The sequence below is a fragment of the Brachyistius frenatus genome, unplaced genomic scaffold (genome assembly GCF_029030835.1).
Source record: "Brachyistius frenatus isolate BFR_SWC_R1_liver_20210118 unplaced genomic scaffold, ASM2903083v1 Contig_547, whole genome shotgun sequence".
Lineage (NCBI taxonomy): Eukaryota > Metazoa > Chordata > Actinopteri > Embiotocidae > Brachyistius > Brachyistius frenatus.
The window spans coordinates 960-73,048 of NW_027211146.1; the positions used below are offsets into that span (position 1 = coordinate 960).

General features: G+C 40.9%; 2 protein-coding genes across 2 annotated transcripts; both read right to left on the reverse strand.

Moving 5' to 3' along the window:
* Window positions 1-9,102: 9,102 nt before the first annotated feature.
* Window positions 9,103-18,294, reverse strand: LOC138614675 (zinc finger protein ZXDC). The gene is made up of 10 exons (XM_069688235.1): window positions 16,238-18,294; window positions 15,793-15,945; window positions 14,962-15,040; window positions 14,464-14,594; window positions 14,023-14,193; window positions 12,691-13,469; window positions 11,509-11,593; window positions 11,191-11,357; window positions 10,108-10,209; window positions 9,103-9,393 (listed from the first exon to the last, which is right to left on the reverse strand). The coding sequence occupies exons 1-10, from the start codon at window positions 18,249-18,251 to the stop codon at window positions 9,307-9,309; spliced, it is 3,768 nt and encodes a 1,255-aa protein (XP_069544336.1). The 5' UTR covers window positions 18,252-18,294; the 3' UTR covers window positions 9,103-9,306.
* Window positions 18,295-19,682: 1,388 nt separating this feature from the next.
* On the reverse strand, window positions 19,683-54,189 carry LOC138614676 (copine-9-like). The gene is made up of 7 exons (XM_069688236.1): window positions 54,148-54,189; window positions 52,567-52,748; window positions 42,748-42,875; window positions 37,454-37,556; window positions 36,256-36,313; window positions 25,453-25,526; window positions 19,683-24,013 (listed from the first exon to the last, which is right to left on the reverse strand). Exons 2-7 carry the CDS (start codon window positions 52,714-52,716, stop codon window positions 23,786-23,788), a joined length of 741 nt encoding a protein of 246 aa, XP_069544337.1. The 5' UTR covers window positions 52,717-52,748; window positions 54,148-54,189; the 3' UTR covers window positions 19,683-23,785.
* Between the last annotated feature and the right edge of the window lie 17,900 nt (window positions 54,190-72,089).

Genomic DNA, 72,089 nt, shown 5'->3' on the forward strand with positions numbered 1-72,089 from the left:
GACCGCGAGTAAACCCAGGCCAGAGACAGAAAAAAAAAACATTATTATCAGAAAACACCGCATGGGGCAGCCGGGAGCAGCGTGCGCTCCCTCCGCTGCATGACTAAATCACCTGCCCCGCTTGTTTACGGGACAACGACAGAGCAGTCAGATCATAGCCTCTGAAGTTGGGAAGGTTATTTGAGTTTTTAGACACGCTTGTCTTTACGCACTATAGTTTGCATACGTGTTTTCTTTTATCCTACATGTTGATTGATTTTTAAAGGGGAGCTTGGACATCTCTTACAATGACTGAGTTCTGCATGCTTGCAGAGTTGGAGCTTTTCATTTGCCAACTTAACTAGAATTTATATTAAGCTTACGTAACAATTATAATGTCACGCAAAACTAGTTTGCTACACGCCGTTAGGTTTTGCACGCACCATATGGACAGGAGAACTTAAAATCGGATCACGGAACTCATTCAATATCCATTCATAGAGCTACATTTTGTTTCTAAACCTATTCGAGTCATACCAATATCCCAAAACATATCGTCTTGTGTACTGTGTATTCCTGTGGATCGTGCATTACGCACGAGTAGGCGCGCGTCTCCGCGTCCAACGTAAACATGTTTTTCGTCCAGCCCGCTGCAGCAGCATATGGCAACGAGCAGAAACACGCGCGACAGAAATAAACCTCAATTCTTACCTTGCTCCCTCAAAGCAGCTATAATCCAAGTGCAAAAGGCACGAGAAGGACTGTTTTTGTTCCTTGCATTCTACAAGCCAGTCTATTGCCAGGGCAGGATTTGCCCTTGAAGCTCTCCATGCAGCGGCAGCAGCAGCAGCAGCGTTCAGACTGGACTGGGGGGGGGGGGCTGACTGAGTTCTACTATATGACCGTCACATGACTGCCAGTGTTTTTACAGGCCTACAGTAGTGAGAAATAAGAGGCTGCTGCTGAAGGCTTGTCCCCGCTTTGCAGCCTCATTGGTCGGTTGTGTCGGAGATGGAGGCGGGTCGTCCGGTCTGTCTGTCAGAGGTTCTGCTGCGTGGAACAACATGAGACTCAAGTACAACACGGTACACAGTTATCATGAGAAATAATTAGCGCTGGAGCTGAAGTAGAAGCAGGTCGCTTGGATTCAGGGATGGAGGACTGAAGCACCTGTCATCGTTTTATTACAACAACAAAAAAATACAGATGAACAGTTTTATTAAAAAACCTGAACGACCACAAGTTCGTATAACCCCACACAAAGTAGGCTATGGAAAATCGGATTCATACATCCCATAAATTACAATGGGACTGATTTAAAGTATTTTGGGGCAAGTGTTGGTCAGTTGAGTTGTATTGGTACAGATTAAACTTGTATCAAGTCTGAATTCATCCATACAACAAACGTCTGATAATTTTTTTTTAAAAGAAATCTCACCAATGGTTGTTTTGGACATATTGCCTGGTCTTCATCAGAAGGTGGAGTCTTCAGTAGTCATAAAATGAATGAAATTATGTTCAAAGATCTTTTTTTTTCCCCGTAGCTATCCCTTAATGTATTACAGTGATGTTTTTTGTTTTTTTAGAATATATTTCCTGCAGAATCTTATTTTAAATATTTACTTCAGTCCAAAAGTATCACATGAACCAGTTATGGATGTTGCAAAGATGTAAACGACTAGTATATGCAGTTTGGATGACATACTATGTGTCTTTGCGTACACATTACATTTTTTCCCCCTTTTAAATAAGACATCCTCGTAGTTCATGCTTCATGCCTCCCATTATTTTTGTGGTTCCATTTCTTTCTTTCTTTTTTTGTTCTTTTTGGTGGAAACGCAACGATTCAAGTTTACCAAACAAATTGAAAACAATTCTGATTAGGTAAAAAAAAAAATTAAAAAAAATCCTTTAAATGAACCTTGTGAAGACTGTTTTGTCGACTGCTACCGAATGTCAAAAAATGATTTTGAATCTCTCCCTCAAAGATGTACTTTCCAATTATGTGCAGTAACTCTTCATCAGCCATGCTCATGTCTCAGCGTGACTACAGCAGTAGCACCAGTTCCGTTTCTTGTTGTCAGCTGCCTGTCAGAAGTAAGTGAGGGTCACTGTTAGTCAGAGGCACCCGCAGCCTATCAGTAACTGACCTCACAATAACATCAACAGTTCCTCACACAGAGAGGAATTCAGTCTCTCAGGAACAATGTGGGCGAACCAGTCGAGCTTGACAGAAAGTGTTTTAAAAGCATTAGGTTGCTCTTTAACACGCTGTTTGTTTTGCAGTTACTCCAAGATTCTGAAAGACACACCAAGAGACAGAGAGAGAAAGAGGGAGTGTGTGTCTATGTGGTGTGTGTGTGTGTGTGTGTGTGTGTGCGTGCGTTATTCTGGGAATGGCAGCTACAATTGGGTGCATCCACATAATTGGCTCAGGAGGTGACAAACTTTTCTACCCAACATTTCCGCACTTTAGCGCCCGGAGGAGGGAACTGAAAATAGTCTCCGAGGCACCATTGTGTTTTTCAATTTCTCATTGTGATGGTTTTCTTGGTGATTAGAAGTATCTATCTTTGTTATCTATTCTTTTTTTTTGCTATTGAAAAAGGGGAGACTGCTGACAGGATTAAACACACACACATGCAGTGACAACAGGTGCTTCAGATTACTAGCAGTGTAGAGATGTTGATTTATCATATGATTAAACCACATTAGTACAAGATAAAAATCCAGATTTATTAAAAGACGCTATTATATCAAAAATAGTCAACACTACAAAAAAGATTTAAAAGTAGCTCCAGTTCCATCGATCCCATTCCAGCAGACTAATATGTAAATATAAATATCACTCGAAATGAGCAAACATGTAAGCAGACAGTCTAATCTATTTACTCCATAGAGAACACAAGATAACATTAATATGAATTTTGAGTTGTGTTTCTGGCCACCCAAGTCCAGTATTCACTTTCCTTATAGCTCTGGATTGGTCTCCACCAACTCCCGTGAAACATGTATTTTTAGTACCTGAATGTTCCACTGTTTTTACCCGCTTGGTGGCTAACTTGGCCAGCGCTGTGCTGTTTCGGGCTTAGCAGGTAGTCTGCAATGGGTTCATCGAAAAGCTTTCAGCTCAAACAACGATTATTAGCAGCAGCTCTGAACCAAAAGTTATGTCCCCAAAACCAAAACGGCAAACCAAGAGAGGTTCGATTACTTTGTAGGGATGATTGGAAGTGCAACGAAAGGTGGCGATTCTCTGTGGGTTTGCCAGTGAGCAATTTTTCAAAGGACAAATATGCCATGTGTACACTTACATGTTCACACTTACGCTTACTTGCGTCGGCCCCGTAAGGAGGGGATTTTAAATCCAATCATTTAAATAGACTATAACTTTAAGATGAGATAAATAAAAAAAAATAAAAAAAGAAGATAAAAGTTGCCTGACAACGCCACCTAGTTTGGGGAGTCGAGGTCTCCATAAAAAAAACACAGGTTCTTTTAAAATCAGGTGGAGAGCGGCAGGAATAAAATAACTGCCATTAAGTTGTTAAAAGTCCAGTGGAAGAAAGGAACAAGTTTAAAAAGAGTTAAATGCCCAGCTAAATAGGGATCTACTACAAAATGTAAAAGAAAAAAAAAAAAAAAAAAAGAGTTCAACACCAGGTAAAAGCCAGCCACCGGGAGGGTAGTCAGGGTCCGGCTGGTTCCTCTGGCTCTAAATCTTTTGTCTTGTTTATTGTATTTAATGTAGTGAGTTCACTTAAGCCATTGAGAACCAGAGTTAGTTTAGAGATATGTGACATCCAACATTTATCGTCATCATTCCACCAAAATGACGTGTGATGTTTAGTAGCACATTGTTTGTCACTAACAAAACAACCTTATTTCAATAGGGAGAGATATTTAGGACAGAATAACACTTTTTTATAGTAATAACTGTTTTGAGTATTACATCTTGGCAGTTGCACTCAAACGATAAGAGGCCACTTCCTAGAGTAATGTCCCAAATGGATGTAGGAGATCAGATAGAACTCCTGGAGCCTTGACACTGGAGGTGTTGGAGCAGGGTATCCAAATTTTAAAAATGTTATCATGACAAATCGCAACAAAAGACATCTCAGGGCGGGTAACACAGGAACTTAACCCTCCTGTTGTCCTCGGGTCAGAGTGACCCGCAGCTGTGTTCAACCAAGGTCTATTTTATTTATTTCTTTTTATATGTTTTTTGGGATCATTGGTCATCATTCTTTAAAGAAACCCTCACGGCCTCCTTGTCACCAAATGATCCCCAAAAAATATGAAAATAAAATAGAACTTGGTTGAACACAGCTGCGGGTCATTTTGACCCGAGGACAACAGGAGGGTTAATAATTCAACAATTCCCGCATGAGCGCAGCTGATGGGGAAAAAGCTCCCTTTTAAAAAGAAGAAACCTCCAAAAACTTCCCTTTTGACAAGGAAATTGACTCAAATTACTCCTTTAAAAGCCCAGGTGCATTGGTTCTTACCTATAATACAAATTTTCCAAAAAAATATCATATAATAAGATACTCAGATCAGAAGAAACTGCATTTGTTGAGGACTATTTTCAGCAGCGCAATAATCCACATTTCATGCTCTGGCGCGCATTAGTGGCAGCAGGACTGTGTACATGGGATTGAATCAAAGTAAACCTAATCTGGTGTCATGGTAATGAAGGAAGATGTCATCCTCTGCAATGGTGTGGCTCACTAATGTGTAATTAATAGTGTTTTGGAGCTCTGTGGCACAAAATATTAAAAAAAATTAAAATTAAAAAAAAATACCGGATTAATCCTTTCTTTTTTTTAAAAAAAAGAAACATTTACTTAATGTTTAAATTGACAGTGCTTAATCCGAAAGTCATTTATCTACCCCCCTCCCCCCCCCCATCTGAACTTTAGTGGAGTAGAAAGTAAAGGGCTCGACCGTGAAGCCCATACAGAATGCATTGCAGTAACTGGGTGTTGTTAGGCCTACGTCGCAGAGCGGCACGTCTGACTGATGCCACTCGGCCTCTTAGTCCAGCCGTCAAACAGCCGGAGCCAAAAGCCGCCGGACCGTCCCTGCAAGGCAGCCTTGCCCAGCCCACGGACGACAGGCTTGGTCTGGAGGGATGGAAATGCTGCCGATTCGAGGATCGGTTGCTTGCCTTTGCCCTACTTCTATCCTCCGTGTCACTGCCTGCCCCGGGATCTGTGCGGTCTCATGTTTTGGAGACTGGATATTGAAATCTTGTTACAGTTTCCCCTCCAGAGACGCGACAAGCCCGAGAAGGCCGTGTTGCCGCTGAAGAAGCCGTTTGACTGTAAATAAGCAAGACGCATTATAAATCGACCCATACGTGTTTATGACAGAAAAAGCGATACCATTTCATATTTCTATTCACTAACGACAAGAAGAGTACAGCCCCGAAGACGCGACAGTTTCCTTTAATTACGGAAATACATTCGGCGTGACGACAGTCCGAGCTATACAGTCTCTTTTGAATTACCAAAACAAATCATGTTAAAACGATCTCTCTGTTGTCACCACACGTACTTTATGTTAATATTGTACGATCACACGGCCTCCATCCCGTCACCACGACTGTTCTGCTGTCTTTTAAGACCCACTAAAGAGTTTCAGAAGAGCTCAAATCCAGGGACTGCGATCGTCTGTTTTAGGACATTCCTGAGCCGAGCCACGACCGGTGTTCGCTGAAAAGTTCAGCACTTACCAAGCTTTAGCTTACGCCGCCGAGGGCATCGTTTTCTTCCGTAAACCGGCCCGGCGTATCAAAAGGACCAACCCTTTTGGGTAGAGTCGGCCTTTAAAAAAAAGGCGGTGGTGTAATTTACTGATGTGCACCACCAAGTCGAAATGCCTGCTGAACACTTGACTGTTTTGTCACAGGCCGAAGATTTGTTTGTTTTTTTTTTTTCCCTTTCGCCAGATGACAAGTTCTGTTTCCTCACTCTGACAATACATCCATCAGAGGCAGACTGAGAGATAACAACAAAAAAAAACACCAAAACATAGAATCCAGCCAAGAAGACTGAGAATGTGGAAATCCCAGTTTTGCCCAAAAAAAAAAAAAAAAAAAAAAGAAGCAGGAAATGTAATCTTGGCTTCGGATTCAGCCCGCTCCTCTGTCCCCGGTCAGCGGTCTCTCTACTTGCTTCGCTCTTGACGCATTTCTTCCGCCGTTAAGCTGCCTGAACCTGCGACTTTTCCTGGCCCCTGTTCCTGTTAACCCGGGACTCTCAGCTGGTCCTGTTTTGACCCGCTGCTTCGGTCCGTTAAGCCTTTGACTCATCAATGAGTAACTTCTTTGGAAAAGGGAGTAAAGAAAATTAGCATTCCCCATCGCGCTCCGAGCTGAAATTCACCAAACGCGTGTTGAGTTATTAACCTGAAAAAAAAAGACCTTTTCCCCTGGGCGCGCTGGAAGGGGGGGAGGGGGGTGTGGTGTTGCCGACGATATCAATAATTCAATAACCCAGTGACACCGAAGCCCTCAAAACCGACACACCTGAATGCAATGCAGCCGCCCTGTTTTCATTCATTCCGCCCGAGCTGTTCATGCTTTGACGGTTAAAAGTTGTCCGCTGTGAAAATTTGAACAGGTTACCGCGGCGACTCCCCGGGGCAGGAAATCGGACTTGTCCGGCGCCGCCTTGCAAGGTCCGACAACTCGTGCGGTCGGTTCTGCCGCCGTCGGCGAACTAATCCCCAATCTCAACGCTGACCCCGAACCCGGCCCTTCCGCAAAAAAAAAAAAAAAAAAAAAAAATGGCTTCCTTATAGTGGAGCTGGACCCCCCTTCCCCCACCTCCACCAAGAAATCACACAAGTATCAGTGGGCAGAAAATCAAAAAGCAGAAAGAGTCTTTCTTTCTTTTTTTGCCAGTGGGACGTGACCACGCCCGTCCCGACGGCGTGCCGCTGCCGAGATCTATAAATAAATAACGTATTTATTATGAGTTAAAATAAACTTTGATAAACTGTCGCCGACAAAAAGGGGGTGGGGGGCGGGGGTCCGAGACTCAACGGGCGACACGGGCAAAAAAAAAAATAATTAAAAAAAAACCCGACACGTGTTTAGAGTGTTTCTGTCATTTAGACTTGGTAACTGTACATCTTAAAATCTCCGATCACTATAATGAACCGTCATGTTATGGGTGTACGAGAGTTGGTTCAGGTCAAGCGGGCTCGCTTCCATGGGAACCCTTCACGCTGCTCTCTATGGAAGTCGAGAGACAATGGGACTTGGACCCCATCTACTGGTTTCAAATAGCAGCGCACAAAAGGGGCGCGGCATTTCATTTATATCCCCCCCCCCGCTCCCCCTCCTTTGGAATTGGCTCGAACTCGCTCCCCGGGTCCGAGCTCTCAGCGAGGCGGGAGAAAGGAAAGAGAGACCAACTAATGATGACTTGCAAACGTATTTTATCCCCCTTGAGACACGTTGAGAAAGGATACTTTTGTACAAGGGTTTACGTTTGAAAGATATCAACACGGCCTTAATACAGAGAATCTCAACACCGACACCAGGACGATAACAGCTGACCAGATTTCTCTGAACTATTCTAAATGTTACCGTCAAACTAAGAAGCACTATCGTTCGGACGTCCTAATTGAAGGGACACGTTTAAATGAACAACAATTAATCCCAGGCTTTCGCGACCCTCCCCAACTCGCTCAAAACCCCCCGCCGGGAGAAACGGCCTCACGTTAGAACCGGCCGGAGAACGCGTGTTAACGCGCGTCACAAATCAGAAAATGTTTCGATATAAAGATATATATATTTTTTTATTTTGAATACCTTTTTTTCTTTTTCCCCCCCCCCTGCTTTTTTTGAATTTTATTTTGAATTTTATCATTTTAACATTTATATTCTATTATTTATACAAGAACGTATGCTTCGGCGACACGTTTAATCCAAAATGTCATGCCAATAAAGCCAATTGAACTGAATGGAAAAATACATATTTTTGGTAGTTCATGTTCTGAGCTTACCAGTCTATAAAAAAAAACAACAACAACAACAAAAAAACCCACTGAGCTCACAATCAAACTTCATCAAAACAATACGCAAGTGCGGTTTTGACATTTCGTCAAAACTGCTATTCTTCACATTCTGTGTAGAATCTTGAGTTAAATCTTCTCACGTTTTAAACATCTTGCACGTTGAAGTTCAAATCGACTTCGTAAAATGACAACAGCTGATATAATTTGCATAGAAATGAAAATGTACGCAGTTCTTCCTCATAATATTACCTGAAGGCGGCACGGGCTGTATATGTTAAAAAAACAACAAAACAAAACAACAACAAAAAACGCGTTAACATCGTTCCCGGCGTAAATCGCTGTGATCAATAAATCCTTTTTTTTTTTTTTTAAATCTGGTAAACAAACGCAAATGAAGGCCTCTCCACACGCTCTCCGCTGATTGTGCTTTGATTCTTTAATTCGGTTGTTTGGCTCTGCCATTCTGTAAACCTGCAACTAAACAATAAATAAACTGATGAACTTATCAGGTCAAACTGTATACAAACATATTGAACGGGCATGTTTTCAACATGGGTTTACCCGCTGCCATAGAAAAATAAATCTAACAAAATACAAGTCAAAATGAGAACAATTAAAGCAGATAACCTGCTTGGGGCGAAGGTAAAGAGGGGGGGTAAAGAGAGAGGGGGAGGGGGGGGCGCACAGGGTGAGGCGTCCGTAAGGCAACTGGAGCATAGACGCAGCGCACCGGGTGTGTGTGTGTGTGTGTGTGTGTGTGTGTGTGCGCGCACGAGTGGCAATGTGGCACTGTGGAATAGACACCATTACTGTTAACGCCCACCGGGACACGGGAGGAGATCGAAGGGGCCTCCGACATCTCCCGACGTGATAACGGCGCTCTCGGCTTCCATTTTGGTACAAAAACGCGATCATTCTCGCGGACAAAAGAAAATCCTTCTCCCTCTCCTCCTCTCAAGGTGCATTATCTGTGGAACCGTGTCCACCCTCCGCCGCCAAAACGACATGAAGAAGCACGTGTACACACACACACACAAAAAAAAAAAGAAAGAAAAGGCGCTCAAAGTGTTCTGGGAGACGGCGACGCCCCCCCCCCCCGCCCGCGATGATATCGACCATCCCGGGGTGGCGTCTGTCGACGTAAACTGTGGACAAGTGACGAGGAGGTTGGGGGCCGTTGATCGCAGCAGATCTCGGATTCCCCCGCGGCTCTCTCTCTGTGTGTGTGTGCGCGTGTGTGTGTGTGTGTGTGTGTGTGTGTGTGTGTGTGTGTGGTGGTGGTGGGGGGGGGGCGCTTCACTCCAAGTCCTGGAGGTTGATTGTGCTTCCGGTGAACTGGGAGTTGTCGGAGCCGTTGCCGTCCTCCGTCATCACCGACGGTTCCTGTGAGGGGGGAAAAAAAAAAAAAAAAAAAAACGTCCCGGCTCAGTTCTTTCATAATATCAAAGCTGAAGCGCGGTTCTGATTGTTCACATTAAACCCGTTCTGTCCTGGAGAGCATCAGCGTTCTGCTCATCCAGACTTTTGCTCCTCCGTCCACCAGCTCCATTAAACACTTTGTAGTTTTTCCAATGAGCGCCTGCTTTTTTTTAAAAATTTTTTTTAATGTTTTACTATAATTTTTGGAAAAGCAGCTACCTTTAAAATCTCGGACTGATTTTTGCTTTTTCTAAACCTCATTATCGTCTCCACCTATTTACTCATATTAATTCCACTTCAATCTGGATGGCAACTCGCAATCAGGTGCACATACGCGAGCTCTTTTGAACACAATCTAGTTGAAACAACATAGATGCCCGATAAATATATGTATTTTTTTTTTAAATCTAAAGATTTTGATCATTTTTTTAACCTAAACAGAATATATCTCTTGCACAATTCTGTCAACACTGATGTCAACCGACTCAAATTGAAGCTGAACTTTTAATGTGATCGGGGGGGGGGGACAAAAAAAAAATGAACTAACATTTTTGGACTGGACATTTTCAACAGCAAGGCAATGTATAGTTTAAAAAAAAAAACAACAGAAAATGGAAATACCAGAACAAACAACTGAAGGGGAAATAGAAAAAAAAAAGAAAAAAGACCTTCTCTCACCTGTAAAATGTTGACAGGCAGGTCGACAGTGAGCTGAGAGTGGGAACTAGAGGGCTGCGAGCTCAGCTGGAAGGCCAGGTCTCCATCACTGGTTGGATCGTCCTGCAGGGTGTACACGCACTCTGATCAGCACGTCTTTCAACGACAGCCACACTTTACGCTGCCACTGAACGCACACCGGAAAATGCTCCACAATATGGAACGAGGCGTCCCCGCGGACGTGTCCCCTGCGTCTGAACTCGTCGTTCTTGATGGGGGAGTTTAAACTTTAAAAATGAGAGGAGATCTGGTGCACAATAAAAAAAACATGGACATTAAAAAGACGGGACACGGCTCCACTTCCTCCCGCTGTCCAAAACTGAGGCCAAAATATTGCGCACGTGGGTGTGCGGATATTTTTTTGCCTTCGCGGTGTCATTTGGAACCGGAGTCTGACGGCAGAGGTTCGAGTCCGGCCCCAATACGCCCGAGCTGTCGATCGCGATGTCTCGCTCCCTTTTCACGACATCAAACTGCAGCTTACTTTGATATAACAGAAATCTACTCCCACGGACGGAGCAGGGCTCGCGAGTTCTACCGCAACCGGTCGGCGGGGCGACGTTCGAAATGTTTCGAGAACCCCTTTTCGGGGGAGCCGTCCCACACGTCCCCTCCTCATCTACAGTCTGTGCTCGTGACGCCTTCAGTTCATCGGCCTCGTTGTCTTGGTTTCCAAATAGCAATCGAACATGTTGCGAAACATGTTCCGCTTCCTCCACTTTCACACAAAAGCAGAATTTCACACCGAGCTGATGAAACACAGAAGGAAAGAAAAACAACAACAAAAATGTCCTCGTGGGAGGGGGGGGGGGGGGGAAGAAAAAAAAAAAGAAATCGAATCAAAATACAAAAGATACGTTCTTCAGAGGGGCTTTACGTTACAGGGGAAGCGACGAGTTCTCTGAAAACCGCAAGTCATTTTGGCTGCATTTATGACTTGGGGGGGGGGGGAGAGATAACTCACCTGTGCGCTCTGGACCGGATCAAATTTAAGTCTGCCGGCATTGTAAGCCAAAGCTGCAAGAGACGCCTCGAGGTTCTCACCTGCAGCAGCTGAATCTGGACGTACTGGGCCCCGGTGACGGGGTCACGCAGAGTCAGGCCCCCGTTGGCAGCAGCAGAAGCTCCTTCTCCGTAACGAGCACCGGAAGGAGCCGGCGGCGCCGGACATGTGGCGGCCTTCGCTCCTTTCGTTTTTCTCTGGATCAAGCCTGGAAGTCCCAGGATTTGGTTAAAAGAAAAGAAAAAAGAAAAGAAAAAAGAGAGGGTTTTTAAAAAAAAAAAAATCATCGCTCATTGTTGTACGACGAGGTCAAATATGTCCTCTGAAGGCGGAGAGTTCGCGCTGGTGAATGTGTTTACCAGGGGCAGCTGAGGGGCCTTTTTGCTTTTTCTTCTTGGCCAGCTGAATGGCTCTGTAATCAGTCCGAGCTGAGCCGCCGCTCTCCTGAGAAACAAAACGGGCGCACGTCAGGGCTGGGCTGCGTTCGTTATCGACTAATCTCCTGACTATTTTCTCAATTAACTTGATTGTTTGGCCTATAAAATGTCAGCGAATAACGACAACAACAACAAAAAAACGCATAATCATAATTTTGCACACACACACACACACACACAAAAAAAGTGACATTTCTTCTTTTGTCCGAACAACCGTCCGACAACCGTGCGCTGCTGCGATATTTTACCACCAAGTGTGTGAAAGCGAGTAGGAGAGAAAGCGTAGGGATTAAAAAAAACAACAATAACAACAACAAAAAAAAGGTTCTAATTTAAGAAGGCGTTCTCTCTCTGGATGCGTCACTAACAACATCTTAAAATCCCTTAGAGTTGCGATTTTTTTCCCTCAATTCCTGCAAATATGCTGGATGTTCATTTATTCATCCACACGGTTGGTATGAATGAACATTAGAGATAAATGGGAGAGTCTGTGGATCAGATTATTGTGAAGAAGATCTTCTGAAACAGAATCCTCTGGAGGAAAATCCCCTCAAGTGCTTCAAAGTTGGCTCTTTTGCATCGGTTCAGTTTATCAAAAAGGATTTTCTCCATTCGAGTTCAAGATTGAAATATTAAATGTATAACGGCTATGCTTAGATGGCAGTCCAAGGCATGCTCTCTCTGCATGTTTTGGCTTATACTTGTCGCGGTGTTTATATGAATCTAACAGCGTACTATTCAGACTGTCTTTTACGGAAAAGTAAGCGGGGTCCACATCAAGACGGGAGACCGACGTGTGAAATTGCTGTCGCATTAAAGGAACAGGCTGCATGTCTTAAGAGCTCCGTATTGGGTTTGGGTGGTATTTGGCTGCGTAAATGCTATGTCATTACATCAAAAAGTTTGAATATTGATTAGGAGCAAAGTTCCGTAAATAGTTGCTGTTAAATTGTCTGTTCACTAAATGGACTCGTCGTTTCAGCTCTGGCACTCGGAATGCACGACGGCTCTCAACTACCAAATGCAGAGCCGCGCATTTCTTGCAGAGCTGGTAAGTATTTCGACTCGAACTAAAAGAAAGCCAGTGACTGCGTGGCTGCTCACCAGGAAGCTGCTGGGCGACATAGCGTTGAGTTCCGGGTCTTTCTGTGGGCTGAAGCTGCTGCTGTGACCGGGGAAAATGAACTGCGTGAGCACCTTGCCGCCCTCTTGAGGTCCCAGCACCTCCACGCAGCCGAGCAGAGGCCCCGCAGCTCCCCGGCCACCCGCCTCCACTATCTTGGAGGGCGAGGCCAGCAGCCCGGCGTCGGGAGCCGCGGCCAGGGAGGCTGCGGACTCCGCGCTCAGGGCGCCGGAGGGGCCGAGCGGGTGATGCAGAGTGGCGTCCGCAGAGGCGCCGACACCCTGCATGGTGAGCGCTGCGAGTGTCCCCAGGGCCTCTGGGGTGACCGTCTGCACATCGTCCAGGTTGAGGGTGCCCTGCGGGGGCAAGACGTCACCCACCGTTCCCTCCAGGCCGTGGTGGGGGCCCATGTCAGCGCTGGCTGCCAGGATGAGGGGGTCTACGGCCTTGGCCAACGCGGCGCCGGTACCGAGTGCGGTGCCCGCCGACGAGGGGTCAATGGTGAGGATGCCTGAGCTGACCAGGGAGAGGTCCATTGTGAAGGTGCTGTTCGAGCTGACCCCGCCCAGGGGAATTCCCACGCCGATGCCAGCGGTGGGCGCAGTGCTTCCGGGCACACCAGAAAACAGAGAACTGAGGTCCAGGTTGGTGAGCTGGTCGCCCCCGGCAATGCCGGGTCCCGCAACCGTTGTTGGGGTGGGGCTGATAAGCTCGCTGCTGGGGGTCAAGGTGGGTGTCGTCTCCATCTGGCTAAGAACATCTGGGAAGGAGAAGAGGAAAGGACGGTAAAACTAAATTCCCAGCGACAGATGCAGGTCAATAAATGGTTTTCTAAAATGGCTATATACAAAAAAAAAAACCATTTTCATCCACCATTCTAAACATGAGAATAATCACGTTTATCAGAAATCAGAAACTGCGCCTTCGTTCAGTGTCATTACGATTCCACATCACATCCCGACTGAAGAGAGAACCCCCCCCCCCCCCCCCAAAAAAAGAAGAAGTGCTCTCATCAACGTGGCTGTGTGTACGTGACAGCGAGCGTACAGGAGACCGATATAAAATCCCGTTCCTTCCCTAACTAAACCGACAGCCGCAGAAAACGCGTGAATTAAAACGTGTAGTTCGGTTGGAATGTCCCGTTTCAGAGACGCTGCTCTTTCCTTACCCGCGTGTCAAACCGCCCGGAAACAAAGTGGGTCGTACATGAACTGGCCTCCGTCCGTTTCGTGACGTGAAAAGCGGCACCGGGATCTCTTAAGAGCCCGGCAATAACATTCGGCGCAGCCGGTGAAATGAAATCCTGTACTCACCGGGACTGAGGTGGTGGTGTTTGAGCATGTGGCTCTTAAGGCTGCTGCGGGAGGAGAAATGCTTGGAGCAGTTGGCCACGGGACAGCGGGTCCTCAGGGTGCTGGCGTCCTGCTTGTGCTTCTTGGAGTGGATGTAGAGGCTGCTGCGCGCCGAGAACTTCGCATTGCAGCCTGAGGAATATTCGAGAGGCAAACGTCACGCGGGGGGGGATTGTCCGCTTCGAGAAAGGTTACTGAGCGTCTGATGTCGGTATCAATAAAGCACCGGACTGAAGTACGTGTTGCAGCAACGATTTAAACTTCAGACTGAAAGGAAGTTAATTGATCAAAAAATGTGTGTTTTTTTTTTAAAAATAGTAAAAACAGTAGAGAAGCTGCCAAGAGGAAACTTTTACTGCCGTCATAATTTGCTGTTAGAAACTATTTCTGGTGTGTGCGTACCTTCTGCGTGGCACTGGAAGGGCTTGGTGCCCAGATGGGTGATGCTGTGACCCTTGAGGTGCTCAGCCCGCGTGAAGGACTTGCCGCAACCCTCCTCGGTGCAGACGAAGCGGCGGTCGTCGTCGTGTTTCCTGGCAAGCACACGGAAACAAACTCGTGAATCAGCACGTCGGAAAGACCACAAAACGGCACTTCGGCCGTTCTGATTCTGGCGCGTCGAAACTGAAACACGCTTAAAAAGGCAACCGGAGCGGGAGCCCGCGGAGTCGAGGCGGGCGACGCGTTTCGCCGGTGAAACAGAACCGCAGCAGCGGGGCGATGTTTACAAGGATTCAAACGGCAAGACCGTATCCCTAAACTAAAACTAAGCTGGTTTGCTGGTCCGTCACACGCAACAACAAAAAAGTACTTACGGTGGGGTCCGATGTGTGAAGTCAGAACAGCTTCGCTATTTTGCGTGATTTTTATACCAGAACGTGTTGACGAGCGCTTACTTACCTCTTGTGTCGGAGCAGCTTTGACATGCTGGTGAAGGACCAGCCGCAGCCCTCCGAGTCACAGACGAATGGCCTTTCACCTGGAAACGGGAGTTCAGAAGGTTTATTTCCCAGTACACAGGACCTGCGCGATCAAGACACACGAGTCGGGAACCTGCTCGAATTTGAGCTCAGTTCCCCATTTCTTTCTTTCACGTTCTTCACAATGCAGACAGATTGTTACCCTCCTATTTATCTTATTGTATTCCGCTGCTGCGTCGGGTTTCTCGTCGTTTTATCTGTGCTGGACGCCGACGGTTCCGTTTCTCATCTCATTTTATAAAATGTCCCCTGTAAAGCCCCGTGCGCCGACTATCAGCCGATGCCGCAATTTACTGATTTTCCTAAAAAAAAAAAAAAAAAGCCTTTCCAGGAAAGGAAACGCTGCGTGCGAAGCGCAAGAGTGAAAAGGAGCCGGTTGGAAACACGGCGCCAGGCTGAATGGCAGCGGACGGTTTCGCGACAGCGGCGACGGGAGCCGAAAAAGACACACCTGTCTGCTGCGGACGTTGAGAAGCGACGGCTGCGCTCGTCTGGAAAGAGTAAACGGCGCGCAACACGTTCGCAGCGTCACGCGACTGAGGAATAACGTTTTCTTTCGAGAGCACACCCTGAAACGTCTCTCGGGCCTGAACGCGACGATTGCAGCCAGACAGAGAGCGGCCGGGTTTAATTAGAGCCGCCGTTCGTCGGCCTTTTGGCCCCGTTGAGCAGCACCGGGGCGCCCCCTTCTTCGCCGTCGGTCGGCGCCGTGCGCCGGTGCTACCGACGCTCGGGTCGACCGTCATCTTACCCGTGTGACTTCTCATGTGGATTTTGAGGCGGCAGGCCTTGTCATACGTCTTGTCGCAGCCTGGGTAGGTGCATGTGAAGTGGCCCGTCTCTCGAAAGTGAGTACGATTGTGGGAGAAGAGGGCACTGAAGGTGATGAAGGTTTTCTCACAGCCTGCACGGGGACAGGAGGGAGGGGAGAGAGACATGTAGAAGAAGAAAAAAAAAAAAACATGAGACAAAAGTTTCGAGTAGACAAATACGACTGATGTGTTGCGGTTTACCGGGTTCACCTCTCGGCTCCGAGAAGGGCTTTTTGCAGCTGTAAAGGAGGCCGAACTTTGAGAGTAATTTGCTTATATGAAAATGCAATCGTCGACTACCAGGTAAGGTCAAACGTGTACAGGAAAAAGGCAGAAATATGTTAAATAACGGTACCATAACAGAATCTCCAAACGCTTTGTTACCTGGGAATTCGCACTTGTGGGGCCTCTGTGGCTCGAAGTGGACCCTTTGGTGATTGGTGAGTCGATTCGCACTGCGAAACCTCTCGCTGCAGATCTCGCAGATGAAGGCATTGTCCTGCTCGTGGACTTTGACGTGAGCCTTGAGGTTGTAGACGGTGGTGAAACGCCGCCCGCAGCCTTCAAACTGGCAGCCGTGCGGCCGCTGCTTGTCGTGAGACTGCAGATGTCGCTTCAGCTTGTATGAAGTGGCAAAAGCCCAGCCGCAGCCCTCTACGGTGCACTGATACGGGCGCGGGTCCTCTGCGTGGTTCAGGAGGTGAACCTTGAGTTTCTGACGCGTGTCAAACGTGCAGGGGCAGTCCGGTTCTGGGCAGCCGAAGGTGGACACGAGCTCTTTCTTGGACCTGATCAACGGTACAGCCTGGACGTCTTCGCCGCCGCCGCCGCAGTCGGCCACAGCGGCTTTGGGGCACGGAGCGACCAGATCGGCCTCCGTCACGGCGCAAAGCACCCCTGCCTCCTGCTTTACAATGGGACAGGAGTCCAGCGACGTGCCCTGCTCGGATAACAAGCAGTCGTCCACCAGAGCCAGCTCGGAGTCACTGACGGACAATCCAGGTTTGGGCTCGTCCTGCTGACTGGAGCTGGCTACCGCCAGCGTGCTGATCTTCCCGATGGATTTGGTACCGCTGTCGTAGTTGAGGAGAACAATATCCTCGTGATCTTTCATGCCCAGGTGCTCCTTCAAGCTGACCATGTCATCCTCTTTGTGTACGTATCCCTCTGGCGGGGCGGCAAGAGTCAGTATCCCGTTTTCTATGGTCACTATAATGCTTTGGTTGTTTATCGTGATGGTTCCGGAAAAGGTTTCGCTCGCAGGCGGACTCGCGGAGGCGGCGGCGGCGGCCGGGTTCGCCCCGTCGCGTAGCTCCGCGGAGTCCGAAATAAACACCGACGTGTCCATGGCTTCCACGACGCCCGTCGTCGCTGAAATCAAGGCGCCGCCGCCGCTCTCGTCAACGTGGGACTGCGACGAGAGCTCCCTGACCGGTTTGCCGTCGTGGTTTTCGGTACAGATCTGGCCACAAATCTTATCGCCATATTTGTTTGTCAAAACAACGTCTTCCACAGTGCGGTGAAACGCGGTCTGTTTCGCGCTCGCCGCGGCGGAGCTATCGGTCAGTAAATTGAAAACGTGCTCCGTCTTTTTCAACGCTGGAGCATCGACGCGGTTCAAGCCGTCGTCGGCGTCGCTCTGTCCGGTCTCCATGGGGTCACCGTGACTCGCTCCGGAGCGCCCCGCCGCTTTACCTTTCATTTGATCGCCGTCCTCGGGCGACGCGTCCGGTCGGCGCCCGCTCGCCTCGCCGTCGCCATCCTCCTGAACGACGTTGAAGACGACATACAGTTCCTGGGTGGTTCTGTCCACCCTGTCCGCCGTGTTTACGCACCCCGCCGCGGCGCCAGCGCTGTAGCTGGCTGCTGGAGGCTGCTTGGAGGCGCCGTCCTGACGCAGTTGCCGTAAAACTGGAAACGGCAACGTTAGCTGCCGCATCGGTTCCTCTTCCCCTTCAAACAGAGGCAGCGCCATTTGCGTGACGGCGTCCCCGCTCTCCGCGCCGTACCTCCAGCCCGTCCGGACGAACTCGTGCGTACCGAGCAGCGCGTTCAGCTCGTGTTCTTTCTCCGCGTTCGCGTTATGGAGTCCGGCAGTCGGTCTGGGAACCGGCGGGCTGGTTTTGAGGGTCGTTTGCGGTTTGCCGACCGGCGAACGAGCGACCTCGCTGCCATTTTCCGCCAGCAGGCGAAACGGAGACGTCCTCGGCCTGTTGTTGTTGTTGTTGTTGTTGTCGTCGTCACTCTGTGGCTCGGGCTGCTCCAATAGTTCGTTTTGAGTGGGAATAAAATTAGATCGCGACCCCATCGCGGATCGAAGCGGAGACGGGGGGGATCTGTGTAGGACGCCATGTTGAGAATGAATGTTTTGGGCATCAGAAAGCCCCTGGATTTCCATCTTGGTATCCCTGTAGCAGCGACACGGAAAAGGCCCGCCCTAGTTAAGAGAGAGAATCCACGGAGCCACTACACGGTTTCCAGCAGGCCAAGTGTTGCTTTCAAGACCAGCGTTGGAATTTGTTTATCTGTCTATCTATCTATCTATCTATCTATCTATCTATCTATCTATCTATCTATCTATCTATCTATCTATCTATCTATCTATCTATTATCTAATCTATCTATCTATCTATCTATCTATCTATCTATCTATCTATCTATCTATCTATCTATCTATCTATCTATCTATTATCTAATCTATCTATCTATCTATCTATCTATCTATCTATCTATCTATCTATCTATCTATCTATCTATTATCTATTATCTAATCTATCTATCTATTATCTAATCTATCTATCTATCTATTATCTAATCTATCTATCTATCTATCTATCTATCTATCTATCTATCTATCTATCTATCTATCTATCTATTATCTAATCTATCTATTATCTAATCTATCTATCTATTATCTATTATCTAATCTATCTATCTAATCTATCTTATCTATCTATCTATCTATCTATCTATCTATCTATCTATCTATCTATCTATCTAGTATCTATCTATCTATCTATCTATCTATCTATCTATCTATCTGTCTGTCTGTCTGACTCGATTTTTTTTTTCTCACACTATTATGGTTACACATTAGTGAACTAACTAAATACCAAATCGGGTTCTAACTTTACCTACAGATAACTTACTATTACCATCAAAAAAAAAAAAAATGTCCAAAAGCATGCCTCTTTTTGTCACTTAGCAATTTTTAGTATGGAGTACTTATTTTTTTTTTACTTTAAAGAATGTTTATAGTATGCCTGTATAGGAAGGAGCCAGGAGGAGTACCTGAAGGCAGCAATAGCATTTTACAGTGAAACTGCGGAGTGGATTTTGTAGAAGTGGATCCAAGTGGGGGTTCATCATTACCAGGGTGAGGAGCTTTATGGATACGTTGGTAAAAAAAAACAAAAAAAAAAAACCCTGTTCTCCTGATACTGGTTTAACTGTAAACTGCAATGTAAAGCTACAGTTTTTCTTAACTTGAGAAATCACCATTTCCTGTCTGGCATTCTGTTTTTACACTCTCCTTCCACTGAGTGGCAGTGTACTATAAGAAAACAGGACATTTTCCTTGTCACAAGAGACATTATTCACTCCGTGATCAAACCAATATTTAAAGAGCATGGCACACAAGGGTTTAGACAGTGAATTTAAAATATATTCTATTACAAGTGAACTCCACATTGTGATGTTTTAACAGTAGGAAATAGCACATTAAAACATATAACATGCGGAATGCTCAATAGAATAAATAACTACAGGGATATTGTCATGTAACTTCACCATACTCGTGCAAAATAACAGTAGGCTATAACGTTTGACATACTCATACAAATTTTTTATTGATATTTTTGGGACCCCCTCTCCTACTCACACATACACACCACAACTTAGAAAGAAAAACGGATTATTTTAATTTTAATTGCTAATTTAAAAAAAAAAAAAAATCGGGCCATGGGACAAAAGTTGCAAATTAGCTGTTTGGCTATCGCTGGGACATTTACAGTGATGATGACTCATGAGCATTAACCTTTAGAAAATAAACACATTTGTAAACAATTTCACAATAGCTAACAATATGAATATATATAGAATTTGCATTTTCTAGTTACATCCGAAACAATGTGATTCTCCCTTTCTTTCAATCCAACCGCCAGATCTTTTATTTCTACATGCACATCCATGAGAAGCTAAAATATAAATCTGAAAATATAATCATCTACTCTCCCCCAAAAAGTGAGACCACTTTCCTTACAGCTAAATAAAAACAACCCCTAATCGTTGTTGTACTAGTAACCTAGCAATTACTGCCAAATCATAGACTACATTGCTGACACAGACTCCATTGGGGCTTTAAATAATATCTTTATTTGGTTTCCAAGCAAAAGCTAGAAAACAGTGACAAACGTATGTATAAATTCTGACCAACACAAATGGAGAAAAAAACAACAGACACGTTTAGAGTATTTGAGAGGGCCAAAGTGGAAGGAAGACTGTTCACAAAATTGCACATCACTTAAACGCATTTTCCTCTGACCTACATGTAGCTTGTACAGAACAGACTGGGAGAGGTTATGAGCAGTGTCATTGGTCAGTGATTCACTCATACTGTACACACTATAAAGCTCAGCATGCTCCATACAAAAATATCCAATAAGTTAAGTGACTTTGGGTTGGTGTGCTTGATCATAACACACACACGCATGCATGTCTTAAACACTGTGATACAAATCTACCCTACTATTCATGTATCTCCCTTTTGTTTTGGATTATTACTCTGGCAGTTCTTTCGGGTATACTGAACACACCAACAGCAGAAATAGAGAGAATATTCCTGCACAGCACACAAGTCAACACACACAAAGTAGGAATGTTCTCTGAAGTTATTTTGAAATATGAATAAGAACACAGATAGTACAATCGTTGGCAGTATATCACCCAAATAAGCATGCAAAAAACCCAGCCTGCTCTCTTTCCCAGGGTGTCAAATAATTTCACTTTGCCAAAGCCAACGGTGTCTGAGAGCTATTCACAAGGTGCCCTTTGGCACGTTTTGAATAGCAGAAGCAGTGACAAAGTCCATGTATGGGGAAAGTTGGGGGACAGTTGGATGGGTCAAACACAGGAGACCGATGTTTGAGTCTATAAGCATTGAGGTAAACATTAAATTAGCTTATGTATTTAACATATTGAATTTACGTAATCTAACGTAATTTATGTGATGTACAATGTTGTGCATGTAATATGCTTATTTTAACCCAAACCAAGATCTTGTCTTAAATCTTTCCAAGTAGTTTTGGTGTGCGTTGTTATGGTGCCTCGACCTGAGGTAGCCTACCTAATGCAAATATCTGAGGGTGACTGTCCTCTCTCAAACAACAACTCCATGGGTCTTTTCTGCAAGCAGCTTATTACAATCCACAGTTATGTTTTGAATTTAAGGAACATCTGGCATTCACATAAAAGAAAAGTGTGTACCAGAGAAGTGACACGGTTCAGATAATGTCTATATAATGTGAGTTTCTGCTTGTTAAAAGGAAACGGTTTGGTGGACTGTTCAATACATCAGAAGACTTGTGTGCAGGAGGCTTTTGTTCACATCCCGTTTCCAACCAAGAGTTTAGGAAACTCTCTTGTGGGGGGTGGAGGGGAGGGGTAGAAACGACACATATGGGTTGGAGGTGCACCCTGCGTAGGTCTCTGAGATGCTAGTGGGCTTTGACAAAACGCACTTTTTGACGTTCTGGGAGGAGAACGGGTTGCTCATAGATTTCCTGTGTTGTCTTATAAAAATAGAGTTATCCCTTGCACATACTTGTAGGATTATGACAGAATTAAGGCCACATATCCATTTCCTTCCTGATACAATGTGAAAGATACACAACAACGTAGACAAATCCCGATTCTTTCATTTATTCGTTGTTTTTATTATTAGTTTTACTGACCTCCCCTATTCTGTTTTTGTGATGCTGTCAGGTTGAACTGTCATCTTAAATTGTTTGCTGAGAACCTGTATCAAAGATCATAAACAAAAAGGTTTGTCCAAACTGCACAGTATCTGTGTTTTTGGAGTGTACTGTACACCAGAGAAAGAAAGCACAAACTGTTACAGTATAGTAACACTAAAGTGTCCCAGCAACATAAAAATATGAATAAGTGCAAATAGACAAAACAAAAGTAAAAGCTTTTCTGCAGTTACGAGTTACAAATCCACAATAGTTTACTGAAGTAAACAGTCAGTTTACAACAGAAAACAGAAAGTACTAACAATACCAATGTTTTTAGTCTTAGATCTTATTCAAGATATTATCTATTAACTGTTGAATTGTGGATTATATTTGAATCAGACTATCAAAATGTTCAGATACAGTTTTTTTTATACAGATGGCTCATTTTTGGTTGTCATTTCTGTTGTGCTGTGTGCAACTTTGTGTTTGTATTTTCTCATGTTTTTTTTCTCAATATTCTATGCGATGTGTTGTCAAATTGATGAACATGTTTTGTATTTGCTTTTGTTTTATCCATTTATGCATTTTTCTTAAGCAGCAAAACACAACAAGGGCAGAACAAATCAGTGAAAAAGGACAAGTGTAAAAAAGAGTCATGCTTAAATGAGGAAAAAGTGTGCATACATGTCCATCACTCTGACTGACAGCACTACGTGCCAAACCTCACCTTTCTTTTCACTCTTTATCTTGGTCTATTCCTTCTTGGACTTGTGTAGAAAAGTAAAGGCGACCCAAGACCCTGTCACACATTCTTTGCTACATATGAAGTATTCTGGCCTGTGAAATGGGGACTGACCAACCCTATTCATTTTAAACAGGTACATGCTCCAGACAGCTTGAGATCAAGAGGCATGCACCTCATGCATTATTCATCCCAAATGATAGGCCGATCTGAGAAATTTACAATTTAGAGGAAGAGTGTGGACAGCAGAGCACACAGATATATATATATGTTCAGCCAGGCAAACCACAGCTGAAATAATCTGCACCTTCGTATGGTTACATTGTACAGTGGCGGGAGAAAGAGGAGGTGCTGGAGTGGATATATTATAGTCTGTTCTACATCCCAAGACGCTTTCACGGTCTTATATCTTTCCTGCTTTTAGGAGGTGCTTGTATGTGGCTTCCCCTGTATCCAAGTGGGATTATTTTAAGACTTGCTGTGTTTGTGATTAGTAACCTTGAAATGTCGAGCAACCACCACCTCTTTACACAAACACATGTTTGAGTTTCATTCAGTGTACAGTAATATACACCTTATATTTTCATGAAGCGATAAAAAAGAACTGGTCTCTCCTCACTTTCAGATACCAAAACCAAAACAAGAGTAGTGTTACTGTCGAGCCTGTAAAATGTCCTGAGAATAAGCAAACAAGCAAAGGACGTCTGCCTCTGTGATCTTTCTTTACAGTAGATTAAATTGCGGTTACTTCATGATTTGTTATGACAGTGGACACAGAAACTAAAATGGAGTTGACGTAGCTGAAAACTCACTTCTCACTTCAGGAGAAGTTGTGTTGTTTTAACAACTCCATGTTTTTTTCAGCCGTACGAAATGCTAGAATAGATGACTGAGGAAACAGCTCTAAATATTTGAAGCCTTTAATTTAAATGCAGTCTGTGTGTCCTTACAGAGTTGTGTGTTGTACCTACTGAGTGTGTATAGTGGTACATGCTGACAAAAGTCAGTACTAGAAACATTAAAAAGTCTTATTTTTTACTCTTCCAGTCCAGGTTTCACATAGGAACCCTCTTGATCAGCACTTTTAATAGGAACATATTATCTTCTTGTAGGTTCATTTTACTGATTTGTTTTCCATTGACCAACCCTGAACACACACGCGTACACAAAACACACAGGCACACACCTCCAAATGGTCAAACAGGCTGCCGTGCTGCTCCGCTCACTGGCCTCCTTTTAGGTGTGAGTGTTGTGTTGCTTGGGGGTAGAAGTGGTGGTTGCGATGGTAGTGGACAATGAGGAGGAGTCAGAGGTGGTGGGCTGCGGGGGCCGGGGATCGATCCCCCGGCTCTTCATAAAAGACAGCAGCTGGTCAGGGATCTCTGCCAGGACGTCCTTAGCCAGTCGTGCCATGCTCAGGACCTGGTTCCCTGACCGGTCAATGTAGTCCCTGAAAGGAACAAACTGTATAGGAAGCAAAAATGGTTGTTCATTATAATTGGGTATTTCACAAACTAAAGAAAATGCTGTCAAAACAGTGCCTGAATTTCACAAGACAATAGGATTATGATGACATGGAATCATTATTCAAAAACAATTGCAATAGATGAACTTTGACTTATTACATTTGCAATATATTAATTTGCATTTAGCACAAAAAAATACTGCTTTAAAAAAATGTAATTGCTGCTATTGAAGTTCACATTTAAGAACATTGCAGTATACTTAGTTTCAACGTGGATTTTACTCTCAACACAATTTGTATCAACTAATTTGAGAAGAACAAGGAATCAGTAGGGAGAGAACTCCATAAGCAAAACAAAGTTCCACAGTGTTATTTGCAAGATTATTTCAAGAATGGGTTATTGTTTTGTGGATATATTGGATTATTGAATTGACAACAAATAATCTTCTCTACTCTTCTCAAATACCCTTCTTCTCGTCTTTTCATTGCCACGCCTCAGTGTACTCCATAAAATATTGCTTAGGGTGAGGCAGGATTCAGTTACAGCTGTGTAACGCAATATACTCTGTATATTATATTATTTATATATATATCAAATTAATAATATGTGAAAGCCTTGCTGCACTTTGTTCTTCACCAAAAACCACAGGTAAAAAATTGTGGATCAGCCTTTCTAGTTCCTGGATTGTGGCGTTCTATGAAGTGATGAAAGTGAACTGGAACTGTTTGGATTAATGTCTGAAGTAAGAAGAGCAAGAAGAACAACTTTTCAACAGTCTAGAATGGTGGTGGATCCTGTATAGTGGGATTTTGCAGCTGCAGGAAATGGAAAGTTAATGGTGTGACTGGGTTCATGGATTCTTTGATACACCAAGCCAGTTTGAATATGATGCCCTCAGCATGTAAACTGAAGCTTGGTAATCACTGGACTTCCCAGCAAGACAATAATCCCAAGCAAATATCCATGCCAATCAAAATTTTAATGTTCTTGAGGACATTGAGTCCCCAGATTTGAATCCCTCTGTAAGTCTTTTTGTTTTTTTTTAATGAACACATGAAGAACTGTTTAAAACTCTAACAGAAAGATGTCTGAAGCATGTCAGAAACAACAAGAAACAGTTATTGGAGGTCAAAAAGGTTAAAGGATGCTCAACAAAAAATTCAGTGTAGGATTGAATAATGTATTCTTTTGGACTTTTTGTAGAGATTTTTTTATTTTGTTCTAAACTCCACATTATGGTTTTAAAAATAAATTAAACTTCTTTGATGGTTTAACAATGCATTACAGAATTTGTTGTCATTGAATTTAATTCACATCACTAGAATGTCTTGCAAGTTAAGAGGTTTGAATATTTTGATCGTAACAGTATATGGTACAATTTGAAATTTAACATTAAACTCCATGCAGATTTTTGCTGGTAAACAGAATTGACTGCACCTGGACGATGTCTCTCTCAGCAATGCGTCCCCTGGAAGACACTCGGACTTCATCTCCATCCAGCTCCTCCATAGCTGTAGACAACAAATACTATTAAACTGGCATTATACTCGTAGAGCCAACTTTGTTGTATATAGGAGATGTGCTGCTACTCCTAACCTATAAAAGTGACACAAATACTTAGTCAAAATTTTTAAAAATGTACACCTGTGTGGCTAACTGACGAAGTAATCTAACAGACAGCATTTTAACCACATCAAGTATCAGCTTCATTGCAGGATTTTGCTATAACATTTCAATTGGATAAGTACTGTACTCATTGTATTCTGTCAATTCTATTCTACAAGTTGACAAATGCATTTAATATTATGCTGCATTATACTGTAAAAAAACACATTTTATTTTGTCTGTAGTCTCCTGAAAATCTTAACATGCTCACTATACCCCCAAAGTTATGGGAAACATCTTACAAAATGTGTATTTTAGTCTAGAAGCAACTTGAAGGTTTTAACTACGCCTAACCCAAAGAACTTATTTAAGCACACAATTCAATAATTTGTTTTTTCAGAGCATGGAATTCTATATCCCATTGCTTACACTAATGTTTTTAGAATTACATGTATAACATAATAAAGTGGTAAAAAGGACACTTTTTGTAGTTTAATGTTACCACAGCAAAAATGTTTTGGCTCAACAAAACACTGCAAATGCTGTTGACATGTTTTATATAAAAAGTGAAAGCAAGCTTTGAGTTTAATCAACTATTAACAACAAACAATTTCAGTCAGTAGTGTAGACAAAATTTGCTTCATCGCAGCGCAATGCAATGTTTCCAGTTCTGTTCAGAATAAATGCTATTGTGGTTATGTGCGCAACCTTTAGAGAAGTACTGTTTCGGATATGTATTCCATAACCACACTCAGTGTGGTTCATTCTCCTGTCTGAACTGTTGAAAATCAGAGTCTCACTTCCTTGTCATTAGTAACATTCATTATAAATCCACAGCAGAGACAGTTAAGCTCTTTGGCTAACTTGAATTACTTCCAATGTAAACAACATAATTATTGTATTTTTATTTTTTCCAGACCTCTGAACACTGACTAAAGTCTCCAACACCTGTAGATAATACAAGTTCTAATTTACTATTACATCAAAGCTTATAACAAACATTACTACATAATGACGTGTTAGCAAGAAGTAACCTGATTTCTGTGCCAATCTCTGGTCATCTTTTTACAAATTCAAACAAGTGTTCTCCATAGTTAAGCCTAAACATGATTCCCACACTAATGCAAACTAAAACCTGAGAGAACACAAGTGCAGACCCAGCTGTGACAAGCATGCAACCGTCCTTGGGGACAAACATAGACTTCAGACCAAAGACATGAAGCACCACATCTGTTCCCTGCTGCTCTCTAAGTGGAGAAAGAAGCAAGAACATATTCTGTAACCCAACCTCATTAGAGCTTATATAGGCCACAGGCAGTAACGATCCTATAAGATTGGAGAACCTTCTGAGTTCTGCACCAGTCTATTTATAGTTTGTTGTCAACAAAGCAAATCAGAGGAGCAAGTGACAAACAATCTGTCGAATTTTCAAGGGGAACTGTTTTCATATCTGAATTTAAAGGGAAGGAAAATAAGGAAAGGAAAGGAGAGCAAAAGAGAGAAAGCAAATCAGAAATGATAGAAAGAAAACAGAGTAAAGAAAGGAAAGGAAAAAAATAGAAAAGCCAAGAAAAGGAATTAAAAGAAACAGAATTAGAGTTAAAAGATAAGAAAAGAGAGGATAAGAGAGAATAAACTAGAGAAAAGAACAAAAGAATGCCGATGGGACACTCATGACACTCCACCTGGCCCACAGAGATGGCAGATGGTGGTCTTGAGCAGCAAGGGAAAACGGGAGAAGAAGGGGGGTATGGATATATTGACCAGCCTGCATTAGAGAGGAGAGGGTGAAGCAGAGGGACAGGATTGACACAGATGTGAGTGGAAATAAGAGAGCGAGCAGAAACCCATTCAGTTAAAAGGTTATGAGAAGTGGTAGTGAAGGAAGGTTCAGGCGTGTTGGGTGAACCGTGGTATTGGGTAGGATGTCCACTTAGACATGGGGCCTGATAGAAAAGCTCCTGCTGCCCTGAGTAACACATGGCGGGCCTCTGTGTGTGTGTGTGTGTGTGTGTGTGTGTGTGTGTGTGTGTGTGTGTGTGTGTGTGTGTGTGTGTGTGTGTGTGTGTGTGTGTGTGTGTGTGTGTGTGTGTGTGTGTGTGTGTGTGTGTGTGTGTGTGTGTGTGAGTATACTCTCAACATTCTCTGAAGCTCAGAGATTTATGGAAATAACAATGACATTACTCCCAAGTGGAGTAAATCATCCACTTGGGTTAGACAGGGTATGGGGGATGTGGGGATTCTTAATGATTAGGAGAGTGGGGGAAATATATAAAGGGGTTTAATTAAAGCTCTAATTGTATATGATGTATATAATAGTTTACTATCATCAGTGATACATTTGTGAGTTCAAGGCTTTCATGTTCTTACATGGACCACCTCTTTACATCAAGTTTGAAGAATAGCATTCCTAAATCCCATGCAGCTACAAACTATTTAAAAATATAACCTATTACAGACACTAATCCTGAGGAGACGGTTGGTCCTATTTTGTTCCTATCCATTTGTAAAAACTTGTGCTCTTTTTAATAACAATATTCATTCACATAAATCATATCCTTTAAATATAACTTTTGAATATCTATGATAATATAAATCAGGTCAGATCAAAAAGTTCACGTGTTGTGCACAGAGCAGAGAGAAGTTATAACATTTGTGAATAAGTACTCCAAGTTCTGTCGTTTTTGTTTAAACAAAACCAGCACCTGAGTTACACAGGATTTGTGAGTAGTGGACGGGGTGTGTCTGCGATTTCTCTGTAGACATGATCAGAGGGCACACATAACATTTTCTCTCAAGAAATCGGCAACAGAAACCCTTGAAATACTTCAGAAAGCCTCCGGCAATGAAACAAAGCCAAAACGAGGTGACATTTGTGTTTCAGAGCAGCGAATCGCAACGTCCAAAACCAAAAAAGGCACATCAGACCAGGCACGCATTAGGTGTTTCTTTCAGTTTTTTAGTGAAATTGTAACCCTGAATTCATCTCCAAGGATCAGACTATAAACATAGAGTAATACTGTGATGCTTTGAGGCATCTGAGGGAAAACATTCAGTGCAAATGACCTGAACTCGGGTGCGATGACATTGGTTCTCCAACATGAAAACCCACCCACACAGCGCACTGAAGACGCACACGTTTCTTGCCTACAACAACACAAATGTTGCTCTCCATCACCCATACTTGCCGGATTTTGCTCCCTGCTACTTCTTTCAGTTCACCAGTAATTGTATAAACTTTGATGTGCGCTCTCCCCTCAAGTTTGTGTGCAACAGGAGCAGTCTCGGAACTTTTTGATGCACCCTTCTATATAAATAGACTATTTGAATATAAAAAATGTCAAACATCTAAAGCCAGGTTCTATGTTAGCTACTGTCTCGTGTTTTGATCTGAAATTCAAATGCTTAAAGTAGCAACAGCACCAAGTTCACTCTACTGTCAACATACTTTCGGGAGAAATTGAAAATATTAAAATATATTCACAGTGCATGATGAAAACTATATTTTTGTGTTATGAGTTTTAAGACATGATAAACAATATTGTGCCCTCCAAAAGTATGTTCACAGAGTGAAATGTGATATTTTGGTTACTTCAAGCATTTTCACTTGAGATCAAAACACAATAAAACAATTATATAGACTTGCTTTAGCTTTTATTCCACAGATGTACAAAAGTTGGTTAACATATACAAGTTGAAGGAAATAAAAGTGATAAATTCAAATGTTTATTTGCCCTTTGAAGCAACAAAGGTATCAAGTCTACAATCTACTGACAGAACAAAATGTTTAGTATCTTCTTTGGAAATTCTTTATCAGTCCTTCAAAGCAGACGCCTTCAGGTGATATCTGTAATATGACCTCCCTGTCTTTAGCATACCTAAAATCTGTTTTCAGGATAAACATTTGTAGAACATACTTGAGGGTTTGGGCCATAGTGACTTTGTTTTTTACACATGTATGTACACAGATAAGAAGGAACCAACCCAATGAGGGATTAACATAGAAAAGACTTACGGAGTCTACAGAGATGGCTACAAAGAAGATAACTGAAATGAAAGGTGGACACCCACTGCACTTTTATTAAGGAACAATCCAAGAAGGAGGAAACACCTGGGCAACAAGTTACATCTGTCAGACAGCCATTACTTACTTGTTCACACATGAATGTGGGGGCAATCAGCACAGCCATTACTTACTTGTTCACACATGAATGTGGGGGCAATCAGCACAACACATCCACTTGTGAAAAAGTAAAATGCACGTCCATGTGAAGACCACTGTTTTTATTTTACTCTTACCTTCTGATTTAAAGTCCAAACACAGTATCGAAAAAAACAACAACTTTGTTTTACTGGACTCTAAAATGCTTTCGAAGGGCACACTACGCATATGCAATACTTGCTAATCAAAGAGATTTGCTGTCTCCTATAACTGCAGATCACCTGATTAAGAAAACAAAGGCTTACCTCAAGAGTAAGGCCTAAATCCCACAGATTAAAGACTGTACTGTACAGTCTGAATAGATTTAGTGCTGTCAGTCAAAATACAAAAAAATGCAAAGAAATCCCTTCATATGTGATGTCTCAAAATATGTGTTTGTCAAAAGATGTGCATCTTGCTGTTTCATGATATTACTCACACATTTAATACCTTTCCTTTTTCAGTTCAAAGTAATACAATCTTATGCTGTGATGTGATTTTTTTTTTTTCCTGATATTTAATAGTGCTGCATTCAACTACTTAAATTCCCCACAGGGCTCACCAAAAGTTATTCTAATCATCTAACATTGGTAGCTCACTTGTGGCCATTTTAAAACATAGTTCTCAGACATATCCTAATATAAGTGTAAAGTTTACTTTTAGCAGCGTGGGGAGACAGATAAGTTTAAGGGAGCAAAAAGAAGAAAAGATGCAAGGTGATACTGAAAAAGCAAGAACAGGGTTGTAATATTTTGATTTCAGAAGGCTAATTTCCATATGACGGCCCCTGAAGCTTGACTCTGACTATGGGTGAGTGATGTGTGAAGGTCTTCTTCTCCAGTGGGCAATCCTGGGATTGCAGCAGAACTGCAGCTGAATACACTTATTGTCAAACAAAAGTCACAAGACAAGCGCTTAATTTATTCTCTTTGCCCAGCCACATGTCTGCTTTGCAAGCTTTTTAAACATCACACAGGGTAAATCAGGCACATATCACCTCTGTATGTTGAGTGACAGATGTGTTTTGTCAAGCACAGAGTGCCACTGATAGAAGGGGCATGAAAGGAATATCAAAGATGATTCAATCGAAACATCAGTGAAATTCTGCTTGTGTCACTTTAATTTCCCCAAGTCTCAGGTGCTTTCTTCTTGTGTTGTGAGCGGAACATCTTTCTGCACAGAATTCAGTTAAATTGGTGACTGAGGTAGATGGATCTAAAAATACATTTACCACACATGTACCATCCTGTCCTCTAACTCTCGAGCCTCCTTTCTCTGCTTCTTCTCCTGCCATACTCTGCCAGCTATTTGCTGTAATTTATCTGTTTCTGTTACACACAAGTGTTCACCGTTGACACTCAGCACTGAATATTACGTTCCAAAGGGAGCTCTCTCTTCATTCAGCTAGAATAATTTGCGGCTTTATCTTCCCTTATCAAGTCATTGAATTCAAATCATTTTCCCAATTAACTTTTAGAAAAAGACACATTTACTTTACAGTGCTACTTAGATGGTGAATATGAGGAGTCTCCTTCTCCATTAGCTGTTCTGTTTAGAGGACTGGTCTTAGCTTGACAATACATTAAAAACAGATCCAACTGTCCTGCTGGTCGCAGATTGATTCCATACTATTTTTTACAGAATTGGATTTAAACTAGCAACTGCTGGATAAAAACATGATTGCTAAATTGTTTCATGTTCATTATTTCTGATGACACAGCCTTGGCCTTTAATAAAAAAATTTAAAAAATAAAAAAAAATAGTGTGTTTGTTGCTGCTTCACAGGGATGTGGCTTGATTGTGTAGGCTATATGGCTCTCTCTCTGTATCGAACATTCAACAGGAATATCACTGTTTTTTATTTGGTTTACCTTGTATGCCTGTTTGCCTGCCCTGATTGTTTAGTCTGCTTTACTTTCCTATCCTTTATTTGACTGAAGTTTGAGCAAATTATTGGTAAAATCAATGGTTCTGAAATAGCCTATCAGGATGTCCGCTCCACATCTCTGTCTCGGTGAGATTCCTCTTGGATCTGTCTTGAATCTACATACAGCCATTAATAGGCTGTATGAGGGCCCACTACAAGTCCTTGACCCCTCAGCAATGAGCCATGAGCCCCACACCTGCATGATTAGTGCAGCTTTAAAGAAAATGGCTGACAAGTAATATTGAAACTAGGTTTTATTTTTGAAGCTAGATTTTGTTGGCTCTGATAACTTTAAACTTATGGTCAAATGATTGTTGAAAACAAATAGTATTTTGTCATATTATTTTCAACAATATCAGCACTAAAAGAACTGCTGAAAATAAAATCCAAGCATCACTCAACAGGGCAAGAAGAAAAACCCTAATAATTTAATTGAAGACTTGCTGTTCCTGGCTGCCGGTTAATTACACAGTATGCCCATTTTAAATAAGGAAATTCTCAACATGGAGCTCCAGTTCAATCAGGAAGACTTTCCTTTCGCCCATTCATTCTGAATTGTCACGCTCGGCTTTTCTACAGCTGACTTTGACATTTAGTTAATGCCAGTGTTTAGCGTTTATAAAATGCAGGGTTTTGCTTTATACCTTGAATCATTGAACTGCACTGGGCAGCCTTCTCATAACACCAGGGGAGGAGGCATTTATAATACTACTTACCGCTTCCCTATAACATCATCAGCCCGTGGAGGCCAACGAGTATCATGAATACAATGATGACGAGCCTGTGTCTGGTAAACTGTTTGGAAAAACAGATCCTGCCTTAAACCACCCAAATCAGGTTTTTTTTTTATTTTCAGAAGCAAAAATTTTTCAACAATGTCAATCAGCCAGTCGTGCCACATATGTCCAACTTTAAACATGTTGTCCTCTCTCTAAGTCGGCTCTTATCTCCGTGTGTGTTGCTGCAGCCCTCCTCTACCTCCAATCTTGTCATCCAGGCCCAGGCCGAGCCCAGTCCGCTCTTCATCTCACCCAGATCTTCAGCATCTTCCCCTCACCACCACCAGTGCCTACACCCCAGTTTTTTTTTTGTTTTTTGTTTTTTTTTTCATATTCAACACTCACACTCACATAGAAAATAAGATGACAAAATCACAATGCGGTCTAATACCCAAACCAATTTACATTTCTCATATTCTCCTCTGTTGTGCACTTGGCAATAAAATTCCTTAATTTACTTAGATATTTCCCCCCTGGTTTTAATATTTTTGCAGTCAGGTGTAGAGGTCTGAGACAGGTACCACCTGAGGCTCTGGAGAAACAGAAAAATTCAATAATGCCACGGCATGCATCTGCCAGGACTGTTACAATCTGTGTTAAATGAGCACATATTGATAAATGATTATCATCTTACTCATCGGAGAATGATTGTGCAAAACTAAAGCATTATTTCTTTTTGCATGTCTCTGGGCTGAGCAGTGCAAAAACATCTAAAGTTGGGCTATAACCATATCTGACAAGCCTCCTAACTTTCTCTGTTTGAGTAGTGTGTCCTCATCAAACCGGATGAGTTTTGACAACTTCGAACAAGTAATGTTTTTTTAAGAGCTATTTTTTCTTTCCATTTTAATAACAAACAGTGCTAGTGATTAGTGTGAAAGAGAGCTTGTTAATCTATTTGTTCTTTATGAAGCGAAACAGGAGGAATCCAGACTATCTCTTTGAAAGACTTTCACATCTCCATGGAAACTGAGTTAGTACATAGCCTACTTTTAGGTATCTTTCAGACACAGTGTGTTACCATGTCAAAAATCTTAATCTTAGATAATGCTCAATCAGAGGTCATTTTAAATGATAATTTCATGGTTGTTCCCCACTTTTCCATGGAAGTGACACCAGCAGGACATTGCCTTGGAAATGCCTCTAAGTTGCTTCTCTTGATGCTCAATACATAGAATAAGATCCATTGAAGAATAATAAAAAAAAAAAAAAATCATATGTCTGTGCACTGTATGTTAGCTAGCATGAGAAATCTAAACTCTAATGCTACTGTACGAGTGAGCAGTGTTTCCACACTGGTAACAGTTTCTTCCAGTTCAGTGCAATTTTGGTGTCAATTTTGAGGTGAACTTGCGCCTGCACCTCTACCTGCTCAAACCAGTTCTAAGTGCAGCAGCCGGTGCAGGGATATTTTCGTAGCTTCAGTGGACAAGAACGCACATGAACAGACCTATCCAAAATACCACAACCAGGTTTGCTCATGTCCTATGTATTTCATTCTACTTACATAAATAATTAGAACAAGATTTTTTTTTAATGACAAGTCATACAAAAATGATGACTTGTCAGTTGAATTAGATGTGAATCAGTCAATTGGCGCACGTCAAGATGCAGTAACCAATCTCAGCCATACACTATAAAAAACACTTCGTAACAATTCAAAAGCCTTTTTATATCTACTTGCCTGGTTAGTAATCTAGCCAGGACCGAAACACTGCATCATTTAAGCACAAAAAGATTTTACGCACGGCACCTTAGGCCATGATAATGATTGGAAAGTGATTTAAGCACACTTAAAGCTCCTGACGCAGTTTATTTATCAACACCACAACATCAGTGATGTTTGGAGCACGTTACTTCACCACTGTGCCACGCTGCATCAAGTCAGCCAACCTACTTGTACCTGCACTTACGCTGCACAAAGGCGGACAAAAATAGAGCCCTAAAAGTTCCCTATACTGCAGAGGATAAGTATATTACAGCTTCAGAAATCGATAAATCAACAACACCTTAGATTTTAGCTCACATCAATGCTTCCCTGATTTTAGCAGACCCGGCACATCAATCAACAACAAAAACTCATTATAATTTACAAAAATTATTTTTAAGTTATTTAGATTAGATTCAGATTTATTTTGTTATTTATTTAGCTTATTTGTGTAAACTTCCCTGAAAACTTCACAGAAATCCATTTTCTTTGTCATATAATAAAATTACATGATTGAAGCGGTCATGTGTCTCTCTATTTATGTGTTGCAGAGTCTGATTCTCACTGATGAAGGTTAAAATAATTTAGAAAATAACAAAGATTATACTTAAGAATTTTACCGCATGCTTCTTGTGGGAAGATAAAGTCACAGGAGTCACAGTGAGGAATAACATTCCCGAGCTTATGGTGAGTAGTAAAAGCTGTCATGATGGATAATGTTTTAACACAATACGTGCTATTTAGTATTTGTTATTTTGGGAACCAAGATGCAAGCAGAATTGAGGCAAATATAACTTTCAGTAAATACAGAAAGTAAAAGTTATGAGATGTGATAATGTAAAATAATTTTGCTCTATATTGGCAAAACTGGAATAAGTTAACATTTGTATAAAAAAAAAAAAAAAAAAAAAATAAGTTGGATAAACGCAGAGTTAAAACTCAAGAACTAAAGTTATTGTGCCTAAGTCAAAATTTGACTAAAGAAGGAGTTATTTGATGTATTATAACCTGTGGGGGTCCACTCAGTCCCATTGTTTTCATAACTTAGCACCTGTATATACTTAAACACACCAATACAATTTCAAAGTCATACTGATGAACTCCATATGTTCATTGTCCAACTGCATTTTAGGCATCTATACACAGTGCAAAACATTCTAACTATACCACATACTTCAAACAACTGTGAATAAGATCATTATGAGGACAACAATGCATTAAAGTCGATTGCAGAAGGAATTTTCATCCCCATTTGCTCAGATCAGCTTTACTGCACACAGCAATCACACACTATTCTTAGGGGAATGTTCCATTTGAAATTAACCTACAAAATCATTTAAGAACACGGTGAGGACAGCTCTTGTAATTTGAAATAAGGGAAGTCTATGTGATCCACTCTGGAATTTTTTTTTTTTTTTCAAAAGCACACATTTTATAAATAACTGTAATATCCTGGAGTCATCTGATTAATCATACAGGTTACCATTTTCTATTCAGTATGAACAGGTTGGATTTTTGATTGTTTTTTTTCTCTCTCTCTTTTGCTGCACAGTTAATGACAGTGTCTGTCTGCCCATGGCGCACAGCTCCTTTTAAATTATCACACAGTGTCTGACTGACAGCAGGCATGAGCTGGAAGTGGGAGTGGGTGAGGGGGATAAACAGAGGATTTACATGCCTATGCCATGGAAGCTATGAGAGTCATTAGATGGGCTGGAATTTGCAATACTCTTGTATATCTGAATTATTTTAACAATGCAGCAAGATAGATGAAAACAAAGAAACAGCTGTCTTGGCGAAACTCTTTATGACATCTCTGAAATGTATCCCTCAGCTCTAAACTGATCAATACGCCCCACCACATACACATAGAAACACACGTACACACGCGCACGCACGCACGCACACACACACACACACACACACACACACACACACACACACACACACACACACACACACACACACACACACACACACACACACACACACACACACACACACACACACACACACTTACCATCAAACTCAGCAGGTCCCACTCCTACTATGATTATAGACATGGGCAGTGAGGATGCCTGTGGAGGAAGCACAGAAGGGATATGAGCCAAACTGCAGCTTCCCCACTCCAAAACAACACAGCGCACAATATGCTTAAATACAGCATGTGCATTCATCTATTATGTGTTTGTTTAAAGAGTCCAGAGTTGACTTGTCTCACCTTAATCATCTGTTCTGTTTGTTATCAATAAAATGCAGAGGTTTACCAAAGTTTTGACATATACAGGAACTACGTAGAATAATGTGTTAAGAGGCGAGGCAATGTGATCGAATGAAGCACGTTCACCTGTATGGGCTGAGAGGACATGAAAAGTTAGCTCACCTTTTCCACCAGCCTCCAAGGAAAAAACAAATTATCTTTAAGGTGGGCTTTAGTGTTATTTTCTCCATCAATGGGGCTTCTTAATTGTTCTGTTTTCTTGCTAACAACAAACATTATCTAGTGCCAGAGTGAATACACATTCCTTTGAACTATTACCAGAATTTAACTGCATTTGATCTCAAAACATCTTTTTCATGCAGACTCGGGTATGGTTTTATTCGTCATTGTCTTAGTACTGAAAAGATGTTTATTTTACAAACTTTTTAAGCAAACCTCTCCCTGATTAAGATCAGACTTGAATACTAAAATGGCATCCATATACAAAGCAGAAGATAAATGGTAAACTTATATAAAGCTTTATTAATCTAGCAGTCTACAAGCATCTTAAAATGTTTTCCTCCATTTACACACACCAATGACAGTGTGTGTGTGTGTGTGTGTGTGTGTGTGTGTGTGTGTGTGTGTGTGTGTGTGTGTGTGTGTGTGTGTGTGTGTGTGTGTGTGTGTGTGTGTGTGTGTGTGTGTGTGTGTGTGTGTGTGTGTGTGTGTGTGTGTGTGATAAATGGGTAAATGGGATATGAAGAAAAAATTTGACAAATTCGATATGAAAACCTGAAATTCCGGTGCAGTTTTACAGTCCACAAAGTGCCAAATTTTACACAAAATGCATTGAGACAGGACTTTTCGGTGAAGAAGGATAAACTTTTGAAAAGAAATGCATATTCATACATTTTGTTTCTTTTATTGAGAAGGTTGAAAAGAGTTTTTTTTATATGTCATACAACATGTCAGAAGAGGAAAAGGGTTTTGTGGGCAGTGTGTTGTGTCGACTCACATTGATCACTGCTTCTTTGGTCTGAGCCATGTCTGAGATGACGCCATCTGTGATCATCAGCAGCACAAAGTATTGAGATCCATCAGTCACTTCTGCAGCACACCTAACATCATTAAACACACAAACATATATACATAGGTTAGGCCCCAAACGTGGTCCATGGACAAATGGGTCGGCCCAGGGAGAGGGGATGACAAAAAACTGCAGGTAGCAGCCCCAGTGGAGGGGTCCGGTGGGTTATTTTGGCCAAGATGCTTCCGTCCATTACAAAAAGGGGAGTGAACCAATGCCTCCAGAGGAGTTCCAGCCTGAAAAACCAAATCCACTTCCAAAAAGCTTTGCTCTGCTCCGGAGTCCACCAAGGCTTGATGGGGAAAAGACAGGACTTCCTGGACATTATCTTTGTTTGCTGGGTCCTTATTTAGGTCAGATCATTATGGTTTCTTGTGAATCGGACCCAAAAGCAGAACACAGATAAAATTCAGAACAGTCTTTATTGACAAAGTTGGAAGATTTAAGCACAGAGTCCAGGAGGGAGACAGGAGTCTTTAGTCTTAAGCGGCTAGCCAGAGGCTAGATGGTTGAGACTAGTGAGTCCGCTACAGGGGCGCAGATGTGTCTGACTTCCTCTCCAGCTCTCGGGGGGAGGGGAAGTGGATTAAGGGGCGGATGCCTCCCAGGCCTTAGTCGGTGTATGTGGCAGTGGGGCATGGTTGGGGGTCAGCTACAGGAGAGACTGATTGGGGGAGTGGTTCAGGGAACAGTGCCATAGAGTTAATTAGCTCAGGTGCATTGTGTTACTGATCGGCTCTCTCCCCACATATTCTAGCAGTAGCATGCGGGACGGACTCTCACTCCTGGGGACGCAGAGCAGCAGGGTGGCTGCAGAACTGACGTTGGCCGTGTGCTCAGAGGCACGGCAGGAGAGCACGCGAACTGAGAGATTGTTTTGTTGTTTAAATAAACTAATTTTGACAGTACTTGAGCTGTTGCATGTGTCTCTGTGCTGAGGGAACCCACGGAAGTAACCGACGTGTGTTACCCTCTGCTATGAAACTCTTTATATAGCTGGAAAAAAAAATCCGACTTTTACTAACACTGAAATAAAACATTCCCAACAGCTGTGATGGAGCTCAACACTAAGCCTCAACCTGAAGACGTTAATATGTTAGCGCTGTTGAGCCATGTCCGTTTAAGTGGGCCACTCTTTCTCTTTGGAAAGGCTTATGTGGATCCTGTTGCTGAAGCTGCAGGTATTTCATAAACTAAGAGGCAAAAGGCCTACAAACGATTGGATCCCAAAACACGACTTTAGCTTCTACTGATGATTTGTCAAAAGCCAGATTGCATCCATTATTGGTGGGTCTCATTATTGGACCTGTTACAGACTCTGTCTGTTTACGAACATAGCCATATGTAATAGATATTAAATTCGATAGCAACATGAATGAGGCAAAACTCAACATACCTGAAATGTGTTTCGAAATTTTAAAGTTGTCAGTGAGTGCAAGCAAGGTTACAAAACTGTAACTTTTCTGGTTTCGGCTCTGTGATGTTTATGGATTGGTGTGGAAATGTGGTAAAATCCTGACATTCTGATTTTGTCCTGTTTGCCAAAGCAGCCTATTTAACATACACAGTAAATATACCATAACAATTCATTTTTTCATGCCTTTTATTTTTGGGGGGCTTCCTCTTCGCTGTCTGCGTCAGCAGCCTTACCGTACTAACGAAGTGGACTCATGGAGATACATTACCTGCATTTAATCAACCAAATCTAATGTTAGTGTGAGCACAAAGCTTCAAAGGAACTCAGTGCATTTAAGGTTCTTTCTTATGCAGACCAAACAAATGGGCCACAATCATACTTCATACATTCATAGAGCTTTTACTGTAAATAAAGCTTACATCATGCTCTGCATTTAATTGCACAGCCACCAGATACCCCAAAGGGTAACTACAGGTTGAAGTGGATTAATGGTGGGTACGCCAAAGAGCAATTGGAGAGTTCATCTATGACACGGTTGTTTAAGAGAGTATTTTTGTTCGACACTGGATAGCGTGTGTGTGTATGTTTGTGTTACAGGTCGTGGTTAGGATCCCAGCAGAGGAACGAAGACCTACCGTCTGACTCACTGTTTGATTGGTTCATGAACATGTTTCCAATAAAATCATAAATGGTATTTACAGATAAACAGTGCATCTTATCTGCCCACAAACGCCTACAAAGTGGCGTAGACAATACATAAATACACACTAACAGTTAGAAAGAAGCAGCATATTTCTCATTGGCTTTGATAATATGATTGTTGTTCCAAAAAGAAAATTTGCACGTGGCTGTGTACATATTTATTTACATATGGATTATACCATGCATCTTCCTCCTTCTCCTCCTCCTCTCTCTTGGTCTTCATTACTACTCTAAACCTCCCACATTGGTGACAACAACAAAGAAAACGTGGAGGTGGGGGGAAGATGAAGACACGTAGGATGAGCAGTATGAGGAAGTGCTAAGAGGAGTAACAAGACAAGGATGGGGATTTCTAATTACAATAATAAAGGGGATAACAGTTAAAAGGAATAGGAGGAAACAAGTAAAAAAGGAAGATACAAAAATATGGGAGGATGAGGAAAACAACAAAAAAAAGATGTGGAGGAGGAAGAAAGAAAAGTGTAAAAGTAAAGAAAAAAAGTGTGAGGACAGTGAGCGAGAGAGAAAAAAGAATAAAGCGTCCCGTTCGCTCTCTGACAGATTAACAACAGTATTGCTACTCCATTTGATTATGCAACCACAATCACACTTAACTGGGACAGGATATTATTGCTTCATATGGGTACTAAAAATATAATGGTGGCTAATAACCAACCAAAAGCCATTAAAACCATAACACCATCCATACTTAAAAAAATAGCAGTGGATTTAACTTGTTTTTTTAAAAGAGCTGGTAGGATTCAACAGAAAGATACATTTGGTTAGCTTAGCCTCTTACCTGTTAATGACTTATTTGAAGCACTGACCAAGTGAGTGCATGGTTGTTCAGAAAATAACCAGAAAATTATAAAGTGCACTGAAGCAAAATATTCAAATACTTCATGAGACAATTGCATCAGCTGTTGAAGACAAAAGGCTCAACGATTAAAGTTCCTCTCTACTTAAACTTAGGTTTTGATACGTGTAACTTCTCTTGGATGTTTCACTGTAAAGAGCGACGTAGAATCAGTTTGACACAAGAAGATTGTTTCCAAACTCATCTGAAAGTGGAGCTCAAGAATAGATTGAGTTGAGAGCATGTATATGTGAGCAAAATTTGTGACATTGCAACTAACTTTTAAGCAGGTTCTGGCCCAATAGATGATTTAAACCAAACTTAATGTGGAACATGGAAACCAGTTATTGAGCAAGAACTAAAAGCTGACTTTTAATGATGTAAAGTTGAAAACATTTGCAGCCGGTAGTTAAACTTTTGAATCACATATTTAGAATTTATCAATTAGGGAGGAAGGTATTTGTCATTTGAATTAATTCTAACTAGGTAATTTTGCTTTTTAATTAAATCACAATAATCAAATCCAAAGGGATGCAGATGGAAGTGGGCGGAGTGACCATGTGTGAGCCACAACACAATGAATCCCCATTCTCTAAGCTCTGTGTAGAATGCAACAAAGTATTATCTGTGTATGGATTTATAACTGAGGAAGATAATTTTGTAAGATATTGTCTTTCGTTCAGCTACCACAAATAATTCTACCACCGCACATACCTTAATTAAATAAATAATAAGGCATGATTTGTATTTTCACATAACATCCGTTGCCTGTCCATCAATACATTTGAACCAAATCAAGGGCCTAAGATAGTAAGATAGGATAGAGGGTAGAGTGTCTCTGATGAAAAATGCAAAAGGTAATTACGAAAAAAGATTCCTCAACAATATTGTTAAATGGAATTAGGGAATAGACTGATGATTTGTTTTTCATTTCAATTGTGAGAGAGGCTACTGCAGTGTGTTGATTTATTATCCTCATGCAATATTTTAAACATGATTTTATTAGCCTATGGAAAAAGGTTGACTGCATTTAGTTTATTGCGAACAAGTAATTCAGTGATTGTTGGGCAACTATCAGTTAATAAAATTATTTAAGATTTGCATGCTCAGTGGCAATAAGGATTCCACACTGCTAAAGCAGAACTTTGATGAGGCATCACTCTCCAGTACAAAAAGCTATTGTGATTGGGATATGGAATTAATTTGACTTGGTGAACATCAACTATTACGATATCTTTGTAAACCTTATCTACCCTCACTGATAGCTCACTGGTCAGACTCGTACAAACATCTCATTTATAACTTCATCCAATTAAAGTTTTACACTCGACTGTGAGTCGAAGGTGGTAATGTTATTGTACTGCAACCCCACTCTAACCCAATACAACATACACCAATATTACAATCTGAAAAACCTAAAGTGTGATTTTTCTCCAAAGATGACTGACAGGCAGTTTTACATATTTCCTGTTTGTATTCATGACATGCATGACACAACAGCTGGCTTCCCATGATGGCGCAAGATAAGTGATGTGCGTATGACAATTTGCAGATTCTATGTATACATACTGTATGGGTGTGTATTCAATTTGTGTGTCTAAATTCAAGTGTGCAATGCTGTGAAATTGATTTCAAATAGTGCACATTCCTGCATGAGTGGAAGTGTTGTGGGTGAGTAGGGCTTGCTGGGTTTGATACTTTGACTTTGATCCTTTTTTCCTATACCAATTTTATAAAATCCATTTGAAGAAAAAGAAAATAACACGACAGATTCCGTTACAAATCTTTCGTTTTCATGCCTTTTAGAGGGGGAGAGTGTAATCCCAAGTTATCACTAGATGCTATAATTTACCAACATTCCTGGAATGCCTTGGAAGCTATTGCTTGATGCTACAATTTACCAATGTACCATACATGCCTCACATGTCATCAGTAAACACTAGCTTGCTGGCCGAGCACAGAGAAGAATCCTTTTACTGCAGTGCATGCTACTCAGATAGGTGTATGGCCAAAAATGTGTTTATAAACAGTGAAATAAGGTGTCCCGAGGGAGACTTAATACTATGTAAGCATAGAAAAAGTGATGCGTTTTAAAACGAAAACGTGCTAGTGTGGTAGTGTAGGTATCAAAATTTGGTACTGAATGACAAAGCATTTTATGCTGGATACCACAAACAAATTGGTCAATTCCATAAAAAAGTATCACAGTTCAGTCCCCAACCCTGTGGGTGTTGGTGTGTCTCTCACCGAGCCACCTGGTTGATGACAGGAGAAAAGTTGGTTGGGCCATACAGCTGAACAGTTCGCAAGCTTTGGAAATAAGCCTCTAGTACACCTTCGATCCCCACACAATTTGGGTTTTCTGTATCGGAGTTCTGCAAAAGACAACATTCAGTTAGTGAGACAACATGAAAGCATTGTATTCATGTTAAATGATGTTTTGACCAACCATAGAGCCCTACAGTAAATATTGTGACATCACTTACAGAAAAAAACATGACTTTCCCATGTTTTCCACGGGTGACACATGTATGATACATGTTTACCACATGTTGCAAAATATGATAACTGAAAATGTGTGCACAATCACGACTTAATTCTGAAAGAATATAGCTACGGTTCTTTGTTAGAGGTGGGCTGCAGTAGTTTTGGATCCGTCCCAATTTGTTTAAAGACAATTTTGGAGATCGCATCACATAATATTTATATTGTAATCCAGTTATGCAGCATAGTTTCAAAACATTAACAATCAACGTAGACTTTATGCAGGGAAAATCAAAAAAACAAAAGGAGCTATCAATGAAAAGACTATACTGTTGCTTTGCCTAATCATGTCCACCCTAGCTTTAATTACCTCATTTATATTCTTTCATACCTTCCCTTACTGAAAGGCCGAGTGAATGAGGAGAGAGCATTTCGAGCAGAACCACGTGGTGTTTAAGTGATTTTCCCTTGTCCCGATTGACCAGTTGGTGAGTAAGCCTCTTTCTTTTTCTGGCTCATCTTCCTTTTTAGGCCATTCCATGATGAATCTCAGTACTTAATGAGTTTGCCTGTTGGGTTTTTCAAGTTATGTTGGTAACATTCCCGATAGCAATGATTTATTTCTAGGCTTCAGTTTTTTTAGATACTTTGTTTTTTTAAGCATTTTATTAGACGTCGAGAAGGCTTTGATAAGCAGTCCTTGTAATGCATTATTAACTGGGTTGTGTTTGGGACCTCCAAAACTCCCCTGGTTCACTTTTGATCGTTTTTGGGTCATTGCAATCCTTTTGGATACAAAATTGTGTAACCTCCAAGTCTTTTTTTTTTTTTAAAGATATTTCAGTATGGACTGACAGTCAGTCCAGAAAGTAGATTGAGCTGGAGCTCCACTTGGAGCTCTGATCAAAGCATTTTGTTGTTTCATGTTGCCAGTGTTGCAGCTGTGGGTTCCAATCTTGGAATGGTCATTGCTTTGACTGGACTAACGTTCAATTTCCCCATCACAAATGCATGGGTACCTCTACCATGACCTTTATGAAAATTGGGAAACTTGCAGTACTATTGTTCGCTTGCATCACAAAAGTGAGAAATCCACTGGAATTATGGAATTACTTCATCTCATCAATGCTTATCCTTACAGAGTTGTTGAAGTATTTGCTTTTCCTTCAGTATGAAACGGGCAAGAAGACCAAAAGGGTAATACACTGAGCAAACAGTGGAGAGTCTACTCCTTCTGGCAAAGACTAAGGTGTTAACAGGAACTGTGCTGTCATCAGTCTACATTGCCATTTGTGTTACATTCCATTGCCATCCAAGCTAAACACTGTGGTTGAAGTCAATGGTTGATATTCCACCAGACATGCCGTGGCATGCATTAGCAGCATACCAGGAGCAGCTTGCAGCTCCACTGCATTAAAGATTCGTGCCGAGTCAATTTCGATGGGACTGTGACAGAGAGCACATCAATCTGCACAGAGTAGAACAGTTGGGGAGAAATGCAAAAGAGCATCTGGTCAATTTTTAAAGATACAAACAACCTCTCCTGAATGTGGCCAAGACCAGAGAGATGGTGGTCGACTTCAGGAGGAAGACGATGGCTCCACAACCGCTGAGAGTTCTGGGAGAGGATGTGGACATGGTTGAGGAGTACAAGTACCTGGGTGTGTCCATCGACAACAGACTGAACTGGAAGACCAACATCAACGCTGTCTACAAGAAGGGGATGAGTCGACTCTTTTTCTTGAGGAAACTTCGATCCTTCAATGTGTTGGCATTTAATACTCAAAACTTTAATAGTTTAAGCTTAAGATTGTCTTTGCATAATATTATTCCTATTCAGATTGTAGAAAAAATATCCTGAGCTGAAGAGAGTGCTACATTAATACAGAATCCCTCCATCCACAGAAGATACAAATGACGTAAACTATTTAGACTGTATGTCATCACAGTTCTATCACATTTAGCATGTGAAAAACTTTAAACCATGGTGACACATTTATTAAATACCATATGTTAACATATATATGTATATATAAATATCTTTTTTTTTGCAGTGATCCCATACAGTAGCTATTGACGGCTAATCATCTCCTCGATCAAAGGCATTTCAAACACATGCTCTGAGGCTTTTTTGTGATCATTCTCCAAGATTCATTTTTAATTATTTTCCTCTGAGACTATAATTTTTGTTTAGTAATATGGGTTTCTTTAAAGTATCAAAACAGCTTAATTAACACAGAAGGCTGTGCTAATTAAGCACTACCACAGACGAGCGATGCAGTAGAAACACCGGCCTAATCAGTGTGAAATAACCCTTATAAAAGACATATTTTATCAAGTGTCCTTGTGATGCAGATATTGCTTTGACGTACATTAACTGTTCATGTATTACAAATGTGAGCTATTTAAAATTGCATGTGTTTTCATATGTAGTTAATGTATACAAAGTCAGCTGGTTAATGAATTACTCTGACCTTTATATGAGCCGGATATGTGTCTAACGTGTTATAATTTATAAACATAACCTTTTATGTAATTAAACAAAAATACATGGGTTTACATTTGACGTTTATTGTTTTTTGATACATATATTCAAATTCAGCATTTCGTTGGATAAGTTAATTGGGTAATTTGTTAAAACTGTCAATGGTTAAGTTATCTTCAGGTTGTATTATTATAATTTTCTTTTTCTTGCGCTACCCTTCTGTTGGTCTGGCGGAAGACTGACCTTCAAAGTAAAAGATTGACCCGAGGTCATGAGCAGTGTTAAAGAGCCGCACACTATACTAAGTGCTTGCTAGAAAAGGATTGGTAGGGCTGGAAAAATGATATAGCTTGTTTATAATGTAGTTCAACTTTATAAGTTGACTTGATATTTTCATTTTCTTTCTCACATAAATAGTTGATATTAAATTGGTGGAAAACTGTTTGGTTAGTGTTTAATTGCAACTGATTTAGTGACTTTTTTAATCTCATGTAGTGTATCACATACAGCATCCTGTCAAAAAGAGGTGTGTTAGAGTTTCTCTCTTCTCAAATTACAAATTTCACAACTCTCTCTGTACTTGACCAATAGGAGCACAGAACACTCTTCCAGTCACAGCATGGCAAACCAGGACATAGCCAATATTGTTCTCTTTGTGCAACCAAAAGACAGGTCAACAGTAATTTTTTTCTGAGGCTTTCCAAACAAAAGACAGTTTTTTGTTTTCGGAAGTTGGTCATGATAGCCCCGTTTTAAATTCAGTTTTGTTTTATAAGTTTCTTTTGTGGTAAATAGAAACCATATGTTTTTGCTTGGTGACTGAGACCTCACTATAATCACAATCTGTATATGAGACATATACTATGAAACCCAACACTAAAACATTCGATGAACTATAAATTGCTCAACGTGCTTTGAGAAGTTTTCCAACAATAGCTTCTCCCAGGTAACTCTGGGATTTGTCACGCTGAGGTGAATTCTAATTGGGAAAGCTGATTGAGATGCCGCTTGCATTGAAATGAGAAAAAGGTATGCATAGTGATGAAACTCGACAAGCCAGATGCTGACACTCTTGTCCTCGACTTCTGACTTGAGAGAGCCAGTAAGATCAGGGGATTTGACTAACCTGATTGAAAATGACAGTTTCAGGTCAGAGAAACTTGGGTTAAAATTTCCCCAGTCCACTAATGAAAAGCATGAGGTATGTCATTGAGATATTAACAACCATGCATAGATCTGGAAATAGTATTATCTTCTTTAAAATAAAAACTACTAATCTTCTCCTGCAGCCTTGGAGAAGCAACAAATACTCTACTATTACATGTTTACCTCCCACCTACATTTTTTTCAAGCTTCTAAGGTAACTGTCAAATGGGAAAGTTGTCTGGAATAAGTCATTATTTTTCATTTTGCAGCTTTGATCATTTCCATATTGGCCATACTATTGGCTGACAATGCAAAGCTAAGTAGTACATCCTCAAAATGTGCAACTGCCTGTTCGTCTGTCTGCTCTCTATTCTTTCTCCATCACTCCAATACCATCAAATAGATGAACTTCTTTTCTCTCGGCATGCAGCATGATTCATAGTGTTTTTTTTCCTCCCACCTTTTGTTCCTTTCCTCTGCCTTAGTCATCTACTTCACAAGACTACTCCACAATGCCTACAGCTTGTGGGATTACACAACCTTTCTTTTCATTGATTTAACAACTTGTCCTGAGTCAAATTGCTATGTGTTATTGAATACATTGTAAGGGGTAATTTAGTTGAGCCAGATACAGTTTGTTTCTAATTTGAACATGAATTAATGTATTGATATTCTCTAACTCTTTATGTTGTCTATAGTGCCTAGTGCACATAAAGTGATTTCAATGGGTGACTAACATTCATGTTGATGATAACAGTAACAGCCTCATAACTGCATCTATTTGATTATTAGACTAAACTGGCTTTTCTTAGAATGTAAATACACCAATTCACTGTTTTATTCACCCTCAATCTTGTTCTGACATACGGCATAGAAATTGAGGATTTAATAATATTTTCTAAAAATCCTCTTTTTTCTAAACATTTTTAAGAACATTTGAATTTACAATAATGAAGTAAACAGCATTTGGGGAAAAAAATAAATACTATAGATGTCCATCTAATAATGCTGTAACCAAATTTAAGAAAGTGATTCCATCAACGTTACTCACACACTGTCATGGTCCCACCAGCTTTCCCTGAATAGCGTTGTTTTCCTTGTGTTTTCAACTCTTCATGTTCCCTGTTTGTCTCTGGCTGTGTTCCAAATAAAGCACTTCCCTCAGTACACTCACAAATAGTACTCTTTCACGTGAGTACTCTGACTTGTGTAGTACTTGAACTGCAACAGGGTAGTGTAGCAGATGACCCAAAGATTCCTTCCTCCAGGTCAAACAGCCATCTACCCTTTCTACAACCCTTCATCCAGAGACGCCATGATGTCTGACCTTTCTCCTCCGCAGGACCACAGGTGTGGACCTGGTACAACCCTTCCCCTAACTTCCAGATCATAAACCCTCTTTTAGTCTGAAATTTCCCAGGGTTGAAATACTTTTTTTTTATCACCTTTTAGGAACTTTAGCTGTCATAATGACAGCTCCATTTCTGACCAGACTAACACTTATGGACCAAAAACATGGATGAAGGGTCACCTCTGTCTCCCACACACTCTCTCTGTCAGTGTGACCAAATTACTTTACGACCGCTTCTCAGACCAGTGTCCATAAACCAAGTGTGATGTCTTACATAACAATCTTGATAAGAACCAGAACCAAATTCCAATCTCTCCCCCTGTTGCCACATGACCCTTTTTGCTATCTGGTGTTAAGAAAGTCTACAAAATAACCCATGAACTTTATATAACCAAAGATTGAACTATTATGAAGCTCAACCATTTATTCATCATGTTATCATGTATGTTACAATCTTTCCCTGTGTGTGTAGTAAACTGGAGATGTGAAAAAGATTTGAGTGTCCTCCCAACATGCAGGACGCTGTCTCTCACCTTCCCTCCCCCCTCCCTCTCTTCCTTTCTATTCATTAGATAGTTTACGTATATTGAAATTAACAAACACTTTCAATGTAATCTGTACTATAGTTTAAATAGTGTTTGGTGGAGTGAAACAAGGGAATCTTTTATTATTGCGTTTTCAATTGATCAAACAAAACCAAAGAAGCCTCTCCAAAATCAGCAATGGGAGGGTCTGATGAAGCAGTCGTCTTAGCTTTGTTCCATTGCTGCTCAGTCTTTGTTGTTACCGCGGTCTTCATTTTTGTTAAATATATTTTTCTTACAAAGCAGCATACTGGAACAACTCTGTCACTCAGAGCTCAAAACATTTTTGTTTAAGCCAAGGAAGAACAAGTGCCATCAGTTATTTTGTAAATCTAGCATTCTACAAGATTTATTTTTCTCAAAGTCGTCTTCCCCCATTGTACCAATCACCAGTACTCTCCTGAGCCTGCCAATGCTTGGCCGGGACCGCTGCTGTCCATTAGCAGTACAATGATACTTATGGAACAATAAGCACTATTGTGTTTTTTTTTTTTTTTTTTTTACAACAGCTACAGTTTCCTCAGACACTGCAATCTGAAAATATTTTAGGTCAGGGGCCCCTTTCTTTCCGGTACCTTGCCAAGATGGCAACCGTTGAGTGTAAAAAATGCTCAGCATTTCACACTAAATTTTTGGACCGTTTTGAGTGCGTCATCTGGGTACCTATAGTGAACAGCTTGTTTCCATATTTGAAAGTGGGAACGCACTTCCCCGCTCAAAATAATAAGTGATAGTACGTAAGTATGCCATTTGAAACACAATGGCTGTTTCTGTTTTTCTCTGCGTTCTGTCTCTGAATCTGAGTTCCTGGCTGATGACACATACCTGTCTCTCATCTACACTGCTTATTAATCAAAAGTTATCCTCTTGTGTTAAGCAAGAACTAACCCCGTCTCTCTCTGTTCAAGACCATCATCCTGTCAATCAGCAACTCCACACCAGCTAGTCTCCACCATCCATCATCTATACCCGCCTTATCCGCTGGAGCCCATCTGACTTTGGGCGAAGGCAGGGTGCACCCTGGAATGGTCGCCATTCCATCACTGGGCCAACACAGAAAGACACACAGAAACAGAAAACCATTCACGCTCACATTCACACCTACAGGCAATTTATAATCACCAATTAATGCATGTCTTCGGTTGGTGGAAGAAACCCAGAGTAACCAGAGAAAACCCACGCAGGCACAGGGACAACATGCAACATCAACACAGAAAGGCTCCCAGCTGAGGTTGGACCCCGGAGCCTTCTTGCTGTGAATTGATTATGCTAAACAGTGCTTAACTGTACTGCCTGTCAATCTACACCAATTTTACAAAACAAAATTGTGACTATTAGGAAAACCCTTAGTAACTATTAGGGAAATGAATAACATCCTTTCTACAGCTGTCACAGAGGTATCACCAGGACAGATGATTCAGAAATAGCTGTAAGACCTCATTTATACTTAGAGTACTTCCCCACAATAGGTAACTTCAAACAACTAACTACCTAACTAACATCTAACTAAATAGCTAACTAACTTTATCTCAACCATGAACATGTCTTTTAGACTCCATCCCAACTGGACTACTCAAGGATGTTTTTCCCTTCATTAAAACTTCCATACTAGAGTTGATCTCTATATTCTGTCTTCTTCAATCTATGTTTATGAACTGGCTAAGTACCGCAGGCTATAAAATAATGAAACCTCTTGGTCTTAATCTAAGTGCTTTAGCCAACTATATCCAATATGCTCTTTATTTCTGAAATCACAAATTTATTATATTGCCAATGATCTTCTGCATTGCCTCAGAAAATTGACTTTTCTTTATACCTGTAATGCTAGATCGTAGTGCTGCATTTGACCTAACTGATCACAAAATTAGATTGTAGGGATTAGATCATGTAATTGAAATGAAGGGAACTGCACTAGACTGGTTTAAATTGTATTTATCAGATATATTCAAATTTGTTCATGTCAATGATGACTCTTCTGTGCACGCAAGAGTTAGTCATTATGTTCCACAGGGTTCTGTGCTAGGACCAGTACTTCTCATGTTATACATTCTATCCTTAGGTGATATTCAGGTGGTTCTGCCAGAGGTTTTTTCTTCTATAAAAGGGAGTTTATCAGACCGTCACTCGTGGGAATTATTGAATTGTTGGGTTTTTCTCTATAATGTTGTAAGGTCTCGATTTATATGTAAAGTGCTCTGAGATGACTTAGGTTTTCATACATGTCAAATATCTTATATAAATAAAACTGAATTAAGAGTAATTGTTGCTGGGCAACAGGGCTCAGTCCTCCTCTTCAGGAATAGTACGTTGCCCTCAGTTGGTTGTGTCACTTATATTGAGGTAATTAGATTGAACAAATTAATTTATTAACATGCACTTCTAAAACCATTATAATCTGTAATAATGACTGTGCTATAACTACATTTTGACAAAAGGTCCATCTGTATGAAAGGGTTTCAACGACAGCATTTTTACTCACAATCCTATTGGTTAACAGAAGGTTTTTTCAAAGTCGTCATCAAACAAAGTATTTCTCATACTAGTGGATAGATTTACTGTTGAATATTGATAGTGATTTTTCCTGGCACTTCTTTTTGACCTATATGGACTGTGTGATTTTGTTTTTGGCTTAAGTCAGTCCTGCAGAAGGCCATGAATAGATATGGGCTCATTTCAAATCCTAGCAAAGATTTTGTCAGGGCTGACACGTCCTTAACATATAACCTTTTTAAAAAAGCAAGTTGAACTTGACAAATGTGTTTCAAAGGTGTTGCAACATGTAGCCAATATGTGAAAACAGGTCATTCATTTTGAGTTTGTGTTAAAATAAAAATAAGTTCTTATTCACCGAATATCACAAAATGTCATGTGATTATATTCAACCAATGTAGGGGCCTGAGCAGATGTTTGTGGTATTTTTTACTAAATGCAGAGCACAGGAAAATGGGTCCTTGACTTTGAGCTGAAAATAAACATATCAGACCCAGATCTGTTTTAATGTATCTTATGTTTTTCCTTTGTGTGTGTTTTGTTCAAAATCTTTATGTTGCAATTTGGTCCTTTTATCACCACAACATCACAAGCAGCAACAACAACATCAAAACTAAATAAGGTATGTGTAAGGGTGAGTCCAGTAGAGGTAGTTTGTCAAAGGTTCATTGTGTGGTCAACAGCAGCACTATTGCGGCACCTTGGAATCCGTCAATGGAGCCTGCAGCAGGTAGTGTGGGAGATGGCGGAAGCAGCTGAACAGGGCGGTAACAGTAAGGAATGGTATTGGTGGTTTTGTATAGCGTGTATGATCTTGTGGCTTTGAGCAAAAATAATGTTGCCAAAGTTTTTAGGCACAGGTCATGCTAGATTAGATGTTAAACAGGTAGAGCAGGGGTGGAGTATTGAGGGGAGTAGTCCTGGGATGCCAGGCTGTTGAGTCTTCCTGAGGTGTTGTGGGCCTCATTTGATGAAATACCAGTGAAGGGAGGTGCCCACTTGATACTGCACACTCTCATCATGTTGCCAAGGCTTTTTTTTTGTATAAGTGGTTTCTACTTTGGTGTATTAGCATAGAATACAATATTAGTTTGTGAGATGTTTGGCAGATATTGAGTCAATTGACCCTTGCAGTGTTATTCAGCAGAAATTTGATACATTTGTGTGCTGTAAAATGTAATTTTGTGTAATTTCTATCATTTATTGTATAATTTAAATGAAAATCATCCCATCTGGCTGCTGATTTGAGGTGTTCTGGTCATGGTGCTCTGCCCCATTAGGACAACAATTTTAATTTCCGAGGGAAGTGTATTTTCATTTGTTAATCCGTTGCTAACATCAGTCACTGTGCATGCAATGAGTAATTAACTAAGGGTGAATTTATAAATTCCTGCACACTTTGGGTTATCTTCTGTTACTGCCAGCCCCTTTCTGCTGCTGCACCTACATTAACTAAAATAGCCCACGCAGTCCATGCTCATCACACTTAAACAGTGAAGAACAGTCTTTTCATCAGTGTGTCTTACCAGTGGGAAGGCATGGGAAATCTTGCCGTCTGGGGGAAGTTTAGCTCCAAAGCCATATGCTGGGAAGAGTTTGTCACTGTCATAGTCCTGAATGATCTCCCCCACAGCCTTCAAAGCCATGGCATAGGCATTCATCTGGTATGGACTCATATAGTGCAGGGATGTGGGCTGGGATGGGTTACCTAGAAAGAGAACAAACACCACACCCAACACATTAACACACACACGCATACACATTCAACCACATCGTGGAATGGGATGAGAAAAAAACATGCTGCTACATTAACTACAGTACCTAATTCCAGAAAAATATTTTTTTCTAAATTACCATTTGAACAAAGATGCCCACATAAGCCATTAACAGCTGCAAAATTGTAAAGCTAAAATTAACAACCTTGTGCTCCATGGATAAGAGACACTTGGGAGCATTTTGAAATACAATGTCTCCTTATTCTTATCACTCAGCTAGACTGAAACATAAAAGCTTTATAACAATCAATAAGTGGCACTGATATTATTGAACGTGTTCTAAAAAATGTCCACTGCAACTGTACTAAATTTGATGCAACAGAAATTAAGCACAACAAATGTTACTTTACTTCCAGTCATAGTATAACCGGGTGGGCTCGTCATTGAATGTGCTATGCTCAGAAATCTTTAAAAGTGGCCCAGTTGCAGTTTTAAAACATATCGCCTGTGTCCTGCACAAGGAGCTTCACATGTTGACCACATACTGTATGTATTAAAAAATCAAGATATGCTATTATGACACATTGATTACGGCCATGATTAATAATTGATACAACGGGTAAAGGATACAATGTATACAATTCAAAAAATATAGACAGACCCTTAAGAAATAGCGGTGTTGACATTGTGTCATAGACATAGGCATATGTGTATGGTGTTGCAATGACAACCCATCCTGTACTGTAAAACCACAGTGTGCTTCAACAGGTGATTAACAGTGAGTTAATACCGTCTAGTATGCCCTTCATGCACCAGAGGAAGAGGAAGTACAGTACTTGTTACAACCCCGTTTCCAAACAAGTTGGGACAGCGTGTCAAATGTAAATAAAAACAGAATGCAATGATTTGCAAATCACATAAACTCGTATTTAATTGCAAATAGAACAAAGACAACACATCAAATGTTGAAATGGAAACATGTTATCGTTGTATCTAATTAGTGATGAGATTATCCACCGGATGTTGTTTTTGTTTGTTAGCATTACACAACTTTTCCAGTCTTATGTTGCCCCTGTCCCAACTTTTTTGAAATGTGTTGGTGCCATCGATTTCAAAAAGAGTACATATTTTAAATAGAAACAATAACATTTCTCAGTTTCAGCATTTAATATGTTGTCTTTGTTCTATTTTCAATACGATATGGGTTTACATGATTTGCAAATCATCACATTTTGTTTTTATTTACATTTTGCACAGCGTCCCAACATTTTTTGAAAACAGGGTTGTAAATTAAAAGCTGAGACAATAACAAAGACTGCAGGTAAAACACTTTCATCAAGCGACACATGTGAGGACATTACTTGCATGCATTAATATGAAATACTGTCTTACCATTGGACGCTGTGAAGTCTATGGCCACAGTGAAATTGAGCTGTGTCCTGGTGGGATATTGAACACATCTGTATTATTAAAGAACAAACATTTTGGTATATCAATTTGTCATGTGTTTGTGACTAATTGGTTCCTGCTTGGTTGTATAGATTATATATACATAATAGAATGATTCTATAAACAGATCATTTTTACTGTCTTTTCTTCAATAAATCCTATATATTTATATGTTATTATTATCTTCCCTGCCTGGTAAGAGTTAGTTCAGCTTACTGAACAGCCACATAAAACTGCCTATTTTAGTGCCATTGTTCATCACATAGGATGTAAAACCAGCACATTTGGACATTGTCGAAGAAATAAAAAGTGTGTCCTGCTCAAAGTTCAGCAGTAAACCCTGCCTAGCTGCTGGCAGCGATGTCAGCCAAACCCTTGGTGGCTGCTGATGGAGAAGTTTTTTTTGTTTTTTTTTTAAAGTATTTTGACTTTTGTTCCAGTATCCGGTTTAAAAGAAGTTTAGTTTACTTGAGTGACCGTCAGCACTGGAAAAGAGAGCAGCCAACAGACGAGCCATCCTGTCCTGCACCCACACAGCGTTGTGTTGCACTGTCCTTACCCTCTGACACGACCCATAGGAGTGAAATGGTAGAAGGATCACTATTGAAAAATAACTCTTAATAACAATGTCACCTCACAACTATGTAATAATCTGTATGCACAAATGACCTATGCGGGTTTATTTATAAAGACAATATCTACCATCATTCAGCTTTTTTTCCATCACAGTTAGTTTTGGTCATTTTAGGGAAATATTTAGTAAGGTGTACAACTTGCCATGCTGTTGCACCTGCGTTTTTGTGTACAAGTGAAGTGATTTAAAATGTGAATTGACTAGACATTTTGCAGAGATTTCAGATTTTTACCTGCACAAAAACCATTTAAATTAATGGGGTGTAATAGACAATAAAATACCAGGTTTGACTGAACACAACCGTGGAGGGAAAATAGAGAAGGTCTGGGGTAGTGAGAAGTCACTGCATTATGACTTTAGAGCTACATGCAACTAAGTAGAGGTTGACTTCACTGATGTGTGTAGTTCTTGAAATAGGTAAATATGTAATCTCAACATTTCATTTTTTTAAATCCTTTTCGTTATAATAATTTGTGGATCCATGTTATGTGGGCATTGACTTTGCTATGATTTCAAGGTGTCAGTCCACCCTGATTAAACATTAGACGGAGCTCTTACCCTCCTCTGATGAAGTCAACAAATGTGCATTCTGATTCCACTTTGAAAGACAGCAGAGTCACCTTATAGGTGGTGAGACAGTGATGAAGAAATGAAAAAAGGAAGAAGCAAATAACAGTAGAGCAGAGCAGGGGAGAGAGGACAAAAATAGAGGATTACAGGGAGACTCATAACAAACACCATTACATTTACTGCTCTGAAAAATCGCTGCTGCTATGAGTCAATCTAAGATGTAACAGATGCTGATGAAGCAAAATATGTCTTACCGTCCCTGAATTAACGTATTTCTTCTTCTTGCCTTTCTTTTTGGGATTCAAAACCTTTACCGCAAGAAAGAAAACAATAAATTTGCTTTTGGACAAACATGCCTGAGCAACTGTGCAGTCTTTAAGTGTGTTTCTGAGCTCCTGTGAGTGAATGTCAATAATGCATTGTCTTCAGATGAAGGCCATAATTCATATTATAAGAAATAAATAGATAAATAAATAATATATAAGGCTGTAAAGGAACAAGTTCCTAAAACATTCTCAATGTTTTTTTGTAACGTCTTCACATTCAGAATACGACAGTTTGGATAAAATATTTGTTCCCTTTTAAATTATTATTATGTTTCTTCTTTTTTGCTATACATAATTTACCTCGTAGACATTGAACTGACTTTGGCCTCTGGACAGTTCTCTGTAGCTGGTGGTGAACTCTCCAATAAAGTCATGACTGGAATAAAGAAAGAGACAGAAACAAAGGAAGGGAAAATATGGTAGCATATCTGCAGCGTATCTCTATCTGATTTGACAAAGAATGACATTTATGTTGTCAGAAAGCAAAGCAACATCACACAGTGTTTTGAAATGCAACCGAAGTTTACCAATGGTTTGGCTTTATCGAATAGACAGAAACCAGGAACATCGTTTTTCAGTTTTACAAGGTAAAACACAGATCTTGATCTCTGGTATTTAAAAGTAAAGCTCATCACCATAGCTGCATTAAATACATTTTGGGCTATTTTTTGCCAGTAAAGAAAGTTGAAAAAACATGTATTTCCACCCTCTTAAGCTTGGCAAAGACTTGAAAGATCTCATTCAAAATAACATTAGCATTCAGGTAAATGTGTGTTTCTGGCCACCTGATGAATGCAAGTCCATCTCTTTTTAGTTGTATTTTTCCACTAACACCTGAGAAAACTATCTTTCTCATTTGTTGCTATATTTGCACCAGCCAGTCTCTTTTGTTTGGTGCTGAGCAGGTATTGTAAAGTGGATTTATAACAACTTTCTAGCTGAACACAGATGGCAGCTAATATTGAAAGTGTGTTTTTGTTCAATTTCACTCTGATTAACCTGTGAACCTGTCAGCTATTAGACCAAAACACTGCTAAGAGATGCTAAAATTCTGCAGAGTTGCTCAGTACTGAAGAGTTGAGTGATAATTCCTTGTGACTTCATCTCTAACTCTCTAGTACAGATAGAGGTGACAGGCCCTTTGCTGGCAGCTGAAAAAAAAAGTATGATTTTAGTATTTATAACCTTCAAAATGAATTCAGGCAGAATAGCTTCTGTTATTTAGCATTATTCTACAATTTAAGGTAAGTCAATAGTTTTGAGAAGCATCTATATTGCAATAGTCCCACACAATGTCAAGTACTTTGGGTCTAGGAAAATAACAATATTCATGTCTAAGCTTTGGGGAATGAAAGTGGATAGCTCAAATTTGATTTGACTTGCCAAGTAAGGCTTATTGTTTGCTTTCCTGCCGCTATTTTATTGTCTGTTTGACAAGTATTGTTGTTGTTTGCAACACAAATCTAAAAATGTAGAGATTAAATATCTGTGCCCACCAGTTGCAGAATATTGTTATAAACTGACCCTATAGGTTCCTTTACCTTATTCATTGAATTTCTGTTTTTATCTTTTAAATTCAGGTTTCTAATGCTAGCTATTGTAAACGTAGATCAAACGTCTTAGTCCCAATAGGCTCACACAGCCTATCTATTCTCAAAACTGGGAACAGGTTCTTATATTTGTGAAGGTTGTCAAACCTGACAACCACATTCATCACAGACTTTGGTTCAAAATGATGATCTGAGCAAAGTTGCATAAAATTTTAACTAGCTCATTACTGCTGCAGATTATTTACATCAACTGATATTTTAAAAACTACTATAACAATTCTCAACTGCAACCAAATTTTCTGACACAGAAATTAAGCACAGATATCTTCTACAAGGAGTAAAACTGGTGCAGCATTTTTGTTCTTTATTTCTGTGTAAGCAAATTTGGTTGCAGTAGATCATTTTTAGAACAGGTTTAATAACATCTGATTTACAATTTTGATTGGGCAATCAAAACTATAAAATATTCTTCAATGAATGTGCCACACTCAACAACCTTTGAAAAAGTGTGTGTGTTTTTTTATAATAACAGATACGGTCTGTTAATTACAAAATTCCCTCCAAATGTCACATTAAATATGGACAAATAAGTGGCGTGTGCTCTTTAAAACATAATTGAAAATTTACAGGAGATTCAGATTCTGTACCAAATGTATTACCAACCCTTGTGGGTTGATGAATTGTCAATTCTGTTGACATAACGTTGTCAGGCTTCGGTTTTATCTTGTAATAAAAAATGATTGAGACTGAGCCAATCTAGACTATAGTTAGGATTCCTGCCTGATCCTGGTGTGATCCTCTGTTTTACCCCCGATCACCTCTCCTCCTGTGTCATGTCATACCCCTGTCTGTTTGTTATTGTCTGCCATGTGCTTCTGTTTGTTTTTGTCTCTCCTCCGAGTTCCGTCATCTGCCACGCCCACCTCCACCTCCGTAGAACCAGCTGGATCGCATTCCACTAATCACCTCCAGCTGGATACAAATACCCCGTTGTCAGTCCGTCCTTCCACCTGCATGGTAGCACCTCCCGTAAGTCCGTCGGTCTCATCATTGAGAGTTTCCGGTTCTGACTCCCGTTTTGCCGTTCACCAGAACTAAGAAGATTACACATCGTTCCTCGGAGATCATCTGCTGCAATCTTGGCAATCCTGTGTCGAGCTTCGAGCGTCACACAGTCGACCCTGCCTTTCCGTCCAGTGTCGAGCCACGTGTATCACCTGTACGAAGAAACCTTCCAGTTCCCTTGGCGATCAGCTGTCGAAGGTTTGGCCATCCTGTGTAGAGTCGCGGACGTCACACAGTCGATCCTGCCAATCAGCTGCGCTGGTGGAGAACCGCGGGATTCCCACCAAGCCACGTCAGCCTGCCGCTGGCTGTGGAGAAGCCTCGGGATTCCCCAGCGAAGCGCCGCCCACCCATCTACGTCAGCCTGTCGCTTGCTGAGGAGAACCACGGGATTCCCCCAGCGAAGCCACGCCCCGCTGCGTTCTGCCTGCCTGTCGTCCGTCCGTCAGCCTGCCAGCCAGCCGCGTTCACGGAGGAGCAGCCAACTTCCGGCTCGGATTGGGACTCAGACTTTTGGTGTGTTTTCCTGTTTGCTCTCACTGCCTGGGAGAAATAAATACCTGGTTCCAAAGAGACTTTGCTGTGTGTCTGCATTCGGGTCCGTTTACCTACACACCCCATAACATGTATTATGTCTCATCTCATTCAAAAACTGTCTCTCCTCATTGTCCCTCTTGCTTTTTTCACAGGCACCCACCACCATCCCATCTTCACCTACCCCCTGATGACTCATAGCTAGGACAGACTCCTATGCCCTCCTGCAGAGCACTCTGCCAGGATCTGAAACAGCTGAGCCAAAACAAATAAATAATGTCAACTAAGATATATATTTTTTTGTTTTTGTTTCTCCTAGTTGAACTACTCATCTTAATACCATTAATGAACATTTGAATTCCAAAATTTGAGGCTCTTCTAAGGTAACTTTTTATTTCAAAAATCAGTCAGGCTCTTGTTCCTATGTTTTTACCATCACAGAAACTTCTTTCAAAATATTCACATTTTTTATTGTGAGGTGTGAAAACCACATATTAGTAACGTCCATGTCTCTGTGCTTGGTTGATACCGGAACTGTAAAATATTCTGGGTAGATCTTCTCATTCATTCATCTCAATAGACTGCACAAGTGCAATTTATTCAATAGGGCCACTGTGTGCTCAATAGTAATCGGCTGCTTCTGCAGTCGATCATGTGGCCCAGCTCTTGCAGGTCATAGATATCTATCTCTCCAGAACCAACATTGTCACTTGGCATAAAAAAAAATTCCTGACCCATAAAAGACTGTACAGCAAGGGCTTCACTGCAGAAAAGTAATGTTTTTTTGGTCAAAAGTAATTACAAATTTGACCAAAAAAATACAAAGGTGGAAATAAACATATTTGCATATATGTGTGACTATTTTTTTTTTGTGTTAAAATGAATGAAATTTAAGTTGCAGCCTTTTCACACTGGGGGTTATTTTACTGGAATCAGGCATGGAATCTGTTTTTAAAACCGCAATCTACCTTCAATTTCAAATGTTGTCATGTGTGGCAATACAATGAAAAGCCTGCCTCGTTTTTATTAAAATGGGTGTAGCATTGCTGTGCTTTATTTCTCTAATGAGCCAAAGGTTGTTCATTTTGGTCTTATGGTTGTAGAGCAGTTTTGCTAATTATGATCTGAGAAAAATACAGGTGAAAGCAAACATGGTATACTGTATGTACTAAATGTATACAATTCTATTAAACTTCCCTTTAAGCTTAATTGTGCTGTCTGATACTATATTTCATTTGACCTTAAAGCAGGAAATCAGCATTTTTTTTGATGTCCTAATAGTCCTCTATTTGTAGAGTTATAATCAAGATATGTGTTTTGGATAAGGCATAATTGTGATTGTAAAGAACTTTAAAAAAAATGCTTCACACAGATAGTGACTTCATCAACTGTAGGGAATTTCAAGGCTCAACTATTAATCTAATGGCAAGGAGACAATCAAATTCATAAATTCTTTATCACTGTCAGAATGAAAATATGACCCTTAAATCTTACCCTCTTGAGAGGAGCCCTCAGAGGAAGGTTTTCATCTCAGAGGAGGGTTTTCATGAGTGCAACACATTATTTTTCATCTAAACATAAAAAAAAAAAAATCCCCTGCAGCATCATTTGACTGGTAAATATCAACTCCCTGCATGCCTTAAGATCCTCACTGCATCTCAATATATCACCACCTGAAGCTGTGCGTGACACGACCGCTGCCTGTGTAGTGATGGTATTTAGATGGCAATCCTTAAGGAGCCAACGAGTTCATTTCCCAATGGGGAAAGAAGGCGGATAAAATATATATTTCAACAAGGCAGGAAAGAAAACTGTAACAAAGCTACGGCGTGATACAGGAGATATTTAGGTAAAGTAAGAGAAAGTGAAAGTTACAGAGCAATTAATAAATAAAGCAGGTTGTGATGTCTGCTAATGAAATTCAAGGTTTATTTTGCATATGGTTACTCACAAGATGTCTGCCCTTTTCATTCCTGTCATAAATATGTGCTTTGATTAAGTAGTAGTTGTTTATTGCTTTGCAGATTACAATTTTTCAACAGATAAATTAGCATTTTGCCATCAATCAACATGAACATAATCTACTATAACATAGTAAAAATATGTGTTGAAATCCCTTTATATCAAATCTGACTGAACTTGGGATCTGCTGGGAAGAATGGGATGAACTGCCCAATTCCAGAAGGGCAAAGTTTGTAGAGATTTAAAGCAAAAACTGCAACAACAAAAAAAGACGCTTCTACAAAGAATAGTGTCTTACTGGTTTTTTAAATACGATATTTCCGTTTTTGATTTTTAATGAATTTGCAAATATTTCGAAATAAATTTAAAGGGAGCTGAATAGTTTTTGATTCAATTGTAGCATTGTAATATATAATATGTCCAATCATTGTTATAGGTCTGTTCGTGTGCACTCCTGCCCACTGAAGCCATGAACATAGCCCTCCCTCCTAAATGGCAAGCACATCTGATTTAAGCAAATTTGTGAAACTGTTGAAATACATAGAAAGTTTCTTACTTAAAAATGTGTGAGGTCCACACTTTTTCTGTTTTGTGAAGCTATGGATTATACCTTTACAGTGCATCCGGAAGGTATTCACAGCGCTTCACTTTTCCCACATTTTGTTATTTTACAGCCTTATTACAAAATGGATTAAATTCATTTTTCCCCTCAAAATTCTACACACAAAAACCCATAATGATAATGTGAAAAAAAAATTGGAAATTTTTGCAAATCTATTAAAAATTAAAAAAAAATTTTTTTAAAAAGCCCAGACTTGAACCCAATTGAACATCTCTGGAGAGATCTGAAAATGTCTACGCTCCCCATCCAACCTGATGGAGCTTGAGAGGTCCTGCAAAGAAGAATGGGAGAAACTGCCCAAAAATAGGTGCTAAGCTTGTAGCATCATACTCAAAAAGACTTGAGGCTGTAATTGCTGCCAAAGGTGCTTCAACAAAGTATTGAGCAAAGGCTGTGAATACTTATGTACGTGTTATATTTTCGTTCTTTACTTTTAATAGATTTGCAAAAAATTTAAACAAACTTTTTTCACATGATCATTATGGGGTATTATAGAATTTTGAGGAAAAAAATGAATTTAATCCATTTTGGAATAAGGCTGTAACATAACAAAATGTGGAAAAAGTGAAGCGCTATGAATACTTTCCGGATGCACCGTATATTTCAAAAGTATTTTTCAACAGGCTGCTGTGCACTTGTTGGAAAATAATTCACCTTACATATGGAAGTAAAACTTCTAAGCCTGTTTTGATTGTTTCTTTGAGTCTTTTTCGATCCAGTTTCACAGAAATATTTTCTGAGGGTTGGAGCAGTCAGATGCTTTCCACCGTTTTGCCGTATGCTCACGGTCTGATACAAATTTGAATGTCACAAACTTAAAGCAACCTATGAAGCTTCAGACATATTTTACAGTACATTTACAGATAAACACTCAACGCTTTGCACAATCGATTTATACGGTGGCTATGTATGTGAGGAGCACAGACTTTTGCAAAACACCACTTGTATGTCACACTGCTTTTCTTAACAAAGACATTTTTTAGCATCTATAACTTAAACTGAAAGTATTCCCTCTCTGTTTTTGTTATAGTGTAGTGCTGCTCTGATGACATGTTGTTTGTAGCTGTAACATTTTCTAATTAGAAAATCTTCGAACCAACAAAGTACTCCTCTATTGTTAATACTGGCTAGATTACTAACCACAGCAGCAGGAACATTTTCCGTTCACACTTTCTAAAGAATTTTTGCAAATGACACATCCTGAACTCCTGCAGAATGATTAGAGAACCTTTGGTCAAATTTCACCATCACAAGGCTTGAAATGTTTGACAATGACTCATAGTCAAAATAAGCATTACTTGCCATGATAGAGAAAGAGAAACGGAATAGTCTGCCAAATCCTGGAAAGGAACTCTGCGCAAACATGCAACAGAATTATGGCCTGATGACAGTGTCAGGCTGATATACTTGTGAAACCCGTCAAGACATGTACCACACATTTACCATGTTTATTTTTAGTTTCCTCTTCTCTTGCCACATAGAGGTTTGAGGATTTATAAAAAAATAACAAGAATTTCAAATTAATCTCAACTGAAATTCATGGAAAACAGTAACATGTGGGCAGCTGTGGCCCAGATGGTGGAGCGGGTTGTCCCCTGATCATAATGCTGGCAGTTCCATCCCCAGCATGGCAGCTCTGCCGCCATTGGTGTGTGAATGTGTGTGTGTGAATAGGAAACCATGTAAAGTGCTTTAAAGACCCTTAAGGAGATAAAGTGCAGACCATTTAACATGATGCGAAACAGGCCTAACCCCCCCCCCCCCAAAAGGTTTCCAATTAAAAGCAACAAATCTGTGAGCAGGGCTCCCAGAACAGAGAGGGAAAATCCATGTAAACCCTGACCTGTCCACTCAGCTGCAACCTCTCACCTGCAAGTTTTGATTCATCACCCAGCGTGTGTCAGGCAGGTGGAGCCATCTATCTGTTCTAATAAGACACCTTGGGTCAGACAGAATAAGGTGTGACATTTCAGGGATTTTGTGTGGCGATGACTATAAAATGAAAAAAGAAATAGAGAAAGATAGATAGAGAGCGAGACAACTTACCTCCCATCTCTGTCCCAGTCGTAAACGTCCACCTTGACGGTCCTGGAGGGAGGCGAGATGAGGGAACCGAGGTGAGACAGAAGTGGGATTTGGAGAGAAGGGAGAGTTTGATGGTGAGAAATGTCAGAGGAACAAAAAGACAGATTGACATTGGGAAAGTTGATTCAAGAAGTTAACTTTTCCTCAAAGGATATTTCATATTTTAAAACCAACACAACCGTCTTAAAATAAAATCGAGCAGTAACATAATACACAAAGTCAGATTACAACACACATTACATAACCTGCCAGATGGCCCTAGTCTAAAATTTAAAAAGGACTCACCAGTCTTTATCAGTAGTCTTTATCAATATGAGATTGTGTATAATAAAGTGTATACAGTGGCATATACGTTACATTTAAGACCGTTTTTGCTGTAAAATAAAACTACATTTCATTCATTAAGAAATCATTTAAATCATTTAATATAAAAAAGGATGATGCTAACTGTATTCCATATTTTTCTGATAATCACTGACTATCATGAAAAGACCAAAACCACTGATGTGTTTGTCCATCTCTTATGCCTTCCTGTCTTCCCTTTGCTTGTCTCAGGATCTCAATTCCAAGCCTACCGGGACTCACTAATGGGGATTTGAATGTGTTTTTTTTGTTGTTTTGTTGTTTTTTTTAACTCGTTTTTCGATCATTTGTGGACTATAATGGGGATGTTTGGTACAGAGGAATAAAATATATCACCCTTTGATGCACACACAAAAAAATTGTTAATAGGACACATCCATTGTATTCAAGGGATTTTGCTGCTGGGAAAGAAAGAACATTTTGGAATATGACAAGACAAAGTTACTTTGTACATGAGTTTGTGTTGATAGAACAATGGCAGTGAGGTAAGCAATAATTTTGATGTAGTTGAGAAATTATCAGAGTATACTGTGTGGCCTATGAACCCATGAATTAAAAAAAAAAAAATGTTAGTTCCTGCAGTATGGAACATTGTTGTTGTTGTTGTTGTTGTTTGTGTGTGTGTGTGTGTGTGTGTGTGTGTGTGTGTGTGTGTGTGTGTGTGTGTGTGTGTGTGTGTGTGTGTGTGTGTGTGTGTGTGTGTGTGTGTGTGTGTGTGTGTGTGTGTGTGTAAATTTTACTGTTGACCATGACAAAAATGTCTTATATGACTGCACATTAAGAAAACTGTATTATTTTAAAATGCCTCGGTAGAAGTGTCAAATTTAAAAGTGTGTGAGTCAGTTTCAGCGTTTACATTATTTTCAGACTGAGGACATGTCATTCTGCTCCTTATATGCAAAAGTAAATTGTTCAAAATAAGGTTACAACACAGGAATTAGTTAAGAAGTCAGACAGAACAAATGGCTTACAATACAATAATGTATGTTTGCTGCACTGCTTCCATGTTAGTCTCAATAACACCGGCACTGGCCTGAGACTGACTGCATGGCCGACTGCTGGCATTATTCTGACTACCACAGAGCCCAGCTTCTTCCTTTTCACACATTTTCTGTTTCATCCTGCCTCCATTGTTAAAAGCTGTTATGAAATAAAATGATATATCTCTATCATGCATTTCATTCCATTCTACTTTACCTAGTCATCAGTATTTCCAGTGTCCAGTGAGTGAGGTTGTAACAAAGGAAAACGCATAGATTTCAAAATATTGAAGTACCCTGCTTGTGTGTGCATCATGGGACGTCTTGGTTTTCATTTTGGCACCCATGTCAACAGGTTAGAGCAGCCACATAGCCTGTGTAAAACAACAGTGTCGTGCACATGTCATGCCTTGCTGCTGTGGAGCGGCATCTAGACTTTTTTTTTTAACGCATGATGCCCACTGTTCCTGGTGAAAATACACAGGGAGAAGAAATCTCAACTGAAAGAAAATGTGATTTAATATGTGTTTTTTCTCCTCTACCATTATGTAAATACTAGGTGTTGATTTGTCATATCATAAAGCTGGTGGTGGTGATTCTCCATGGGAGTTCCATCAAACCGTTGCAGAATATTGACGCAGAATGAGATAATGCAAAGTACCAGTGTAACCTCAAACTGTAAAAATGAGTGTGGAAAAAAAATGGTGGTAATGTATTAATTTCATATATAACTTCTCTTATTGAATATACCAAAGATTAAATATCAAGTGTTGAAATGGATTTTTTTTTTAATTGTTTTATGTAAAATATATGCTTATTTTGAATTTGATGGCAGCAACACGTCTCAAAAAAGTTGGGACAGGGGCAACAAATTACTGGAACATCTCACAACTAATTAGGTTAACTGTCAACCGATCAGTAACAGGATTGAGTATAAAAAGAGCATCACAGAAAGGAATAGTCTCGATATACAGGTTTTGGAGCAAAACAATGCCAAACCATATTATGCATCAATTACAACAGTATGGCATAGTAGTAGTAGTAGTAGTAGTAGTGAGAGTCTGGGTGCTAATCTGGCAGGCCAATTTAGCACACGGATTCTTCTACTACAGTGCCATGCAGTTGAATAATATGACAGAGGAGACCCTGAGCTGTTGAGCAGCTAAAATGATTTCTGATGCCGTAATGGGACAACTTTTCACTTCCAAAACTCCAGAAACTGCATGGTCTCCTCAGTTCCCAAACGTTTACAGTGTTGTAAATAGACGAGGTAATACAAAACGTTTGTGTTTTTTTGTATTTCAGTTCAGCTGAGCCTGGAGTCCCTGGTGGTGCTGCTGGACCTAGATGGGCGGGCAGCCATAATAAATACACTGGTGTCTCAGTTGGACACCATCTGGGGTGGTCTCTATTTATCCTGCTGGGCTGCTTTAGGGAAAGAGGGACAATAAAAACTATAAAATAAAAATACTCCTTCTCAGTTTTTTATAATTATATATCATATATTTGGATTAGTATTACTGCTGCATTAAAGTGTATGTTACATTTTACTAAATGTTTAAGGTTATACTAATTTGTGTAACTATATATGGTTGGGGAGCTTAATCAACAGCAATACTATGTAAGATAATCATATCCTTACATTAGTGCTGTCTTGTGAGAACTATGTACAGAGTATTACATTCCACCAGTGTTAATTTAAATATTAAATTCACTAGCAAGGACCTCCATCTCGATTGGGTATGAACAGAATTTATCGATTATGGTACGGTGGTATGCGTTGGAGCTGAGCAAGACATGCGGTTTGGGGAAGGCTCAGCTGAGGATCCACTGCGGCTCTCTGGCTTTGCAGATCCCCCCAAAAAAGCCTTCAGAGAAAGCAGTGATGACCAAGCAGCTCCTGGAGCCATGACGAGTGAGGAGCAGCTTGGAAGCCAATCTGAACATGGCCCAGGATGACCCAGGACGAATTGATTGACGAGGGTTGATTCAGCTTTTCACAGCACACGGAAGAAGGAGCAAGAGCATTGGTTCCTGGGCACGCGGAACGTAGTTTAAAGGAAGGGTGGCAATGCAGCAGTGGAATACATCGAAGGCGTGAAAAAGGTCGAGAACATGTTCGACTCGGGCATGAAAAGTGAGCAAGTAACGGCCACGCGAGACAACGCACGGAGGACATGAAGGCGAGGGAGCCTCCTCTTCTCTGCCATTGATGTCGACGACAGGGAGGTCCCCAGAATGGATCAATGGATCTTGGCCCCTACTCCCATGAAAGGAAGCGACGCTGGTTCTGTTGCGGCAGGGTATGATGGGGGGAATTTTGGAAAAAAACTGCTTTAAAAAGATGGCTATTTGGCGGAGAAAATCCACCACCATGAGGACCCCGAAAGATCGGCTGGTGGTCAATTTCAGGAGACAGGTCACAGATGAGGATGGAGTCGAAGATTAATTCAGAAGACTTCTTTATTGGACATGCAGCATGGTGAGAAGTTCACAGCTTGCTGGGCTGCAAAGTTCTCCAACTTCTTGAGAAAAACGTAAAGCCTTTATACATTCCCGTTACATAGTCATGTAGTGGAACGTACTTTTCCCAATCAGTCACGCCCCTATCATAGGTACAATTGTTGTGCCCCAGGTGTCATCTGACTAAGCATAGTCACTGACTCGCCCTATGTCCATACATTTAACAAACACCCATTGTTGTGATAACAATACATCACACGAAACAATTATCATAATACTCCTAGAACAGACAACAGTTCATAGGTAAGTACAGAACACATGTATGCAGGCTGCCTTTAGTTCTGCTTTAAGCAACACACCATTTGTGTCATGTGATCAAACAGAGTTCCTCTATGACCAGCAATATACTGTATACATTGTCAGTTTCGCAATCATGCATATAGTGTCACGACAGAGTGGAAATATATACTAATATGATGTTATCAATCATAATATACATATACAGAAGATATGAAAGACCTCCACAATTGGCAGAAGGAACGGCATCCGTTCGGAACCGAAACTCGGCCAGGTGGTATGGTCAATCGCAGAAGTGACACCGTTCCAGATGGCAATGAGATGTTGCCTTCGTCTTCTCTTTTTTTTAAATTTCTGCCCTCGATAAGCCGATAAAGGCGATGGGTTCAGAGCTAGGGGTGTAGATGACACGAATGAGAGCGAGTGGCGGAAAGGAACGCCCAACGCTAACCCCATTTTCACACGATATAAGTTCCATGAAAAGATACGAAGGGACTGTGAAATTTTCAACCAGTTTGTGACTGAGCTAGAGCTGCAAGTAAAAGACTGCGACTACCCTAATGGGGATGAGATTATTAGAGACCAGTTTGTTTTCGGTACGAGCTCTCCAAGCGTTCGGGAGAACTACTCTGTCGCGGTCCTGATTTGACGCTGGAGAAAGCGATTGACATTGCGCGCTCACATGAGCCATCACAACAGCAGCTGAAGACGATGGGTTGCCCTGCTGCTAAGTCAGCCAGTCACTCTGTCCATGCAGTTAGCAGGAAGCCGTTCAGTTCCAAACAAAGATACCACGGTCGCAAGATGATTGGCGGGAACGATAGCAGCTGTGCCACGCGCAGCAAGGAGTGTGGCGCATGCGGAAGAGAGCACAGTCTCAGGGACGAATGCCCTGCAAAAGGGCATCAGTGTAATAGGGCTTCGCACCATCGGTGCTCGGGCCCTAAAAATAATTCCTTGAAAAACAAACTGGCTTTCGCACCCTAAAAACCAGACTGGCCTGTCAGACCACATTCCTTCGCGACAGGCCCGCCTCCTGTTTTACCTCATGAATGTGAATGCGTCACAGAGATTAAGTTCAGGTGGTGTCTTTGAGGGAAGCTGAGAGAAGGAGGAGGTGAAAGAGGAAGGCTCGTTTCACATACACACATTTCCCTTTTAACAGCATCGTGTCAGTGTGTGATCAGTGTGTGTCGCAGCAGCACCTCCTCCTCCTCATCATCATCATCATCATCACCACCACCACCACCACCTGCAGCATCTCCAGCCGCCCGGCAACACCGTGAGTTTTATTTTAAATATTCTGACTGACACTTCTGATGTTTTTACTTTCATCTCCAAGTATTTGTTTCTCTCTCTGTGACTGTTTTTTTAAATTATTTTATATATATATATAAATGTTTGGATACTCCGGTTTTCAGCAGTAGTTTGTGTTTTCCAGTCGTAGACGGAGTCTGTGGTAACTCGTCCGATTCATCAGATAAGATAAGACGCATTCCTGTAAACACGTTCCAATCGATCTATTTTTAAATCACAAAATATTTTACTTCATTACTTAAACATAAACTTCCTGTGTCACGGCGAGCGAGCCGTTTGGCCACGCCCACTCGTAAAAGACATCAGATGTATCGTCTCACCAAGTTGGATGTATGTGACACGTTTCGTGAGGTTTCAAGCATCCGTTGACCTTAAACATCAACTTCCTGTGTCACGGCAAGACATCAAACTTTGCCGCTTCGTCACAGCGACGCCCATTGACAAAGTCGAACGAATGTCTCAATATATCATCAACTACATGTTTAGGTTATTGTGACCCGACTTTAGGTTCATGGGATTAACCAGCTCGACGTAAAATGTGAAAGCATGAAAAGTGTCATTTCCAGTGGCCAACAGGGGGCGCTATGACTATGAGCGAATATTACCCCACAGGGGTCTTCAGGGCGGGGCTGTTATCATACCTGTGATGTTTGGAGAAGGTCGGTCCATGTACATAAGATTTAAGGCAACTCGTAGTTTCATGGCGAGACACTCAAAATGGCCGCCTCTTACGGGCACACGCATCGACGAAAATGAAAAATTTTGATAACTTTTAATCCCAAACATGTTTTCTATCCATAGAACCTAAATTCAAGTCGGTGCGACAAAATCCCTCGGAGGAGTTCGACAAAGTACAACGTGTCAGAATTGCCCAAAATGGCTACTAAATTAAAAATGGTGGACTTCCTGTCGAATTGACATAACGGTGAAATGTAACTTTTTTGTGCGTCCAGGTGTGATACACGTGTCCACCGGATTTCGTGAATTTAGGGGGCGCTCTCGAGCCATTTGGCCGCGCCCACTTGCAACTCCACTAGAATATGAAATTTTTCGCGGGGAGACATATATGTATCCACTTTCATGAGTTTTTTAATATGATAAAGCCTCCAAAAAGGCAAATCACTTTATGTATGAAGAAGAGGAAGAAGAAGAAGAAGATTTTTACAAAAAACAATAGGGCTTCGCACCATCAGTGCTCGGGCCCCAACAAGATGTCGGCGACCAGAAGGAACATGGAGCCACAGATCCTGACCTGGAAAACTGATGACATCCAGCCAGGGACTTCTTTTATCTACAGCTGCCCCCCCCTCCCCCCCCCCACACAAACACACACACACACACACACACAGGTGTTTTTCTTCTGAGATTTTACTGTCGTGGTTTCAGAACTGTCTTCTGAGGAAATGAAACTAAAACAAAGCCAAGAGAAAAGTGGGAGGTTCTTGCTATATAAAAACTCGTCCAACATAAAGGACAGTTGAGGAAACACTGGAACAGGTTTTTTCCAAATATCCATTCTGACTGAAGAACAGCACATTTATTCTATAATTTCTGTTTTAATCATATTGTTTAATTGCTATCTGCTCTTAATCTTTTCTTTTTGGGATGTTTCTAACAGTCACAGACATGTTACGAGGGAACACTTGGTTGTCCGGGGGGGGATTGTTCCTGCTCGTGATATTCATACGTGGACAAATGTCTCACTGCCAAAACAAACACGAAGGTAAGTGTTAAAAAAAAGCAAACCATCACTGACTCAGCAGGTTTGTCAGGAGAGCAGTGACGATATGAAGCCTTTAAAGTGGCAACAACAAGCTTTTGTAGCTTTCTATGTAAAGTAAAACACTGAATATTGAATAATGTCAGCCAGCTACCTGAAGCTACACCAGCCAGATCAGGTTTTGATTGATTGATTTATTGATTGCTTGATTGAGCCTGCATGGGCATATAAATCTCTAAATTTAGAGAAAGAACCGCCTTTAATTTTAAAATGAATTAGTTCATTCATGAGTACACCAGCACAACTGATTTTCTCCCGGTGGTAATGCAAATGGTTCTGAAATAAAATGTATGTATTTAGAGCTGCTTCTTGCTTTTAGCTTCTATATTGTAGCCATGTATTGAGGATAGTAATAACTTGAGAATACACAGTTGAACAAACAAAAATACTCCATGAAATTTACTACTTCAATTAAAACTGCAAGCAGTGATGTATGGGCCCTTGCACTCCCGCGCGCTGCCTCCCCGAAGTCGTCTCCCCGATGTGCAGCGCGCGAGGGACCGCGTATACCCGCTTAAAGATGCTATTTTTGTCTCGTTTCCTGTCTCCAGCAGGGGGCGCTGGTGATCCGATTGGCCACACCCACTCACAAAACACATCAAATGTATCGTCTCACCAAGCCGGAAGTATGTGACACGTTTCGTGAGGTTTCAAGCATCCTTTGACCTTAAACATCAACTTCCTGTGTCATGGCAAGACGTCCAACTTTGCCGCATCGTCACGGCAACGCCCATTGACAAAGTCGAACAAATGTCTCAATATATCATCAACTACATGTTTAGGTTATTGTGACCCGACTTTACGTTCATGTGATCAACCAGCTCGACGTAGAATGTGAAAGTATGAAAAGTGTTATTTCCGGTGGCCAACAGGGGGCGCTATGACTATGAGCGAATATTACCACACAGGTGTCTTCAGGGCGGGGCTGTTATCATACCTGTGATGTTTGGAGAAGGTCGGTCCATGTACATAAGATTTAAAGCAACTCGTAGTTTCATGGTGAGACGTTCAAAATGACCGCCGCTTACGGGCACACGCATCGACGAAAACGAATTAATTTAAGAAGATTTAATCCCAAACATGTTTTCTATCCATAGAACCTAAATTCAAGTCGGTGCGACAAAATCCCTCGGAGGAGTTCGACAAAGTACAACGTGTCAGAATCACCCAAAATGGCGACTAAATTCAAAATGGTGGACTTCCTGTTGAGTTGACGTAACGGTGCAATGTAACTTTTTTGTGCGTCTAGGTGTGATACACGTGTCCACCGGATTTTGTGAATTTAGGTAAATGTGGCCGCCGGGGCATCTCTTTAGGGGGCGCTCTCGAGCTGTTTT

Bases quoted from the DNA above. Each gene is read 5' to 3' on its own strand.
- LOC138614676 (XM_069688236.1), bottom strand. From the start codon at position 52,716: ATGAGTCCATACCAGATGAATGCCTATGCCATGGCTTTGAAGGCTGTG. The intron at 42,876-52,566 runs GTAAGACACACT...TGTCTTTTGCAG, and splicing joins TTTCCCATGCCTTCCCACTG to AACTCCGATACAGAAAACCC. The intron at 37,557-42,747 runs GTGAGAGACACA...TAATGATGTTAG, and splicing joins GTCATCAACCAGGTGGCTCG to GTGTGCTGCAGAAGTGACTG.
- LOC138614675 (XM_069688235.1), bottom strand. From the start codon at position 18,251: ATGGAAATCCAGGGGCTTTCTGATGCCCAAAACATTCATTCTCAACAT. The intron at 14,595-14,961 runs GTAAGTAAGCGC...TGTGCTTGCCAG, and splicing joins AAGCTGCTCCGACACAAGAG to GAAACACGACGACGACCGCC. The intron at 9,394-10,107 runs GTGAGAGAAGGT...CCCCCCTCACAG, and splicing joins TGCCTGTCAACATTTTACAG to GAACCGTCGGTGATGACGGA.